Source organism: Rhododendron vialii, chromosome 11a, assembly GCF_030253575.1.
Source record: "Rhododendron vialii isolate Sample 1 chromosome 11a, ASM3025357v1".
Lineage (NCBI taxonomy): Eukaryota > Viridiplantae > Streptophyta > Magnoliopsida > Ericales > Ericaceae > Rhododendron > Rhododendron vialii.
In genome coordinates this window covers 2,298,990-2,371,078 of record NC_080567.1, presented here as the reverse complement: position 1 = coordinate 2,371,078, position 72,089 = coordinate 2,298,990, and the positions used below count along the sequence as shown (strand labels likewise).

The 72,089-nt window shown below is 40.5% G+C and overlaps 2 protein-coding genes and 2 long non-coding RNA genes across 10 annotated transcripts; 3 read left to right on the top strand and 1 right to left on the bottom strand.

The window, feature by feature from the left end:
* Window positions 1-28,778: 28,778 nt before the first annotated feature.
* LOC131308117 (uncharacterized) lies at window positions 28,779-39,911 on the top strand. Of its 7 annotated transcripts, none has more exons than XM_058334932.1 (6): window positions 28,810-29,259; window positions 31,185-31,301; window positions 36,847-36,939; window positions 37,018-37,125; window positions 37,211-37,582; window positions 39,733-39,911. In XM_058334932.1, exons 2-5 carry the CDS (start codon window positions 31,224-31,226, stop codon window positions 37,475-37,477), a joined length of 546 nt encoding a protein of 181 aa, XP_058190915.1. In that variant the 5' UTR covers window positions 28,810-29,259; window positions 31,185-31,223; the 3' UTR covers window positions 37,478-37,582; window positions 39,733-39,911. The 7 variants fall into 7 exon arrangements, with proteins under 7 accessions (XP_058190914.1, XP_058190916.1, XP_058190917.1 ...); XM_058334936.1 differs by lacking the exon at window positions 31,185-31,301 and adding an exon at window positions 36,381-36,500 and having other exon boundaries at window positions 28,816-29,263; XM_058334935.1 differs by lacking the exons at window positions 28,810-29,259; window positions 31,185-31,301 and adding exons at window positions 35,879-36,204; window positions 36,279-36,500.
* On the top strand, window positions 31,448-34,079 carry LOC131308118 (uncharacterized). The gene is made up of 3 exons (XR_009194317.1): window positions 31,448-31,575; window positions 33,098-33,397; window positions 34,065-34,079. It is a non-coding gene; the product is annotated as an uncharacterized LOC131308118 (long non-coding RNA).
* An 8,904-nt stretch (window positions 39,912-48,815) lies between the features above and the next one.
* Window positions 48,816-49,829, bottom strand: LOC131308116 (uncharacterized). Its single transcript, XR_009194316.1, has 2 exons — window positions 49,654-49,829; window positions 48,816-49,618 (listed from the first exon to the last, which is right to left on the bottom strand). It is a non-coding gene; the product is annotated as an uncharacterized LOC131308116 (long non-coding RNA).
* A 16,627-nt stretch (window positions 49,830-66,456) lies between these two features.
* Window positions 66,457-69,067, top strand: LOC131308553 (uncharacterized). The gene is made up of 4 exons (XM_058335493.1): window positions 66,457-66,970; window positions 67,208-67,269; window positions 67,649-68,086; window positions 68,312-69,067. Exons 1-4 carry the CDS (start codon window positions 66,457-66,459, stop codon window positions 69,065-69,067), a joined length of 1,770 nt encoding a protein of 589 aa, XP_058191476.1.
* Window positions 69,068-72,089: the final 3,022 nt, after the last annotated feature.

Here is a 72,089-nt window from a genome sequence, read left to right as displayed (position 1 = left end):
TTATGATAGTTAGCTTGTTGTTTGACAATACGTGTTGCGGTATGAACATGTTAACTTGATGCATGAGTTTATTTGACTTGAATTGTAAATTTCGGGACGAAATTTCTTTAAGGAGGATAGATTGTAGAGACCCGTAAATTATTATAATTTCGAAAATCGTTTAATGCGTGGAAGAATCATATTATTAATAAAGTTGTACATTTATTTTGTGGGGGTGTACGGATATACGTCTACCATTGTGTATCGGACATTCGGAGAATAGTTGAACTTTGAGTTTCAGTGTTGAAATGATGTGTGGAAGTGTTGGTAGCAATCGGGGTTTGATTCGATGAGCGTTGGCAAAAATTTTGAATCTATCTTTAGTGTATAGGTACAGCTTTTCCCAGTACAAGTACACCTCGACCAGAAACTGTGCAAAGTTGAATCTTCTTGGTACCTGTACTAGTACTGTCATTTTCTGGTATCGGTACACTCTACAAAATTTTTGAATTTTCAGCATGAGATTCAGACCACTATAAATATATCCTTTTACCATTTTTCACACCCAAACCCACGAAATAACCCTAGAAACACCCCCCCTCACCCACCCCACTCCAATCTCACTCAAACTTCTTGATTTATACCACAAATCTTCAAGATCCAAGGGGTTTCTTCCTCAAACTCACTTAAATCTCACATTTGGTGAACAAAGGGTAAGTTTTATGTTCTTACTTTCTCTCCTTGACCCTCTACCATGTTTTTCCCTCTCTCCTCTTAATCACTTGTTGATCCATGTGTGTTTATCATGTTTTTGGGTTATATTCTCTCTAGATCTTGTAGCAAAGCTTGGGTGGAGCTTGTTTTTGGTGGATTCTAGCTCAAAGCACTTGATAAACTTAGGATTTTGCTCAAAACCCACCTAGGTAGGGATTTCTCTCTTCCTCTACATGTTTTGTGGGGATTAAATGTGATTTGGGTGTTTGTTTGCTATATATATATATATGGTAGAATGGAATACTTATGGTTTGATGATTGCATATCCTTTGGAAAGAGGTATAGTGGTCTTGACTGTTTTGAACCATGAGTTATTTGTGATATATTTGGTAATGTCGGTGTGTGTGTGGAATGAGTTGATGGCATTGGTATTGATTGTGACGATGGTTTGGTTGTTGTTGTGAAGTGATTGTGGGGTTTATTGTGACGCAAGGGGTGGAAACACAAAATCGCAAGGGGTGGAGTCTACTGTGATGCAAGGGGTGGGAACACAAAATCGCAAGGGGTGGAAATTCGTGGGAAGAAGTGTGTGTGTGTGTGCATGTGTGTGACAATGCTATGATACTTGCAAAAGGGTGTTGGCTTGCTTCATTTGGATTGGCCGTTTAACTTGATTCACTGTATTCACGCTTACCCTCTCATTACATACAGATTTTGTAGAGAATTTCCTACTGGGCTAGTGTAGCTCGACAAAATCCTTCTTTTCAGGTCTTAATGCCGGGCAATAGATTGCATGCTATGGTGTGCTTGGACACGAAAATTTTTGGAAGCTAATTTGATTTAGTTACTCACTCATCTTTGTAATAGACTTACTTTTGGTTAAAGATGGCTTTGTAACTAATTTACTTTTGAAATATCTTTTGACTTAAGTTTGTAATGTTCTAAACACTTTATACTTGTAATGAAGTTAATTTGGGCCGTAATGCCAAGGTTGTAATTAACTAAAAACATGGACTCGTTTGTAAATTGAATTGGTGGGAAACCATTTTGGGTATTATTTATCTTATGCGAGGATCTTTTATCGAAATGGTTTATTTATTTATGTTGAAAATCGAGGGCGTGACACAGGCAAGGCCAATGTCGTGGTAAACGCCCTTAGTCGTAAGACGAGAGGACAGTTAGCCAGACTAGCTATGAAGAAATGGGAGATGGTAGCGACTCTCAATGAATTTCAATTATAGCCAGCCAGTAGTGAAGGAGGAGCTTGCTTGTTTGCCTTAGTTGGCACACCAGCATTGCACCAAGAGATTCTTATAGTGCAGACTTTTGATCAAGAATGCGAATTCATCAGGTATCAGCTAGCAATAGGAAAAGCCACAGCAGGATGGACAATCAGCGCTAATAAGAGCCTCAGATTCTAAGATCAAATTTTTGTACTTGATGTGAATACCCTACGGGATGTCGTTCTGAGAGAGTTTCATCAATCAAATTCACCGTGCACCCTGGAGGGAACAAGATGTATTAGAACCTCCACAGACTATATTGATGGGGAGGAATCAAGAATGATGTAGCCAAGTACGTAACGTGTCTAACGTGCCAGCAAGTGAAGGCTGAATACCAGAAGCCATGAGGGACCCTTCAGCCGTTACCTATCCCTGGATGGAAATGGGAGCACATCACTATGGACTTCGTAACAGGATTGCCTAGGTCAGTCAAGAAGAACACCGCCATTTGGGTAATTGTGGATCGACTGACCAAATCTGCTCATTTCTTACTCGTCTGTATGATTGATACCATGGAATCTTTCAGCAGACTCTACATCAACGATATCATTTGATTGCACGAACTATCGGTATCTATAGTTTCTAATCGAGAGCCCCGTTTCACCTCTAACTTTTTAGGAAGCCTGTAGAAAGCACTGGGAACAGATATTCGCATGAGTACAACTTTTCACCCTTAAACTGATGGACAATCTGAGAGGACAATTCAAACCTTGGAGGACATACTTCGAGCTTGTGTGTTGGATTTCAAAGGAAGTTGGGAGAGACACCTACCGCTGGTGGAGTTTGCCTATAACAACAGTTAACAAGCTAGCATTGGGATGGCTCCTTATGAAGCACTGTATGGATGACCATGCCGATCGCCCATCTGTTGGACTGAGGTTAGGGAGGACGTTCTACTTGGACCTGAGCTAGTCCGGGAAACTACTGGTGATCAGAGAGCGACTTTTGACCGTGTAGAACAAACAAAAGAGTTACGCTAACAAGAGGGTAAGGCCTTCGACATTTAACGTGGGAGATCACGTATTCCTAAAAATCAAGCTGCGAAGGGGGATCATCCGATTTGGCAAAAAGGGGAAGTTATCGCCTCGCTACATTGGTCTTTTTGAAATCTTGGAGCGAATTGGAGAGGTAGCCTATCGCCTAGCTTTACCGCCTATAGAGACCTGTATTTTTATTTCAATAAATTTGATGTTGTATAATTGCTTACGTAAAAAGAAATATGATGTGAATATGTGAATTGGGTTCAATGTGCTCGAATTTGGGAGTTTGGGGGTGTTAATGTGTTATGCCTATGTGTACATATATATAAGGGAATGTGTGAGTGTGGAGGATAAAATTTTCCCCAAAACACACCCACACAACTCACGCCTCTCTCTCTCTCCCGTCCGACTCTTTCTCTCTCGCTCTTTCACTCTCTCAAGCTCAATACTCCTCAAATCTGTAGGAATCTATTCCTCCTTCACCTAATAACCACGATCTTGAGTTTGTATCGGTGGACTGAAATTCGGAGGAGGTGTTCTCGGTGGATTTCGGGTCTAGGATAGCTAGGGCTTGCTCGGAGTTCGTGAGTTCGGCTTTGATCTTTGAGGTAGGGATTTCTCACTTCTATTATGTGTTAATGTGATGATTTGGTGTTTGAATCATGCCCTAAATCGTTGGTTTTGTTGCTAGACTTGTTCTCGCGAAATCTGAAATCGTGCGCTGAAAACCCAAGTCCTACTGGTAGGAGTTTTGGCCCTACCGGTAGAAAAGCTGTATAGAAATGTCATTTTAGTGAAATTTTGGTCTCCTACCGGTAGGAAATGAAAAATCAGCATTTTTGGAAAACTTCAAAAGGGCATAACTTTTTCATCCGAACACCGTTTTGGGCAAAATTTATATCGAAATTCATGTACTGGAAATCTACTTTCCAATGGTGGCGGTCTCATCTCCTAATTCTTGACCGATAAGGTTTGGTAGCCAAAATAAGATAGATATGTTCATATACGTTGGGCAATCCTTCCTCCTTAGAATCGTGGAGTGAAACACGGATGTTCTTAGGTTCACCTAAGTACTTAATTGAGTGATTCGACGAGACTGGTGGTATACTAGGCTTTGTAGTGGTCGTTGGGTTCCGTATGAGTCCTTTGACACTGAAACGAGGGTTTAGAGAACAAAAGGAATACAAGTGGGCTAAGGTTGTATGTGTTAACATGCGATATGAAGAACGAACATGTAGAACACTCCTTTAAGTTAAACAATGCTAGGCGCGGGTATATGATACATTTTTCTTATGTTTGATATGTGCTACATCTCTTGCGTAACTTGTATGGTTGCATGAGTTGTAAGGTAGAAGTCTATGATTTGTTGTGAGAGAATGTCCCTTGAAATGTGAGTGCTTGTATGGTGATGAGAAACTAATAACGTAATGATGGCGAGTTGATTGAGATGAGATTATCCGTACTACTTCTATGTGAATAACTATTCGTTGTGAAATTCATTATATGTGATTGAGATCAATGGTTGAGTTGTGAAGTGTATTGGGGGAATTGTGGTACGGTGACCTATGTGATGTGATGTGATTCAGTTTCTATAGTGAGGGAGGTACTTGTAGGGAGTAGCGGGACTCCACAAACGGCCCGGGAAGAGTACTCGTTTATGACGTGTGACGTGGATGTTATAATGGTGATTGATATAAGTAAATGTAAGGGTTTGTTTGATGAATATACAATAGAAGTGATTGATCGTCGAACACTACCATAGAGACATATATCGATAGGTTGTTTTCTTTAAACGTGTGTTGTTATGACTAAGGTGAAGTCGGGGAGCGGATGGAGTATATGGAATAGGACATTGTGGTTAGCCTAGAACCTTGGTGTCGTATTATCATGAACGACGGTGAGATATCTATAATCTTCCATTCCGTTTTAAACTTGAGACATAGCATACCTATTTTGTTCATTCTGCCTGTCCTCCCATTTGCATATAATAGTTGTGTAGATTTCTCTACTGGGCTAGTGTAGCTCAACCTATCATTTTTCAGGTGTGATCCCGGAGCAGTAGCATGGAGTGAAGTGTATGCATTCTAGTGCGCATTTTCGGAAGAAGTGGTAAATGAGACTCATGGACATTTTGGCAAAACATATTTTGGGAATGTAATAGAACCTTAATTCTATTTCTTTTAATGATGTAATATGTTCAAACTCTTAGAGTTGGATATGTAATTTAATGACTAGGACATGGTGGACTCTTTTGGGGTAATATGTAAAAAAAAAATAAAATGTGAGGAGTTTTATTTATGAAAAGCTATATTTATTTATGTTGAAAATCGAGGGCGTGACACTGCCACAGATCGCCAAAGTTCACAATGTCTTCCACGTTTCTATGCTACGTAAATACATGGCTCATGCCACTCACATGCTCAACTGGGAGGAAGTCACACTGGATGAAGATATGAATTTTGAGGAGCAACCAGTGGAAATTTAGGATCGTTCAGAAAAGGTGACCCGAGGGCAAACAATCAAACTAGTCAGAGTCTTATGGAGACACAGAGGACTAGAGGAATCAACTTGGGAATGCGAGGACACAATGAAAGCCAACTATCCGCAGCTGTTTCAAATCAAAGGTACATCTTAATTTCGAGGATGAAATTGTCTTAAGGGGGATAGGTTGTAAAGACCCAGTATTTTTAATAAAGAATAATAATTATCAAAACAAAAATATAATTTTGCTCACTGGTCTATTTAATGTGAAAAACTATTTATGTAGTCACACCAAATTTTATTTAATAATCATTTGTGTGCGCACGTGTCTGACAAATAATTTATTTAATTATTTTTCTTAGTGTGTGTACATGTTGCACCGGAAGCATTTTCTTTCAACCCAACCTTTCCCCCAATTGCTTTTCTTTTTTTTTGGCAGATAGGGAAATCAACCAAATCCCCATTTTCCTCCCTAATTCCCTCATATGTAGACAACACATACGTGTCCATAGGTTAATAACCTTAGGCTAGTCCAAACCCATCTTTTATACCGCATTCCATTTCATCGTTTTGTTTCCCAGCCAACAGCACACGGCAGAGAGAGAGAGAGAAAGAAGAAGGACCCAGCCACCTTCACTCCATTTCCTTCATCACCTTAGCTCCTCCACCACCGTATCACCATCCTCACCAACCGGACACCACCACCACCACCACCACCTCCTTCCTCCACATCACAGCCGAGCACCACCACTCCACCATCACCACCGTATCATCTCCTTCAACCGGGCTCATCCCACCGTCACCACCGAGTTCCGACAGAGCTCCGACCCGCCACCGAATCACTCCATAACTGTTCGCTAAACAAGAGATAGTTCGGAACTCACCACCCTACGTATATATCGTGTCAGTAATAACTTTTGTGTTTCGGTATGATTTTATTCGGCCCCGACGCCGCGGTTTGGGTTTGGTCGAAAGCCACAGTTTGCTTGAATACCTTGAAACCCACTGATCCGTTTTCTTTTTAATATGACAGCCACTGTTTATTTTTGAAACTTTAGTTAGATAATTATGTTTTGGCCCTCGAGTTTGAATATCTATCAAAACCATCCTAGAGAATACGAAATAATATTATAAGTCCCTAAGTTAAATAGTTTCGGTTTGATGTTAGGTTAATCGCATGATTAATATATTTGCATGAAAAATTCTATGGCATGATAAATTTTATCGCATGATTGGTTATTATCGTAGAATTAATTATTGTTAGCCTATTAGCATGTTTGTGAAAATATTAAATTGTGTGAAATGTTATTGTACTGATAGATTGGCCAAATAGGTTCCTGGGTTGGTTGTGATGTGCGGACTTAACATATTAGACGTGAAATTAGGATTAATGGAAAAGAAAATAATTTGAGAGGCCATGATTCTAATTCTGGGCAATCCAGTTTTGGAACCCATAGAGAAGTTTGGTTGATGGATGATTGGTGGCTGTTTTGGTGGAATTGTTTGGTTTTCGAAACCCTGGGTACGGCATGGTGGTGATCGACTCTCGGATGTTGGGACGAGACATAAGGGTGGTATTGTGCTTGTGTCACAAATCGTAACAGAGTGTGCTCGCGTGCGCACCTAGGAAGTTTTATCCGAACTTATGGTCGCGAATGGGATACCTAAGTACATAACTTAGGTATCTTTCGTCCGGATCTGAAAAAGGAGAGTCGGACCACACCATGGCCTTACGCCGGAGGTTAAGGGTAGGAACGGATCTGTCGATAAGATCCGAGATTTCACATAGGTTGAAGAATAGTAATGAAATGATTAATTGTTCTATTTTTATGTTATTATATCAATGTGTTTCAATTATATATTGTAGACACCTCCCAAACGGGGCATCGCCATACAGATTGATCATCGTTTGTTTGGTTCCACTTCATAAACCAAGATCGTGGATATTCCCATGGCTAGGAACATCGCCACATGACATCGATTATCATCAAAATAGAGTCGCCACCTAGTTTATAAAAAAAACTAGGAAAAACAGATAGAGATTCCAGGTATGGGAGCCAAGAGTACAATAAGGAGAAGGTGTTAGGCACCCCTTTTCGCCCAGTCGAGAGACTGACCCATTGTTGTTCAACACATGACATATACTTGCTTTATTTAATTCTAACACGTAATCTATTTTTAAACCTTTAACAAATAATAGGGTGAGCCAGAACAGTAAGCAAAGCATACATCAAAAATAGAAAACAAACTGTCCCAGGGAAATGGATCTCGTGGCCGGTGAATGGATGTCACGGCCGAGGGATCCTCCTGTATTGATGTATCGACTAAGAGAATAATATCCCAGCCGATGTTCTTCCTCACACCAAAACAGATAATTAACAGAAAATCAGAATGCTATGATTAGAGTATAAAAACATGAAAAGGATCAAACCACAGGCTCCTGGGCCTCACTACCCTCGATTTTAACATAAATAATAATCATTTACAATAAATAAAATCGTTACTGAAGTACCAATAATACCCAAATTACGTTTCTTCCCCTGTCCACAATTTTAAGTTCAAAAGTTACAATTCTGGCTCGATGCCCCAAGATATACAGATGCCAAAATAATACCACAGTTTACAATAATCATTGCTTCAAAGATATCCTCCAAGTCAAATGCAGAATGTCGTCGCTTTTATACCTTTGATTAGCATGCTTGACAAGCACGGTATGCACGCCTTGTTAACTTCATTGCTTTTTACCTGAAAATGATAGGTTGAGCTACACTAGCCCAATAGAGAAATCTATACTCAAGTTATATGAAAATGTGATGAAATATGCACCAAACGCGAATGAGACTCAACAAGCGAACGACAGAAAAAAAAGGGGTCACCAAAAGAACTGACGAACTTAGGTTTGTGAGATTCTGGACGTCTTAGAGATAACCCTAACCATTCACACGTCAACAAGATGTAGCAATTAATCTCATATCAATCTAACAAATTTACAACAACTGTTCAACCAACTAATAACCTTTCTAATGGGTGGCACAATCAACTTTCTCATTCCAGACCATTCACTATAGAGCCTCATTTCATAAAACTTTTCTTTTCAATTTCCAAAACAATTTTGAGAAAAACTCAAGACCGTTACGGGTCAAACTCCGTTGGTTCGAGCTTGAATGCCGGATCTGTTGATCCACTCAAGAATACCGAAGGATTTTTGAATAAAATCCTCTTTTAAAAAAAAAACACATTTCTTTCTTTAATAAAACCTTATCAGAATCAATCGTTCATACCCTTTTTCAATAGTCACAGTCTCAAGCAACAAGTAGTCCAAACAACAACACAAACTCCCAAAGTCAATCATAATTCTCTTCATCATGCGAGACATTCAACTGTGTTACCACCCTTTGCGTCACAGTAAATTCTTTCCACTTGGGTTTCCGCATTATCACACCTTGAGTTGTGGGCCCTCTAGAGTCTCCGCATTATCACACCTTGCGTTGCAGGACCCTCAATTCAGAATTATCAACTCACACATACACACATGCATTATCAACCCATATACAAGAAGATAACATTTTCCAAGGTCACATTCTTTCATTCATCATCGCATAATGTATTGCAAACTCATAAACACATCTCATTGTACATTGGTAAATACTATAAATTCATGCTATTTCTCAAAGTCAATCATGACGTCCTTCGTCACGCACCGAACCCACAATAACTCCACGATACACAACCCGCTAGGTTCTAACCGAGAATCTTATAGTATGAGTGTCAAAGGAACCTAGGAAGCTCAACAAGACGAGGCACGAGAATACGAGTGACAACACTACCCATCAGATCACTAGACAAGCTCATGTCTTCTCGTAACACTCACCACTTTATCCCTTATAGCCCACGGTACTCCTATCGACCTTACGGTACATTTCCCTAACCAACGTTGTTGATATTATGCTCTAATGAGTGCTGAGAGACAAGATCAAAATACCGAGTCATTAGGACATAAGCAATCATGCCCAAGAGTGACTTAAACATGTTCTAATTATATAGGGAATCATAACACGGAACAAGTATAACCTTAGGAATAGCCATAAACATCGATAGACTGACACACCTCTACTCAAATGGTCATAACTTTCTATGTACTAAGCGTTTTAAGGTGATTCTGGTGGCAAATGAAAGCAAACTTCAAGACCTTCGAATCTTTGCATGAAACAGACATCAGACGAAGAAGTTATGGCCATTTGAGGTTGGGCTGAAATCCAAAAAGCGAGCAGAATTTCTAGAGAGGAGAGGGATCGATCCCTCATCTCATGGAGATCGATCCCCTAAGGGAAAAATCCGGATTTTGAATGAGGGATCATCCCTCTTACTTAGGCATCAATCCCTAGGCAATTTTGGGTAATTTCTATAGATTTTTGACAGCTTTTTCAAGGACACCAAGGTTTACAATTCAAACTTGATTGAAGCACAAAATCAACTCATAAACACATAAAGAGAGTAAGAAATCCCTACCTCGAAACGTAAACGCGAAGATCCAACCCAAACAAGTGAGCCCTAGATTTTGAATTTGAAATCCTCCATGAATACTTTTCTCCGAGCCCAAACCAACAAACCACGAGCTTATAGTCACATCTAGAGGGTGGAACGGAGGTTGATAGTCATGGGTTTTGAGTTTTGGGGTGAAGATTCAAGAGAGAAGGTGAGAGAGGGGGGAGTGGGTCGGATGAGAGAGGGAGAGAGAGAGAGAGAGAGAGAGAGAGAGAGACAAGGGGGGACTTTGATCCCTTATAACCCACACACACACCCCTTTTAAACTACATCCAACCAATTACACTCACACTCCCTCAATTTACAATCCTATCATTTGGTCCCTCAATTTACAATCCTATCATTTGGGCCCCAAATTAAATAAACTCACAATTTTCTTCATTTATCCAATACTGTAGCATTTATAAAACCTTTAAATCGTTTTCGTAAAATACGGGTCTCTACAGTTTGGTTTTCGAAACCCTAGGTACGACATGGTGGTGATCGACTCTCGGATGTTGGGATGGGACATAAGGGTGGTATTATGCTTGTGTCATAAATCGAGAGAGAGTGTGCTCGCGTGCGCACCTAGGAAGTTTTATCCGAACATATGGTCGCGAATAGGATACCTAGTACATAACTTAGGTATCTTTCATTCGGATCTGGAAAAGGCGAGTCGGACCACACCATGGCCTTATGCTGGAGGTTAAGGGTAGGAATGGATCTGTGGATAAGTTCCGAGATTTCACATAGGTTGAAGAATAGTAATGAAATGATTAATTGTTCTCTTTTTATGTTATTATATCAATGTGTTTCAATTATATATTTTAGACACCTCCCAAATGGGGCATCGCCATACAGATTGATCATCGTTTGTTTGGTTCCACTTCATAAACCAAGATCGTGGATGTTCCCATGGCTAGGAACATCGCCACACGACATTGGTTATCATCAAAATAGAGTCGCCACCTAATTTATAAAAAACTAGGAAAAACAGATAGAGATTCCAGGTATGGGAGCCAAGAGTACAATAAGGGGAAGGTGTTAGGCACCCCTCTTTGCCCAGTCGAGAGACTGGCCCATAGTTGTTCAACACATGACATATACTTGCTTTATTTAATTCAAACACGTAATCTATTTTTAAACCTTTAACAAATAATAGGGTGAGCCAGAACAGTAAGCAAAGCATACATCAAAAATAGAAAACAAACTGTCCCAGGGAAATGGATCCCGTGGCCATTGAATAGATGTCACAACCGAGGGATCCTCCTAGATTGATGTATTGGCCGAGAGAATGATATCCTAGCCGATGTTCTTCCTTACACCAGAATAGATAATTAACAGAAAATCAGAACTCTATGATTCGAGTATAAAAACATGAAAAGGATCAAACCACAGGCCCTTTGGCCTCACTACCTTGATCCCTCAGTTGCTTGATTGCTTCCGATTGAGGGTGATTAAAGAATTTGCTTCTCGAAAACCCTAGGGTTAGGGTTTGTACTTCGGGAGGTTTGATCGTCGGATTGTGGGTGCCTTCGGGAGGTTATGGCTTTTGTAGGGGAGATATGAGAGAGTGTTTCTGCAGAATTTCGTGGCTAGAAAGGGTTGATTGTGATGTGTAATTTTGGAACCAAAGGCCCCTTTATATAGGCATAGGGTGACTCACTCCAACCAATCATAATGCACGATTTGAATGGGAAGTATATAACCAAAAGATCTCTTTTCATAATCTCCCTACATAGCCCGAATGCATCGGAATTTGGCTTCTAGGGTTTTGAGAACGGATCAAATGATTGACAGAACATTCCAGAATCTAGAAAAAGGACAATTTGGTGGCCGAGGAATAGATATGGCGGCCGAAGAATAGATCTGGCTACTGAGGAATCAATCTCTTAGGGAGATTTTCAGACAACATGTTTCACGGGTGAAAGAATGAAGTTGAGCCCGTGAGATAGATCTTACGACCAACAGATGGATTCTCCTAGGATTCTGTATTTTTGTCTGAAAGGCTATTTGGCTCTGAATTGGGTCCGCTAAGTGGCTAAAAGTACTCACCAAAAGTCCACGGGTTTATGAGAAGTCAACCGGCAATCACTGTATCCATTCATCATCGGGATGGTCCCCAAGGTGGGACTTGAAATAATCATTAGGCCAAATTAGGGTGTCTACAGATGCCCCTCTTTGTCTGAACTTAGATGGATCGCGAGACATGTTTAAGTAAGAGTCAAAGCCGTAAAACAACTTCATTTTGGTCAAACCACTATTCCAAGGTTTTTTTGAAAAAGGTCTTTTTGAAGGAGCGCAGAGCTGCCGAGGAAAGTTTTGCGGAGAGCATCTTCAGAATTTTTGGGTAGATCAATACATAGCAGGTGAGTCGTTTGCTTTTCATGATCATCCTTACTTTGACTGAGGGGAGCTTGGTAGGGTAGCCTATCCTTGAGAATGAGTTTGATGGAATTGATATAATTGGGGTGGAATCCAAACCATCTTCTGGAGACGATTGGACGCCAATTTTGAGATATGGGGGCACAAGGCCAGTAACTGTAGTATGGAGCTTGAGATGAAGGAACCGAGGTGCGAAGCCAGTTGCAGGCATGAGGCAAGAGCCTGAGGGGTCAAAGCTTTAAGCTTGAGGTGATAGAACTGAGGGGCGGAGCCGGTTACAATCATAAGGCGAGAGCATGAGGAGTCGGAGCACGAAGCTTGATAGAACTGAAGCGCGGAGCTGGTATGAAGCTGAAGGTCTGAGCACAGAGATTTTCCATCTTCCATAAATTGGCGTAGAGCCAGAGGATTGAGGCACTGGACCTATCAATAAAACCGAGGTGCAGAGCTGGTTGATTGCAGGTTTGACCTGTTACATGAGTGAGAAGAGAGATGCAAAACATAGTATGTGATAATAATGGTTAGATATGATGATGGTATGATAATGGTGAGCTAATTGATGTTGACTCGATGTGAATGCTTATGTGCACAGGCCCGTGCGTGTGTGTTTATTTTAAGCGTAGAGCTTCTTTCAAGTTCTGGACTTGAGCATTCAGAGCGTAGAGCTCGAGCATTCGGAGGGTAGAGTCTGAGCATTCAAAGTACAGGCTTTGAGCATCCAGTACGCAGTGGTTGGGCATTCAAATGCAGGGTTTGAGCATTCAAGTATAGAACTTGAGCATCCAGTACACAGTAGTTGGGCATTCGAAGAGCTTCGAGCATTCAAAGTTTTGTAACTTTGAGCATTCAAGCATAGAGCTTGAGAGATGATATATTGGTGGATATTATGACATGGAGCCGACTGAGATAATGAGTATAGAGCTGTTGAATAGTGGGTGTAGAGCCGCTGAGTAGCTTGATGATAGTGAGTTTAGGGGCGTAGAGCCGCTGAGATGGTTAGCTACGAAGCTTAGAATAGTAAGTTGACGGGCACAGGGCTGCTGAGTAGCTTGATGGTAGTGGGCATGAGCATGGAGTTACTAAGTGATTTGGAGTATGAGTACGGAGCTATTGAGGTAACGAGCATGTGGTGTTGCTGAGCTGGTGAGCATAGAGCTGTTGAGTAATTTGATGGTAGTGAGCATAGAGCTACTGATGGTGGAGTGTAGGGATGCAGAGATAATGAGTTGTTGTGAGCAAGGCGGAGAGCATGAAGCTGCGGGGTCACTGAGTGATAATGAGCTGTTGAATATGAGCATAGAGTTGTTGCTGTACTTCTAGAGTACAGCAATCGAGGCATAGAGCCGGTGTATGAGGTATCGAGGATCCTTGGATTTTGGGAGCAAGAGCTCGGTTTAATAATTCTTAGTGGTCAGGCGACCATCAATTTGTGAATTTACGGCTTCATAGAAAATTCCAGATGTGGATTCAATGTCGGTGCTTGACATTCTTCGTGCTCGGGAATGCCCCTAAAGCTTCCTTTTAACCATCCTTTGTTATTGGTTTTGTTGGTCATGGACCCAAAACTTCATATTTGCTAGAGTTGGTGAACTGAGCAAAACCCATGGTTGCTATTGGAAATAGATTAGGGGGCCAGGAGACAAATGTGGTTGCCGAAGAATCAATGTCTCGGCTGAATAATCGATGTCTCGGCCGTGAGAAAGCCAAAAGTCAGAAAAATCGATTTAAGTTAGACTTAATTGATTTCACGGGCCATTTCATTTACTCCTCCTTTTCCTTCCCCCTCGGCACTCCTCTGACCGAAATCGCTCCGTCCCCCGTTCTCCATGGTTCTCTCCGGTTGTCATTGCTCTTCCTCGCTTCTTTCTCATGGATCCGTCGCATCCTCTTCCTCCGGTCGACACCACCACCGATGTCCCATCTTCTTCTACTGCTGCATCGAGGGATGCGGGCAAGGCTTCGGCCGTTGAGGCCGCGGTTCTTGGTGGGGTTTCAAATACCAGTGTTTTTCACTCGGCTCGTCGTACACCCACTATTGGGGGGAGCTCTTCGCAGCCCAACCTTCCTGAATCAGAGCTTGAGACTCTTTCTAATACGGGCAATGATGTTTTTCTGTCGTTCGACGCTACCACGTATGTCTCTCAGGTTCACATAATCGGACGTGGTGGTTTAATACGGTATCGCCCTCCTCTTAGCGATGTTTCACCTGAGGTTTTGCACAGGGAGCCGGAGCAGCACTTCAGTTTTACCAACGTGAAGGTAAATTTTGTCTTGTCAATGATATCACTTGTATAAGAATTTGTGAAGTGAAAAATGGATATTTTGAAAATGAAATTGGGTGTTTGGAGTTGCCCCCTGCGTAGGTGATTTTGCTATTGTATTGATCTTCTTTTGTATTTTGTCAGGCAAACGAGAAGCTGCGCATGTGGGGAAGCTGTCCCCAGGTTTATGAGTGGTATGAGAGGCTTCCTCAAGGTGCTAAGGATGCGGTTGCTTTGGCTGACTTTGAGCTCTTGATACTTGGCTTTCACCTTCCGATCGAAGGTGGAGTTGGGATTGACTATAGTGCTGGTGGAGCGATGGTGGGATACCACGAATACTTTTTACTTTCCGGAGGCTGGAGAGATGACAATTACTCCAGGTGATTTTGCTTTGTTTACAGGTCTGAGAGTTGGTGGTGATCCTCTTCTGCTTGACCCACAAATTCATGAGCATGAGGGTGCCTTTGATTACCTTTTGGGGAAGACCCCTGATGTTTCTGAGAGCAGTCATGTCACCTATTCGTGGCTCCGGGCATAGTATGTGTAACGCCCCGATTTTCAAACACGTTAATTAAATCCTTTTCAACTGATTTAATAATTCATAAAACTGATATATAAGAAATGAAATTTTATTAAACAGAGTTTAGCTGAAGAAACCTCAAATACCAAATTCAAATCTACTTAATTGTCTTAAAAACCAACAAAATGAAATAGAGTTTGACAAATGTGATATCACTTATGAAAATTTGAATAAAAGTATGTCAAATTAACAGAGCTTCTAAGGGTATGGCCTTCAAGGCTCAACAAACTCCCCTTCCTCAGCTGAGAGGTCCTCACTCTGGTACGGATCGCCTTGCAGCGGATTCTGTTCTTCAGTCTCTTGATTACCTGACATGAAACGCTAGCCCAACGGCACTATAATGAGTTTTGAAACTCAGTAGATAATCTCAACGCAACTAACCCCTTACCTTACAATTAGCAGATCAACAATATAATAATTCATAATACACAAAAGGTACAAATTAACAGCACATTGTCCTTTTCTTTACTATCCATCGACTTACATGAAATCTAAGGATCATCTCCACAAGATCCTTTCCTCCCACATCCACTAACTACAACCGTCTCATGGGTCCACCTTCCTCTTGCTTATCCTGTACCAGGATCTTGGTGAGCTCACCTAAATTATGTATCTAGCATGTTCTCAATTAAGAGCATAACAGGAGGATCGAGTCATCCTATGACGTATCATACATTAGGGTTGGACAACCACTACCCTACGCTAACTATAACCATATCATGGGACCCATTCCTTTCCTAGAAGAGAAACTTCCCATGACGTATCATACGTTAGTGTCATAACATATCTCATCGCTGAGCCCCGTAGGTAACCCATTTTAACACAGAGCCCCATTGGTTACCCTTGCCATCACTATGGCTCAAATCACAATCCACACACTCACACTTCCAACACTTTACAAATTTTCATTTACTTAACATCGTATACATAAATCACTACTCCTAACCATCCTGTGAACCTAAGTCCATTCTAGCACGTACAACATGATACAATCAATAATAGCTCAATTCATAACATGATACATTTCATTGAGATAAAAAGTACATATCAAATAATATTGTGCGAGTAAGTAAACACGTAGTATTTTATGATGGGCCAATGCCTTTAAGTTATTTAAAGTTTTTGTCGAACCAGTGCGTCCATTAGTAATTTTATATTTTTAGGGTCACATCTAAAAAGTTACGACATGAAAGGACCAAATTTGTAAACTAAAATAAGCACAGGGGTAAACTGTAATTTTTGCATAATCTTTTAAAAGCCAAACGTATAGTTTACTGTAGTGTTTCATTTTTTCCAGTTCCAAAATAGGGGATATTCGGATTCCATGTTTTCGATGCGTAGGCAGGATTTCCTCCAATGTAACTTGTTAAAAATGACATATAGAGATTAAATCTAACACTGAAAAATAAATAAAATAAAATAAGGGTGGTGACTGAAATTTCAGTTGTGTTTCTTAAAAAGAACCAGTGGCGATATTTTTCTTTCTTTCCAATTGGCGAGCTTGCCGGAACTCCGTAACTTCCGATTTCATTATCAAATATTGCGCTTTACGGACATATTTTACTTAGGGAGAGTACATGAGAGATTTGTCTACCTTAAATCCGACCAAAAAGCAGAAAGAAATGGGTTTTGAATGATTTCGATAAAATGAAAAAGATGATGGGATCGGGGAACTCCGAGGCTGTCTTGAACAGAATGGAAGGTGGTTTGTGGATGCTTGGTGATGTAGTGGTTGATTGGGAACCCAAATTTGATATACGGAGTGGTGTTATGTAGAAACCCGTTTTCTCTCTTCTCTCTAAAACTCCATTGAAAGAAGTTGAAGCTTTTTCTCTCGCTCTCTCTTTTCTGGACTCAACCGTAGGATTGGAAGTGAAATAATATACCAGTGTTCAATTTTCGGATTTATGTGGGTATATATAATGAGAGAGAATGAGGGTGCAAGTTTGGAGGTGGTAGGAGTGTGGGAGGATAAGTGTGAAGGTGGTGGATTGAGCAAGGAAAGTGAGAGAGAGAGAATCAGAGAGAGAGTCAGCAGAAGAGAGATGAGAGGAGATGAGTCAGTTGAGAGGGATGAGAACATGTCCCATGTTTTGTGTGACTTGGAAGTATCCCTATGTTACATGTACATACATATATATGTTATATATTACATTTTATAATTTGTTAAGATTTGTCGTAATAATTGCTAGTATATGTAATTAAAATAAAAAATAAAACTAACATATAAGCTATTTACTAACTATTATAATTAAACTAATTAACATTATTTAAATGACAATAAAAATAAATTAGGGAGAAAATTGGGGTCGTTACAACCTATCCCCTTAAAATAATTTCATCCTTGAAATTAAAGTATACCTTCTGGTGGAAACAGATACGGGTAGTTGGTGCGCATAGTATTGACTCTCGCCCAAGTTGACTCCTATATACCCCAATGTCGCCATAAGATCATGACGAGTTTGATCGTCTTACCCCTGATATTCTTCTCACTATAATCTTGTATCTCGACAGGTTGTTCGTCGAATGTCGTGTCTTCGTTAAGTGTGACCTCCTCGCAGTTGAGTATGTGAGAGGGGTGTGACATTTACTTGCGAAGCATAGACACATGAAAATGTTGTGAACTCAGTCAATTTGAGGTGGCAGGGCTAGGCGGTAGGTGACCTCTCCAATGTTCTCCAAAATTTCAAATGGTCTGGTATACCGGGGTGATAGCTTCCCCTTCTTTCCAAATCGGATAACTCCTTGTCGTGGTTTGATTTTAACAAATACATGCTCTCCAACTTGAAAGGACAGTGGTCTAGTCCTCTTGTCGGCGTAGCTTTTCTGTCGGCTCTGAGCGGTCAAAAGTCGTTGGCGGATGATTTTGACTTTTTCTGTTGTCTCTCTAACAAATTCTAGTCACAATAGGCTTGCCTCTCCCAGCTCGGTCCAACAGATCAAGGATCAGCATGGTCGTCCGTATAGGGCTTCGTACGAAGCCATCTCAATGCTGGCATGATAACTGTTATTGTAGCCAAATTCAACTAACGGTAAGTGACGTTCCCAATTTCCCTTAAAGTCTAAGGTACAGGCATGAAGCATATCCTCTAGGGTTTGAATCGTCCTTTCGGTTTGTCCTTCTATTTGTGGGTGAAATGCTGTACTCAAATGAAGATCTGTTCCCAATGCTTTCTGCAGACTTTGCCAAAAATTTGACGTGAAGCGCGAGTCGTGATCGGATACGATTGATATCGGTACCCCATGCAGTCGTACAATCTCTTGAATATAGAGTCTGCTGAATGACTCCATGGTAACCGTCATGCGTATAGGGAGGAAATGTGCTGACTTAGACAATCAGCTCACAATTACCCAGATGGCAGTGTTGGATTTAGGTGATCGAGGTAGTCCTATGACGAAGTCCATAGTGATGGGCTCTCACTTCCATCCAGGTATCGGTAATGGTTGAAGTGTTCCTCCAAGTTTCTGGTGTTCAGCTTTAACTTGCTGACAAGTGAGACATGTGGACACATAAGCTGCTACATCCTTCTTGATTCTGCTCCACTAGTACTGACGACGAAGATCTTGGTACATCTTTGTACTTCCTGGATGTATGGCAAAGTTGGAATGGTGAAACTCCTTCAGTACAGCTTCTCAAAGTGTACCAATGTTAGGAACAAAAATTCATTCTTGGAAATGGAGACTCTTGTCGGAGGGAATTGCCCATCCGGCTGATGCTTTTCCAGTTGATAGTTGGTATCTGATGAAATCGCACTCCTGGTCAAAGGTTTAGGCCAACAAAATTTCTCGACGTAAAGCGGGTGTGGCAAACAAAGCAAAAAGGCAGGCTCCTTCCGCTCTTACTGTAGGTTGAAATCTAAACTCATTAATGGCTTCCATCATTTTCCATTCCTTGATAGCCATACTTGCCACTTGTCCTCGAGTTATGTGACTGAGAGCGTCAGCAACTACATTGGCCTTCGCAGGGTGATAAGACAATGTGAAACTGTAGTCCTCCATGTATTCCATCCACCTCTTTTGCCTCATGTTCAGCTCCTTCTAAGTGAATAGATACTTCAGACTTTTTTGATCAGTGAACACCTCAAACTGTTCTCCATACAAATAGTAACGCAAGGACTTAAGAGCAAATACTATTGCCGCAAGTTCCAAATCATGAGTCGGATAATTCTTTTCATGCGGCTTCAGTTGTCGGGATCCATAAGCGATAACATTTCCATTTTGCATGAGCACAGCTCCCAATCCATTTTTGGATGCGTCACAGTACACTGCATATCCCACGTTCCACTCGGGAATGATTAGTATGGGGGCACTGGTTAATCACTTCATGAGTTCTTGGAACGATTTCTCACATGCTTCGTTCCATTCAAACTTAACCCCTTTCTGGGTCAATCGCGTCATTGGTTATCCCAAAATTGAGAAATCTTGAATGAACCTTCTGTAATAGCCAGCTAGTCCCAAGAAACTTCTAATCTCAAACACTGTTAAGGGTCATTTCTAGTCCATGACAGCTTCTACTTTGCTATTATCCACAGAGATTCCTTTCTTAGACACTATGTGTCCTACGAATTTGACTTCTGTCATCCAAAATTCGCATTTGCTGGCCTTTGCCTACAATTGATTATCCCGAAGTACTTGCAGTACAATTCTAAAATGCTCTTCGTGTTCCTTCTCTATTGGCGAATACACAAGAATTTCGTCAATGAACACTACCACAAATTTGTCCAAATATGGCGTGAAAATGTTGTTCATCAAACGCATGAAAACGACAAGAGTGTTGGTTAATCCAAATGGCATGACTACAAATTCATAGTGGCCATAATGGGTTTGAAAAGTTGTCTTGGGTATGTCATTGTCACTAACTTGCAGCTGATGGTATCTAGACCATAAATTGATCTTCGAGAAGCAGGTTGACCCTCTCAGTTGATCAAACAAGTCATCAATTCTAGGTAATGCATAATGGTTCTTGATTGTGACCCTATTGAGTTGGCGGTAGTCGATACAAAGTCTGAGTGTTCCCTCTTTCTTTTTGACGAATAAAGCGGGGGCTCCCCACGGTGATGTACTGGGTCGGATAAAACCCTTATCCATCAGTTCTTGTAATTAGGTCTTCAACACTCGTAGTTTCGCTGGTGCCATTCTGTATGGTGCCATGGATATTGGTGTCGTGCCTGGTTGCAACTCAATCGTGAAATCTAAGTCCCGACGTGGCAGTAGTTCAGGTAACTCATCAGGAAACACATCTTCATACTTGTACACAATGTGAGGAAGACCGAGTTCCATACGATTTGTCTCCTCTAGCTTGAGGCTTGCAAGCCACCTTGAAAGCTTATCATGCCACCTTGATCGGTGTGGGGTTGTTGCGGAGGGATCTTGTCTATCCCCCTTAAATTTGAAATACGTACCGTCTAGTGAATACGCTGTCACCATCTTCCGATGGCAATCTACGACAGCGCGATGCGCAGATAGCCAGTCCATTCTAAGTATGACATCAAAGTCTGCCATGTTGATTACTCATAGTCGATAGTTAATCTCAGGTTGGATACTTCTAATTCGCACCCCTTACAGATTAATCCCACAGAAATTTCACCCCCTAATGGTGAGGTTACATGCATTGTCGTCCTTAGAGGTTCTGTTTCTAGTCCAAGAGCAGAGACACATGCAACAGATATGCAATAGTGCGAAGCTCCTGAATCGAATAATGCTTGAACATAAGTGCTATATAGTATAAGAGTACCTTGTATCACCGATGGGTTATACTCCTCCTCAATATCTTGCTCAGTGCCTTGGAGAGTAAAAACTTTGCCTCATGTTGGCTTGTTCTGTCCACCTACATTGTTTCGAAAAGGAAGGGATTGTTGCTAATTCCATCTAATCTTTTGTTGGTTCGGATTAACCGGATTCTGGTTCCCAAACCCTAACGGCTGAGCTTGAAATTGTTGTTGTCCCCCTTGCCCAAAATTTCCAGATCCAGCAAGCTTTGGGCAGTTGTTCTTGAAATGGCCTTTCTGGTTGCAATTGAAACACCTACGGTTTTGGTACTGATTTCGTGCCTGAAGTGAAGTTTGGTTCTGATTTGAGTCAGGGTTGGAGTTTTTCCAGGTCTGAGTGGTTTGCTGCAGAGGGCGAGGGTTACTCTGGTAAGAGGGTGTTTGAGAGATGAAAGTCTTGTTGTTGTTTGTTCGGATTGATCCTCCAGAGAAGGGGCCATTCTTCATTTGCGCCTCCCACGTTGACTTTGAGTCAAAGTTCTCGCGCTCCATCATGAGTGCACATCTCATTACCTGTGCGTAGGTGGGGTACTCATGAGAGACCACACTAGTATGAATAAAGCAGGACAGACCCCATTCAAACTTCCTAGCTTTTGCAACATTAGTGGGTACTACGATAGTGGCATGACATACCAATTCTTCAAAACAGGCAGCAGTATTGGGTTACTGTCAGGGAATGTTGCTTCAAGTCCTTAAATTTTTGAGCCATGGCTTGTTTCACAGGTGTTGGAAAGTATTTTTCGAAGAAAAGGTTTTTGAACATCTGCCAGGTCATAGTTGTCAAATTATGAGTGGTCTTAATCAAATCCCACCAATGATTTGCTTCCCCTTGCATCTGAAATGTTGCTAAGGCAATGCGATCGCCCGCATTGGTCACATTAAGTACTTCCAGGTACTTGGAGATTTGTTTGATCCATGCTTCTGCAGCGCTAGTGTTTACTTCCCCATAGAAGATCGGAGGGCAACGTTTGCAGAATGTATCCAAAAGTTGATCTCTACTCCTGGTTAGTGGTCCACGTTGTTGTTGTTGTGGCTGTTGAGGGTTGGCGGCAGCAGCAACAACAAATGCTTGCATCAGTTGAATTAAGTCTAGTTGTGATCCTTGCCCTGTTGGTTGTGGTCCGTCATTCTGTTCATTGTTCGTTTGGGCTCCGTTTCATGTTCCCACCATCTATATACAAAATTTATTTATTTATTTATTAATTTATTTTGTCAGGGGGGTTTTCCATTTTCATACCTAAAGATATAATGACGAATGCAATAACATCAATGTGACAAAAGTCAATTATTATTATTATTATTATTCCTTTGATAATTCATGTAGGATAAGGTTTACATCCGTTTACATGCTACGAACCACAAAAGTACATGTAACGTAAACCTAGTACTAGTGTTGCCAAGTCGATAAGCATAAACATACAAGTGCCCCAAATGTTATCGACCCTTCCCATCTTATTACTATTTTCTATGATGTTCTAGTATGACCCTATTCTAATCATCGAATGGTGGTTCCTCTGGGTCTTCGTCCTCTGAATATGAAGATATGTCAATGTAGACCAGGGGTGGTGCCAATGGTCCAGAGTAGTGAGATCTCATGCTCTCGGGTGAAGCTTGGCGGTAGGAAACATATGGCTGAGCCAAAACCTCTATTCTCAATTTGTTGTATTTCTCATCATCCTTCAGAATACGATATGCTTCCTCGTACTTCCAGATATGATTCCTTATGCGGTGGAACACTAGTTGCTTCTGTTTCCTTTCCTCAACAACCGCGGAGTCCTCGATCACCTTCTTCATGTTGTGCTTGATGATTTTTTCAACTTGCCATTTGAGTCTCCCTTGGTGTTCACATTCATCACGGGGTTTGATCTAACGTCCTCGCTGAGTATAGCAACCATACATATCAAAACTCGTACCATATGATCCTGACGAAGAAGAGCTCGACATCCTACATTTTAAAATTTAATGTTTAAATGGTATAATCTTCATACTAAAAAAAAAGGACAATAATAATTTGACTCATGAAAGGGCAGTATATTTACAATATGATTAAATACCTATATTCATGAAATCTAATGCTACCCAATCTACCCAAGGTCGAGGGTTTGAACCTAAAGCTCTGATAACAATTTGTAATGCCCCGATTTTCAGACACGTTAATTAAATCCTTTTCAATTGATTTAATAATTCATAAAACTGATATATAAGAAATGAAATTTTATTAAACAAAGTTTAGCAGCGGAAACCTCAAATACCAAATTCAAACCTACTTAATTATCTTACAAACTAACAAAATGAAATAGAGTTTGAAAAATGTGTTATCACTTATGAAAATTTAAATAAAAGTACGTCAAATTAACAAAGCTTCTAAGGGTATGGCCTCCAAGGCTCAACAAACTCCCCTTCCTCAGCTGGGAGGTCCTCACATTGGTACGGACTGTCTTGCAGCGGATTTTGTTCTTCAGTCTCTTGATTACCTGGCATGAAACGCCAGCCCAATGGCACTATAATTAGTTTTGAAACTCAGTAGATAATCTCAACCCTACTAACCCCTTACCTTACAATTAGCAGATCAACAATATAATAATTCATAATACACAGAAGGTACAGATTAACTGCACATTGTCCTTTTCTTTACTATCCATTGACTTACATGAAATCTAAGGATTATCTCCACAAGATCCTATCCTCCCACATGAACTAACTACAACCATCTCATGGGTCCACCTTTCCTCTTGCTTATCCTGTACTAGGGTCTTGGTGAGCGCACCTAAATTATGTATCTAGCATGTTCTTAATTAAGAGCATAAAAGGAGGATTGAGTCATCCCATGACATATCGTACATTAGGGTTGGACAACCACTACCCCATGCTAACTATAACCGTCTCATGGGACCCATTCCCTTCCTCGAAGAGAAACTTCCCATGACGTATCATATATTAACGTCTCACTAACTATAACCATCTCATGGGACCCATTCCCTTCCTTGAAAAGAAACTTTGACATATCATACGTTAGCGTCACAACATATCTCATCATCGGACCTGGTAACCCATTTCAACACGGGCCCCATTGGTTACCCTTGACATCACCATGGCTCAAATCACAATCCACACACTCACACTTTCAAAACTTTTCCATTTACTTAATATTGTCTACATAAATCACTACTCCTAACCATCCTGTGAACCTAAGTCCATTCTAGCACGTACAACATGATACAATCAATAACAGCTCAATTCATAACATGATATATTTCATTGAGATAAAAAGTACATATCAAATAATATTGTGCGAGTAAGTAAACACATAGTATTTTATGATGGGCCAATGCCTTTAAGTTATTTAAAGTTTTTGTCGAACCAGTGCGTCCATTAGTAATTTTATATTTTTAGGGTCACATCTAAAAAGTTACGACATGCAGGGACCAAATTTGTAAATCAAAATAAACACAGGGGTAAACTGTGATTTCTGCATAATCTTTTAAAAGCCAAACGTATAGTTTACTATAGTGTTTCGGTTTTTCCAGTTCCAAAATAGGGGATATTCGGATTCCATGTTTTCGATGCGTAGGCAGGATTTCCTCCAATCTAACTTGTTAAAAACGACATATAGAGATTAAATCTAACACTGAAAGATAAATAAAATAAAATAAGGGTGGTGACTGAAATTTCAGTTGTGTTTCTTAAAAAGAACCAGTGGCGATATTTTTCATTATCAAATATTGCGCTTTATGGACATTTTTTACTTAGGGAGAGTAGAGGAGAGATTTGTCTACCTTAAATCCGGCCGAAAAGCGGAAAGAAATGGGTTCCGAATGTTTTCAATAAAATGAAGAAGATGACAGGATCGGGGAACTCCGGGGCTGTCTCAAACTGAATGGAAGGTGGTTTGTGGATGCTTGGCGATGTAGTGGTTGATTGGGAACCAGAATTTGATATACGGAGTGCTGTTATGTAGAAACCCGTTTTCTCTCTGCTCTCTAAAACTCCATTGAAAGAAGTTCAAGCTTTTTCTCTTGCTCTCTCTTTTCTGGACTCAACAGTAGGATTAGAAGTGAAGTAATATACCGGTGTTCAATTTTCGGATTTATGTGGGTATATATAATGAGAGAGAATGAAGGTTCAAGTTTGGAGGTGGTAAGAGTGTGAGAGGATAAGTGTGAAGGTGGTGGAATGAGGACGGGAAGTGAGAGGGAGATAATTGGAGAGAGAGTCGATAGAAGAGAGATGAGAGGTGATGAGTCTGTTGAGAGGGATGAGAACATGTCCCATGTTTTGTATGACTTAGAAGTATCCCTATGTTACACGTACATACATATATATGTTATATAATACATTTTATAACTTGTTAAGATTTGTAATAATTACTAGTATATGTAATTAAAATCAAAAATAAAACTAACATAGAAGCTATTTACTTACTATTATAATTAAACTAATTAATTATCTAAATGAAAATAAAAATAAATTAGGGAGAAAATTATGGTCGCTATAGTATGATCGAAAGGGTATTCTAGCAGAGGTATTTGTTCCTAAGTTGGTACGAGCTTTCCTTTTTTACCTCCTTAGGCAGACTCTGTTTTGCAACAAGGAGAATTCGGTACATGTTCAGTTCCTAGCGGCTTTAGTGAACCTGGAGACCATAGCGGATTTTGACTAGGGACTCCTATTTTAGCTATGCTATATGGTCATTTGAGTGCTTGTTCTCAGGGCGTTAGTCTTTCACTGGGTGTGCATCACTGTGTTCTTGAGGTATGCGCTTTAGCCTTCTTTGTCACTCCTCTACTTTTTAATGTTTATGATCCATAACTGTCTTCATCTTAGCTTGCAGCTCTGGGCCTTTGAGCACCTATTACACTTTCCTCCTCCAACTAGGCATGGGGAGCCAAGGTTTGTCCCCCGGGTAGAGCGTTGAGTAAAAGGAAACCGGCGGACACAGTCGCCTGCTATGGACTTGTTGGCTTGGAGACGGGTGCTAGATCGCTTGACGGTGGATCAGGTATGACATATTTTACCCTTTCATGCCATCTTTCCACTTTGTTATATTGATGTTATTTCCCCTATCACTGGTGTGATTCAATCCATGGGATACCGTGCTAGATGACGCCCCTTTGGAGTTGACCTCAGCTCGGGCTTTGGACAGCTAGCACTTCCTTTTGGAGGGGCCTTTCTTGAGAGCTTAGTACCCTGGGGAAAGGGTGGCGAGTTAGTACTTCCCACATACGGAGGCCTTGCAGCTTGTTCCTCTTCCTCCTCCAGCTGGCATGAGATCGACTCATCTTTTGACAAGAGAGGGCTTGCTTCTTGCTCTTGAGAGACAGCCATCCACGGATTTTCTCCAGGGGGGAGATTACTCAGTCTTGCGTTTGGCCTCGCTGACCTTGCCTACCACTACTGCCACTGCTGCCCCTCCTACTTGGCCACGGGCCCCCTAGCTTTATTTCTTTCCACAATGTGAATGGAGAAGAGGAGTGTTTGATGCTTACTCCGTGTGCCACCCAGCTCTATGTGCTACCTACCGGGATCCAACAGGTAACATTGTGGATTTTAGTTGTTTGGGTTTCTTTTGGTATGCTATAAATGTTGAAACTTCCTTTGTAGGTGCTTGCTGATATAGTTCTGGAGTCGTTGCGTGTATTTCAGAGTGCGGAGGCCCTGGTTTGGAGGCAACAACTGGATAATTGAGGTACGTATCCTTTAAATTCTCATTTCCATTCCATATCTTCGTGTGAACCTAAATATCCACATTTCATGCCTCACAGCTTGAAGAGGAGCGGGTGCCGATGGTGTCTTCTACTCAGAGTGCTGGTGCCACCGAGAGCGAGAGTGCAAGGGCTGGTGATGGAGATGGAGATGCTGGGGCCAATGATGGAGGTGAAGGGCGGAGGATTCACATCTCAGTTCTTGAGCGTTTCTATCCTTCTTCAGGGCATGCATCCAAGAGAGGCCGTGGGCAGTATCTTTGCCCTTCTTTCTATACCTATATTGTTAGTCCTAAAACAGACAATAATTATGTATTTTTCGAAGCAACCTCAGCATGTTTGGCGAGTTTGTGATTTAAACTCTTTGTCTTGTGGAGACATGTTTTATGCTCGAGATACTCCAAGTTTGTGTGCAATAATTCTAGAGTATAGCTTAAAACCCTTTTGAACATATATCAACTGTTTTTGGATAAGCAATGAGATTTTGAAAAAAGTTTTACAGCAAAAACTGTCCTTCGGTAGATAAATCAAAACACTGGCCGAGGAATGGATTGCTCGGCCGAGGATTCCATTCTTCGGCCACTACCTCTATTTCCTAAAGAAGCTAGACTTTTTATTTTAGCCAAGTGGCATTCTTTCCTTCTTATGCTTGAATCTAATTTATGCCATTTGTTTGCTTTTGCATATTCCATAGTCTCTTTGCCATGCTTTAGGATCTCTAAGATATCTTGCCTCTTATATTGGTGACTTTTGAGTTAGGGAGGACGAGCAATGATTCTCGTGACTTTTTATTTTTGTCAATTCTTTGAAAAATGACTAACTCATCTTTTACAAGCTCAATACGCAGGGTTAGCTATGCCTATCACTGAGTATTAGCCTCTTGATATTTTTCCTTCTCTCCACATGCTTGGGCCGCATCTCAAAGTGAGATTGCCTACGTATCCCAATTAGGGAATCAGGCCTTTTACGTAGTTCCAAAATCACAACCTTTGAGGTTGGGTTTCCACTCTTGGTTTTTCTCCTCACATGCTCTAAATTTTGCCTAGGTTACCTAATGGAGGTTGAGTTCCTAGCGAGGTTTTCTTTAAAATGCCTAAACTTTTGCCTAGGCTGCGTTTTTGCAATTTCTTGTCCTTGTAGGCTTTGCTCTTACTTTTGCTTGGGTTCTTAGATTACCCAACGAGCATTTCTCACAAGAGGATTTCTGTGTTTTGGAGAGGAATTTGGTGGAGATATTTTTCTGAGTCTCCTTTGTGTTTGTACTTTCATGATGGCCAAGCTAACTCTAAGTGTTCTTGCTAAGATAGCGTCTTCTTTCTAAGTTTTGACAAAAACCTAGTTCTAAGCAATCAAGGCTCGCCCTTTCTTTCCTTCTTGTTAACAACATAAAGAATTTGATTCTTAAAATCCCCTTTCTTTGGCAAAGAGACTGTAGTGTTCGGTAATTGCAATTTCAGAACCAAATCATTTAATAAGCATAACATAGAAGATAAAATGGGAATTCATTTAGCTATAAAAAAAGAAGAAGCACAAACAGAGGCTCAAAACATGTCCTAGCTTGATTTAGAAAACAGAAGTATTGTTTGATGTTTGTGCCATGTCACGACTTTGCAACTACTGCAGCATCTCGCGGTTGGCTCCTTTTCCCTTGTCTTTCACAGTCTTATACTCTTCTTCACCCTCTTCTTTGCCAAACAAAATCTTCAAGTCAAACCCATCTAGCACCTTGATCTAGTCTTCGGGGATGGGAGGTGAGTTTGTTGGTTCTTCTTCCATGTCACTATTAGTCCATTCTTGATTGAAGAAGATTTGCATCCCAGGATGCCTTTGCTTAGTTAGCTTCATCCTCCCATGTTTCTGTAAAACCACAAAATGGGAAGTCCTCACCTTCTCTTACAAACCAACCATTGAGCATCTTTGGGACTATAAACGCCTTTTCCTTGACTACGTTTCCCTTTGCCTTAGCCTTTTCTATGCTTTCTTTTCTCTTCTCCTCTATTTCAGCCTTCGTCGAGGTCACTACAACAAAAGTGGTCTAAGATGACGAAAATTGGTGACAAAATACTATTTTGTTGTTAATAGTATGTGATTTGCGAGGAAAAAAAATTTTCGTCCCTAATTGAAGCGAGCATGTCTAATTAGGCGAGGAAATTTTTGTTTGTCGTGGTTCGAACAACTTTAACGACAAAATTCTATTTTTTCTCGCCATTTATCCATTCCAATTTTAATGTTAGCGACAAAAAAAAAAATTCCTCGCCGTTTCCGTCAAATAATTTGGCGGCATCCCAAATACATTAAATATTTTGGCGGCATCCCAACAAATAAGCATTGGCGGGACGGGGAAAAGAAAAGAGAAAAAAAAGGCTCATAAAACGGCACCGTTTAGGTATAAATAAAGGGAATACTCCTACTTTTCTGTCCCTCTCCTCATTCCCTCATAACCCACCGCTTCTCTCTCTTTTCTTCTCTGATGAAGTACTTGCAGAGAACACTTCGGTGAATCCGCCATAGCTCGCCACACTGAATGATTTTTCGATTGGAGCATCAAAAAGCACAAAAGGGTTCTACTTGTCTTTCTAATCGCTCGAGTTTAAGATTTCAGGTATGTGAGATATGGTTGTAAGTTTCTCTCTGTCTTTTCCATATCTTCCTCCAATGATCCTAAACCCAGTTGATTTTTTGTGATTATTTGGGGCAAAGGTCTCATAATCTTGTATATATATGTTTGTACATGGATCGGTGTATATATATAGACTTATATGTTAGTATTTCTCCAATTTATAGTCACCGAAACCCTGACCGACCGAACAACTTATTTTGTTTTTCTTTTTGCGGTCGTCCTCTTTTTTCGATCTTTTCGTTAGAACATGAGGAGTCAGATGTTAAGTGAACTCAGTCAATTGAAAATAGTTGTTAAGTGAACTTCAGATTTACAAATAGAGATGTAAACTGAAGCAGAAGTAGAAATTACAAAAATTATCGGGTACCCCTGAATTTACTCTCCCAAATCTTAAGTCTGATGACTGTTAGAAATATTTACCTAAATGTGTAGTAGGATCTGACTTGTTTGGACTACGGTTTTAATGGTCCAAGCCCTGTACCATGACAAAGTATTCAATGCATTATAGGAGCACTACTGTGGAGTCCATACAAATTAGGGTGGAAATCAAACTAATCAGTGCTGAAAGTGCTTCTGGACATTAATCCGGGCACTAAACAATCTTTCTTCGGTAATTTTTTTCACACCCCTTTTTTCTACCATGCAATCTATTTTTGTCCTACTACAACGTGAATTCACAAAGTTGGAGCAGGGTGTTCTTTCCAAGAATCGACGAATCACACGGTTGAGAGTTTATTATGTGGGTTGCTTATTGGAGTATTTGATTCGATGAATTTTTGTTAGTGGTTTTCTCGGTTCCAGTGGCTTACAAGTTGAAAGCTTGTATAAGTTAAGGCAGTTAGACCCCAAGCCCTTTACACCTCCAACACAATCTATTCAACTCTATGGACCTTCGATTGATAGATCCCATTTTAGAAAGACTTTGCATGTGGCCCATTAGTATATGCCTTGCCTACCCTAAGAGGTTTTTACATTCGCAATCTAAATTCTCACTCCACAGCTGCACAATTAATTCTTGCTCTTTGCTCGCACACTTAATTCTCGCTCTCGTATTTTTTAATAGTTTGAAAAGTTTTTCAAAGATGCTTTTACAATCGCAATCGCATTCCTGCAAGGTCTCATGCATTATGTGACTTAGGTTGTGGGTGAGGGGGAGATGGCCATCTGACACTCAATAATATCCTGTAGGGTTGTGGGTTGATGCTTATATTTCTTATTTGACATGGGGATTTGGTTATGACTTGTGCTCATAGGATTTAGTCCCTATGTTGTCATGTGCATTTTGTGTTTTCGATTCTTGAATAGAAGTTGACTTCAAAAGATCAAGAAGTGAGGTATGAGAGTAAAAATAAAAATGTTTTACTTATTTAAATAAAGGAAATTACTTCTGGTGTTTGTTCTATTAGGCAAAAAATTGATACCTCCTTGTGTTGTTACTTGATAGCTTATTCATTTACAAAGTATTGATTTCATGTGGAGTTTTGGTGTCGATCTTATTCTACCTATATGTGTATATATAAGTCTCTTATTGTCATATTTGACTTTCTTTACATTCTACTCGAATGCAGGTTACTGGTTTCAAATACATATTTTCTAACCTTATATTGCCATTGCACTAGTCCAGATTCAATGGCTTGTACCGAATTTCATTTTGTTATAGTTGGCTCTGTTTACTGTAGTCACTTTTGGCTCATACTTGGGGCAAATTAAAGGAGATTGAAAACGCAAAAGTATGCTCAATTGGCAATTATTGACACCATAGAGTTGTTAGGCATTGTTCAAATTTGTATCACTAGAGAAGCCTTAATTATTGATAAAAATCAAAATGATAGAAATGATAATAATTGATGCATGACACAGTTAGTATGACTTTGACATCTCAACTCTGACCATGCTTTTGCATTTAGTAATGGACAAGAGTTGGATGAAATTGGGCAGCACCGCTCATGGTAGAACAAGTCAGCCTTATTTTGATGGCGTCAATTCATTTCTTGAATATGCAGCAGCTGTTGGTGATCGGCAAGGTAATATTTTGTGCCTGTGTCGGAAATGTGTGAACTGTCGCCGACAAAATCTTCAAGAAGTGCACCTTCATTTGTTTCAGTATGGAATTGTGCAAAGTTACACTACTTGGCATGAACACGGGGAACCACGTGTATCAGATACGGTGCATCCTTGTGAAACGGGAACCTACGAGGTAGGGAATCTCGGCAGCATCGATGCCTTGGTGGAAGACTGAACAAGAGCGGACTCAATGGATACGACCCTAAGAGAGGAAGTGCGAAACTTTGATAAATTGTTGAATGATGCCCAACGTGAGTTGTTCCCACCGGGTGGTAAAGATTATACTTTGTTGAAGTTTGTCATTGAGTTGCTTAATGAGAAGGTAATGAACCGTTGGACCAATTCTTCTGTTAATAGGCTCTTAAAATTCCTTTCTAGACTTTTACCACAAGGTAACTTGGTTCCTAAGTCAACTTATGAAGCCAAGAAGATACTAAGTGAGTTGGGTTTGTCATATGAGTTCATTGATGTATGCGAGAGAGATTGTGTACTCTTTTGGAAGGAGAATGCAAAGCTAGATAAATGTCCAAAATGTAATACGTCTAGGTACAAAATCAATCGTGGCAGGGGTAAGAAGATTCCCCATAAGGTGTTGCGTTATCTTCCTGTAACTCCTAGGTTGAAAAGATTGTACATGAAGGAGAAGACAGCCAATGACATGAAATGGCACAAGGAGAAACGTGTGGATGGGGAGAAATGGAGGCATCCTACGGATGCTGATGAGTGGAAGGAATTTGATTTGCAACATCCCGAGTTTGCCCAAGACCCTCGTAATGTGAGGCTAGGGTTGGCAACTGATGGGTTCAATCCTTTTGGGAATATGAGCAACTCCTACAGCATGTGGCCTGTCATTCTTATTCCTTATAATCTGCCACCTTGGTTAGCCATGAAGGAGCCATTTTTCATGTTGTCATTGCTTATTCCCCCGGGATAAGCAACCAGGAATTGATATTGATGGTTATCTGCGGCCTTTGGTGGACGAGTTGAAGGAGTTGGAAAAAAATGGTGCATTAACTTATGACGCATCAAGTAGGGAGACTTTTAAGTTACGTGCAACATTATTTTTCACAATTCATGATTGGCCAGCATTTGGTGACGTGTCAGGATGGAGAACGAAGGGTCATTTTTCGTGCTACTCTTGCAACGATAAACCATATTTTGAATCTTTGAGGAGTAAGACAGCATACATTAACCAGTGAGGCTACTTACCTGAGAACCACCCCGAACACCGAAAGAGGGGGGCTTACAATGGTAAACAGGAGAAGCGAAAAAGATCCTTGGAGATACCGGTGGAAAAAATACAACAACAGTTGGATTCTTTACCAGTGGTCGAGTTCAGAAAAGATCCAAGAAAGAAGAAAATGCCTCGTTTTACACCAAATTGGACAAAACTAAGCATCTTGTATGAGCTATTAGGCTTTAAAAACAGAAAGCTCCGACACAACATTGATGTCATGCATGTGATTAAAAATGTTTGTGAGAATATCTTTGGAACAATGTTGGGCATTGAGGGAAAGAACAAAGACACAGACAAGGCACGAAGGGACTTGCAAGATAGGGGCATACGAAAAGAGCTATGGCTAACCAAATGTCCCAATGGGTCATATGCCAAGCCTTGGGCGAGCTTTTCTTTGACCTCGGAAAAGAAGGAGGCTTTCTTTGAATTCTTAAAATCTATCAAGTATCCGGATGGTTACACAGCAAACATATCCAAATGTGTGAATACTTCAAATGGAAAGTTAACTGGGTTGAAAAGCCATGATTGTCATGTACTCATACAACGAATTCTTCCAATTGGAATGCGTGGATTTGTGGATAAGGAAATTAGCATAGCACTATTTGAATTAGGTACCTTTTTCCAAGACTTGTGCTCTAGGACAGTGACACGAAGTAAACTTGAACAATTAGAGGAGCGTGCGATCCATATCTTGTGCAAGCTTGAAAAAATATTTCCACCAGCCTTCTTTGATGTGATGGTCCACTTAATAATTCACTTACCGCATGAGGCTATTCTCGGAGGACCGGTGCATTATCGGTGGATGTACCCGATTGAACGGTAATCTTGTTGAATCTATACTTGCGTTGAAAATTCAATTGGCATATATAATCTTATTCTGAATTTGTTTTCTCCAAAGGTTTCTTGGAACTTTAAAAAAGTTTGTTGCAAACCGAGCCCGACCGGAAGGTTCCATTGTAGAAGCATATATTGTCAAGGAGTGTTTAACTTTTTGCACAATGTATCTTGATGGGATCGAAACTGTGCATAATCGACATGAAAGGAATAAAGATTTGGGTGATAGGCGCCAAGGCTTGACAGTGTTCACGGAAATAGCTCGTCCTATTGGGCAAGTCATAAGCAATGGTGAGATGTCACAGGAGCTTTGTCATAAGGCTCACTGGTTCTTGTTGTACAATAGTCCTGAGGTGGAGAAGTATTTAGAGTATGTTTTTCACGTGTTCTTACTTATGCTTGCCCTTCTCAATAATATTGATGTTGCATATTAATAGCATTTTACCTAGTAATCACATTCTTTTGAATAGGGAGCACAAGAATCAATTACAAGTTCCAAGTGGGCATGACATAACACGTACACAACAGGAAGAATTTCCTAAGTGGTTCAAAGAGAGAGTAAGATGTTTTCTAATTTCATTGTGCACTAAATTCTATCAAGTTGTATTATAGCTGACCTAACTTATTATTTTCAACTTGCATGTGGTGGTAGTTAAATGCACTGAGGGTTGAGGAGTCACCAGAGGCAACCGATGAATTATGGTCGCTAGCTAATGGTCTGAATTTGCTAGTGAAAGAGTACTCAAGTTGCATAATTAATGGTGTAAGGTTTCATACTAGAGAACTAGATGATCGGCGAACGAGTCAGAATAGCGGGTTGCTTGCAGAAGGGAACTATGATGGCAAAATCCATAACGTTTATGATCACTTGAGCAAAGTTTGGGAACTCGATTATATGTGTCAGAACAGTGTAATATTGTTTCAATGTGAATGGTATAATATAAATAATACCAGCAGAAATAGGACAATACGAACTGACACATATTGCACTAGCATTGATGTTACAAGTCGGTGGTATCAATCTGATCCATTTATTCTGCGAAGTCAAGCAAAGCAAGTGTTTTACCTAAAAGATACAAAATGGGGTGAACCTTGGCAAGTCGTGGAACGGGTCCAACAAAGGGGCGCGTTTGATGTACAAGAGGTGGGTAATGCTGAAACATTTCATGCCCCAGAATCTGGTGATGCGTTCCAACAAGAGAACATGGGATCAGCTGTGCCAATTGACATTCAAGGCGATATCTGATGTCATAGGGATGATGTTGATGCTGAGATAATTTCAGGGGTAGTGCCATCAAATGGAATATTGGAAGACAATGTAGAGGCAGAAGCTGATGAAGAGCAAGAAATATTTGAGGATGATATGGATCTTGATATGGATGTTGATATGGATTATGATATTTAACTTATCTGCTATGCTTTATATGTGGATGAACGTTCGTGTCTTTTTGTTGGTGATTAGTAATCGTTTTGAACTCATGAAGTTATTGATGTCAATATGTGAATGAATGTCCCTGTCTTCCTATTGGTAATTAGTAATTGTGTGGAACTCATGAAGCTATTTATGCAAATGTTTGTGTTAAGTACATTTTTTTAATCTAAAGAAGATATTAATCTGTGTCTTGTTGGGATCATTGTCTTTCTCTACATTATGATTTGTCATTTTATTGCTTATAGTGCATAACATGTCCAAAAGTGATAAACAATGGGTGAAACCAGGTGACCTCGCAAAACAAAAGCAAAATGGTTACAAGAGGAAGAGAAACAGCAAAGTCAAAGAGAATGAAAACGAATACGAGAGGATGAGAAACAACAAAGTCAAAGAGAATGGAAAGAGGGTGCAAGCTATGGGGTTCAAGCATATACCAGCTTCTTTAAGCGGTTTTGTTCATTACGTACCTGTGAAGAGGAATGGCAAACTAATCAGGGCTGAGGCGGTTGATGACAGCTCACCTGGTAATGAGGATGATAGAGATTACAACTCTGATCAGTCTGATGGCTCTTTTCAACAAGAGGTACTCTGTGGTTGCACATAATATATCAATAATAAAATCAACTTCATTTATTACTTGACAGGATGTGTTATCATGCTTATGTTTTCATACCTTATCAAGTCAATGGACGTATGTTATCATGCTTTATCAGTTTGTACTTATACTTATTTTATCATCAAAGTTTCTTCTTCTACTCATTCTCCATACTTTTGCATTGTCTCTTGGTATCTTTGGTTGTAAGGATGCAAGTGGTACCTGAAATGCAACCTAGAACATCGCATCTTCAAAGAGCCCCAACCAGAAACCAACATGATGCAAGCCCCATCTGCGAGAGGGTGACCCGATCGACCCCACATCCAGATGTGGGTGCCCAACCTCAACAACCTCTTGATGTCGAGCAGGAGATTCAAGCAGCCCCCTTTGTAGCACCTGTTGGTAAGCTTTAAATGTTATTTACATTTTTCTTTTGATAGTATATTTAAGCACTACTTTTGGCACTTTATTTCTTTTGCTCAAGCTTGGCACTTACTATATTAACATACCTTCATTATAACAATAGTTGCTGATAGACCTATCCATGGCCCGACACGAGGCTTGATGGTTCAGCAAATATTCGACAAAGAAGGAAAGCTTCTTGTTCCCATCCCACAGTGTTTTCGTGCACCTGTCGGGAAGCATGCTTGTAAACTTGCCACACAGATTGGTGTAGAGGTTCGGACAAATTTGGAAGATCTTACTATCCGTAGATGGAAAGTTGCACATGAAAGTGTGAAGGCACCTATGCTTCAACGAATAAAGGTAATTACAATATTTTCTTATTTACTTAAATCGCAATTCATATTAATCAATACCTTTGCTATTGGCTTTGGTAGGATCGATTTAACTTGGAGGGAGGTCCCATAGATATTGAGAAGGCAGCGGCAAGACAATTTGGGCGTAGACTGAGTGATTACACCCATGCACTTTACAAAAAGTACAAGAAGCTTAAGAGTACTAAGGGGGTAGAGTATGCTAGAAGCCACCCACCATCTGGAGTCACTCACGAATAGTGGATCAGTCTAATTGATAAGAAATGGAGTGATACCAAATTTCAGGTCAGTGAAGTGCTTGCACGAACTAATTTATTTCCAGGTCAGTGAAGTGCACATATTTAGTTTCCTTTTTACCTGAACATATTTAATGGAAATGCACAGGTTGCAGTTTCACTTATGTGGAAATGCATGCACAAACTTTCAGTCACCGATTCATGATATTGCTTTTTACCTAAGCTTATTTTGGTTTCATTTTGTATAGGACATGTGGAAAAATTGTTTCGAAAAGTTTAATTGGGTTGTTTATGTTTTTTGCATATGGTACTTTTCTTTTCGGCTTGTAATGCCATGGGCAATTAATCAATTGCAGATCTTGTTTCTCCTCTTTTTTTTTGGCTGTTTTTTTTAGAACAAATCAACTAAAAACATAAAGAACCGGAGCGAAATGAAGTCCAAACATAGATGTGGTTCGAAGTCCATCCCAGTGAGGGTAGATGCAATGGTGAGTTTTTTTTATATTGTAGTTGTTAGAATGCAAATATGCTTAATCTACTTATTGGTTCAAAAACTAATCGATCAGATGCAAACCAATGGGAATCGTGTGCCGGACTTGAAAGAAGTTTACAAATCTACCCACTTCAATGAAGATACAAAAATGTGGATCTCTGAAGAATCCGAGAAGAACTATGTACGTATATTTGGTTATTTGCTTTAGTTGCTAAAATATCTAAAGCTTAAATCTTATTACTCTATGTTGTTTTACATTTTAAAAGGGCAAGATCATAGAGGTAGAGGCTGAACAATCTGAGGCTGGTGTGACATCGATCACACAAGAGGAGCTTTCAATCAAGTCGCTTAAGGCAAAATCAGGATACGTTAAAGGACTGGGTATGAGGCCTTCTTCATCTCTTAGGACCACTGTTGCATCTGCAGCCAACAGTCAATATGTATCGCATCTCGAGTCGTTGGTACAAGAATATCAAGCGGAAAGGCAAGCACAACAGCAAAAGATAGATGTGCTTTCAGAGTCAAACAAGTAGATGGAGTTGACGACTGCTACGATCATGGAGTATTTGAGACACCAAGGGAATGGATTCAGCGAATATATTGAGAATTCAAGGAGCACATGAATAGCATGCTGGATGGTTAGTAATTTACCCCACAATTTTGCTTTCCATTATTGATAGGATTGAACTCCACAAACTCCACATTCCTCCTTGTCACTGCATCAGCAAGTATCCTTAACTCCCCTCCCTCTCTTTATTATTACTTTGCTAGTACATGTGGATTCCGGACATGCAATTCAGTTGTTGGCGGCTAATGTTGGACATGGCAGTCTAGTGGTAAACACAATATATCTAGAGTCCACACCATGCACTACAATATGATTGGAAATTCTTTTGCATCTTATAAAGTGCAGAACAAAACTAGCACCTCTAATTATGTTGGTCAAATAACGCCGACTTCCATCCCAGGGTTGTTAAAAAGTCGGGTCAAAATCTCATAGTAAGAGTTAAGTTTTGAATGTTAGAATGTGCAAATGAAAGTGATAGTAACCATGAAAAACAAAAATGTGTTTGAACGTGAAATCCTGACTTTCATAGTTTGATCGATTAGATACATTGTTGGATTTAATGTAATTTCATAGGGGTGATTGAAGTTCTGGCTTTTCCTCTAAAATTTGACATTGTTCTCATGTTTCGTAGTGTTCAGAGTTTTCATTTATTGTTTGGCTATATTTGTCTAAAGTATAATAGAAATGCTTAAAATTTAAGACATTCATGTTGGGTGCTCTCACAAATGAGAAAGTCTATCTAATGGATGTTTTTTTTTTCTTGGTTGTTGTATGTGCACCTTATATTTTGGATATGATGAAATTATTTTTGACTAGTATAATGTCAGAGGGGCTTCTGGTTGAATCATTAATGAGCATGCATTGAATCTACTATGTATTAGGTTTTGATCATAAGTTTCATCTTTAATTGGCTTTAGGCTCAAGTAATTATATGGTTATGAACTCTTGATTGCTTTAATTTGAGGGGAAAGCTATTGGCTAGTGCTATCAACCTAATATTCTACTGAGGTCTGGGATCGACCCAAAAATGGGGAATTGCAACTATAGAATAGATCTGCCCCTTAGCCTTTAGTGAGGACACCTCCCCGGTTCTTCGCCTACGAAATGGGGACGATGAACATTGTTCTTAAGAAGGATCATCTTCCAAACCACCTGAGAATATGAGTGCTCAAAAAACAAATGTTCATAGGACTCCTCTCCTCCTTGACATAACAGGCACACATTATCTATTGTCAAACCCTAGCTCTGAAGCCTATCTTTTGTTAAGAGACGACCCAAAATTGCTAGTCATTCTATGAAAGCCCAACGGGAAACCAAACACATTTAGCCCATGGAACCACTGGACCAGTAATACGCAACACTTGCCACGCTGATTTGGCAGTCTAAATCCTAGAAGCATGAGGAATCCATCCCACAGAATCAGGAGAAGAGGGATTAGGAACCAGCGAAGGGGCAATACCAGCAATTATCTCTCTTGTAATAGCACACTGTGAATTAGGTCATACCCACTCCTCATTGTGGATAATAGAAGCAACTTTGGTAGTTATAGACCTACCAACATCAAACCCAACGTATCCCATCGTATGGCTGTGGTACTAGCAAAGAGTCGCTGCTTTATCATCATGGTCTTATTGAAATTGGAGCACATCACACAATCTTTTGGCCTTATGTAAATTTCTGCAATCCTTTAGAATCACAAAAATTACAAGCTTCCCTTGGGTATACGTTACCAATGAAGACACATATCCCAACTTTTTGGCCATAAAATGGGGCATATGTTTCCCTTTTCAAAATATCTGGTGTGCATACTATTTGTTGTGTAGCAAATCTGGCTTCTCTCAAATCTGACTGGGCTTCCAATCTGGTTACTGAGAGAGTGCCTGTGGACCCTAAAGAAGCCTATCCCTTTTCTAGTTATGCAACCAAAAGTTGAAGAGTGATTGAAGTAACTTTAGTTCGCTTGTGATTGGATTCTTCAAAATGTCTGAAATGGATTGTTGAATTTAACTTATTACCAAATTTCTCAGAAAGCTTTTGTGATAGCAATTAGTATGATATTTCTTGTTCTTGTCATATACCGTAGTAAGAAAAAACATCCTTGTAGACAATCCATACTAAAGGAGATATGCTTTGGTCTTGTTTTTTTGATTAGAAATTTTGAAGACATGTGGTCTTGGCTTTAGGCTCAAGTAATGATTTTCTTTTATTTCGTATTTGCAGATTGGATATGCAAAAGGTTGGTGGTATATATGAGAAGGCCAAGATCTTTTTGTGTTGATACTTCTTTTTGTTGGTGGTATATATGAGAAGGCCAAGATCTTTTTGTGTTGATACTTCTTTTTGTTATGATGGGCCGTCCGACAACTTTTCCTTTTTGTTTCGTGTCTTCGACCACTACTCACTTATGTTATTATCTATGTTCAGTTAACTTGGTTCTTTTTGGATAGTGAATGGACACTTTGAAACCTTTATTACTTTGTTTAGCTGTTTACGGTAATATGAAGGTTATTAGTGACTTCTGTACGTAAGATGCATTCTTATGTTCAACCATTTTTTTCCCTGTGTAAAATTTTGTTGATGTGAACGGAAAAACACCAATTGTAAATTAGCGACGAAATAAATTCTCTCCAATTACCAGATAATTATTTTTAAAAAATCTTTTGGACGAGGAATACTTTTCTCGTTGTTGTTTTTTCGAAAAAAAGCATTAAATTACTTCGCGACGAAAAGAGAAGTGATGGCGAGGAATTAATTTGTTGGCCATGGGAATAAATTAACGAGGAAATAATTCGTCGGCCATGGGAAACATTAGCGAGGAATTATTTTGTCGGCCATGGGGAGTCATTGACGAGGAAAATGCATTTTTCATCGTGAGGGGTCTTCTGCGTGAAACAAAGATCGACGAATGGGACGACAAGTTTTTTTCGTCGGCAACAACTTTGGCGACGAAAAGCATGCAATTGGCGAAGAATTTGTTTCGTCATCATAGACCTTTTTTGTTGTAGTGGGTGTAGCCAAGACCAAAGGCATATTGATTGTGCGGGGGATCAATCATTTGTGGGATGCCTTATGATCTTTTGCCTAAACCCAATCTAGGGAAGTAGTTCTGCTTCTTCATCATTCGTATGGCGAGGCTGCTTATATAGAAATTTCTTTCAGCCATCAAAGTTTGCGCGGCAGTTGCTTCTTCAAGACTAAACCCAGTAAGAAAGGTTTCCTCTGCTTCGGTCCCTACTTCTTGCACAGGTGTATCGGAATGAGTTTGGATAGATGAATCTCCCAAGATGGTCACGATTCTTCCATCTGCTGCAAACTTAACCTTTTGATGTAAAGTGGAAGGCACTGCTCCAGTGTCATGTAGCCATGGCCTTCCCAGCAAAAGATTGAAGGTGGATGATATGTCCATTACATGGAATTCCACATTTCTCTTGATCTTTTCTACTTCCAATGGTAGGGTAACACACTCAACCACTCTTCTCTTTGAATTGTCATATCCCCTTACACTTTGACTTGAAGGACGTATGTCAGTAGTGCCTACCCCTAACTTGTCGAGGGTTCTTTGAGGGCACACATTCAAAGCGGATTCGTTATCCACCAAAACCAACGGGATCCATTTAGTGAGACACTTGAGGAGGATGTACAGGGGTTTGTTATGTGCAAGATTTTTAGGAGGCAGATCCTTGTCAGTGAAAGCTATTGTTGGTTTTGGGGCTTTGGATGCCTTTATGAATCGTACCAAATCATTAGGGGTGATATCGATGGGAACTTTGGCTTTTCCCAAGGTCTTGACGAAGAAGTTGTGATGCTCATAAGAAGACATGAGTAGTCCCCAAATAGAGATATCAACTTGGATTTTCTTCAGTTGTCTTAATACCCTGTCTTCTTCGGGTTCTATCCCTTGGCTTTCCTCTTCTTCTTCTTGCATTACTCGACTTGTGGCCGAGCTTTCCCCACTAAACTTAGGAGGTTTATACACCCTTCCACTTCGGGTGAGATCGATGACCAATCTCCTCTTCTTGAATACCCAAAGGGTCAGCGGGTTCAATTCTTTTAGCACCCTAATTACTTGGCAAGGCCTAGTGCATTTCCAACCACCAATCCCCATCATCTATTGCGTAGATGTAAGGGAGGTTGGATTTTGCAAGGAAGGTCAAAGATGGTTTGGCTTGGGCCACTAGGGCAATGTATTGGCTAGAGTTGTATGTGGAGTTGTGAAATAGGCTTATAAGATTGATGTTTAGAGGTGGTGGTTCAATAGTGTGAATGGGGAGCGGGTTGAATTGCACATTGGGTTTGGGTGGCTTTATAGCTTGGCTATCATAGAGATCCTAGATATCATGGCGGAGATGTATGCAACGGCCTGTCTCATGCCCAGGGTGTTGGTGGTAAGCGCACTGTTTGTTGACATCATAGTTTGGGCCATGAGGTGGCTGAGGTGGTAGGTTGTTCAAGGTCTTCAGATGCCCTTGACAGCTCAGAATGGTTAAGGCTTGGGATGAGGTCATATAGAGTGGGTCAAAGTTGCGGCAAGGGCGATTTGGGTTTCGGGATGAGCTAGCTTGGAAAGGGTCATGAGGTAAGGCTGGGTCAAGCGTGTTTACCGAAGCATGAGATGCACGGGTTGGGAAGGTTTTTTCTTGGGTGGAGAAGAAATTTCTTCTTTCCCAATGAGCCTTAGCTTGATTCCATCTTTAATCTGTAGCCCAGTAGCAGGCATTTGAAATTAGTAATAGCTTGAGTGTAGACATGCCTGAGATACTTGGGCTGCAGACTTTTGACAACTATCCTTACTTGATCTTCCTCTTAAGGACGGTTCTTCGTCTTGGCGGCCTTCTCTCTCCATCTAGCCACAAAGGTAGCAAAGTGTTTGTTCGACTCTTGCTTGGTCATCTCTAAATCTTGAGTGGTTAGCTCAATTTGGACATTGTATGCATATTGCTTGACAAAAGCATTGGCAATTTGTGGCCAAGTTTGATAGTGCACAAATTCCAAAGTGAGAAACCAATCGAGAGCACTTCCAGTGAGAGTCCTTTGAAATAGTTGAGCGATGAGCTCATCAATCAAGCCCATTGGCTTCAGGGTGTTGATAACGGCAGACATGGCTAGTAGGGTTGCCAGTTCCATTGAACTTCTCAATGTTTGGCATCTTGAAGTTCTCAGGCAGTTGAGAATCTGGAAAAAGGCAAAGTCCTTCAAACTCCAGAATTTGGTCCCCTTGTGAACGGGCTAGAGCATGTTTGATCTCCTTGACTTGCTTGGCCAATTTGGGATTTTCTGCCAATACCACTTTATGAGGATTCTCATATTCTTCTTCATCTTCCTTGTCTTCAGCATCTTTTGCTGCTTTCTCGGCTAGCAAAGCAGTGATTTGAGCTTGGAGCTCAGCAACGATGGTATCGTTGTCTGACATCTTTGAGATGGGAATGGGAGAAAAGCTTGGTGAAGTTCAGGGGTTGGCAGATGATTGGGTTTGCTGAGAAGATGACCGCGAAGACCCCGGAAGTGATCAGGACCATTGCGATGAGGGTGTTTTGACAGGCGAAGATGAAAGACGGGATGGTTGCAAAGACTTCTGCTTGGCGTAGCTTAGAGTGTTGTAAGAGTATAAAATTGGCTGTGGTTGCTTCTTTAATCTACCTATCGTGCTTGCTTTAAAAAGTAGAATACCTATAAGTCAGTATTGGGTTAGGATTTGGGCTGAAAATCCAAACCCTTCTGCAGAGAAAGAAATGTTACAACAACAATCTATACAGGGTGTGAGGAAGAATTTCAAAGCAAAATGCAGGAAAATTCCTTAACCTGCGGGTTCCTGTCTTATTTTGATAAGTTCTATGGCTCTCTAACACATGTAAGGTTTGAGTAGTCTCAAGGGTGCTCTGTTGTCAAAAGGGCACCACTCCTTTCACTAGTCCATCATAGGTGGTAATCAGGTGATTCCTTCTTTGATATACCACTAGGTACAAGTGACTATAGAGTTTGCTGGAACCCTTAACAAAGCCCGTGACATGTCAGGATATTAGGTGAATTCAACGAGGTTGCCCGCTCGGTGCATATGATAAAAAAATTAGATAAATCAAGTATTAATCCTATGTCGAACTTTCTGATTATGGCTCTCAAGTCCCCAGCAGAGTCATCAAAAACTGTAGACACCTCCCAAACGGGACATCACCATACAGATTGATCATCGTTTGTTTGGTTCCACTTCATAAACCAAGATCGTGGATATTCCCATGGCTAGGAACATCTCCACACAAAAGCGGTTATTATCAAAATAGAGTCGCCACCTAGTTTATAAAAAAACTAGGAAAAACAGATAGAGATTCCGAGTACGGGAGCCAAGAGTACAATAAGGGGAAGGTGTTAGGCATCCCTCTTTGCCCAGTCGTGAGACTAGTCCATAGTTGTTCAACATAGGACATTTACTTGCTTTATTTAATTCTAACACGTAATCTATTTTTATACCTTTAACAAATAATAGGGTGAGCCAGAACAGTAAGCCAAGCATACATCAAAAATAGAAAATAAATTGTCCCAGGGAAATGGATCCCACGGCCGGTGACTGGATGTCATGGCCGAGGGATCCTCGTGGATTGATGTATCGACCGAGAGAATGATATCCCGTCGATGTTCTTCGAACAAATAATTAACAGAAAATCAGAACTCTATGATTAAAGTATAAAAACATGAAAAGGATCAAAGCACAGGCCCCTGGGCCTCACCACCTTGATCCCTCAATTGCTTGATTGGTTCAGATTGAGGGTGATTGATGGATTTGCTTCTCGAAAACCCTAGGGTTAGGGTTTGTACTTCGGGAGGTTTGATCGTCGGATTGCGGCTGCCTCGGGAGGTTAGGGCTTTTGTAGGGGAGATATGAGAGAGTGTTTCTGCAGACTTTCGTGGCTAGAGAGGGTTGATTGTGATGTGTAATTTCGGAACCAAAGGCCCCTTTATATAGGCATAGGTTGACTCACTCCAACCAATCATAATGCATGATTTGAATGGGAAGTATATAACCAAAAGATTTCTTTACATAATCTCCTTACGTAGCTCGAACGCATCAAAATTTGGCTACTAAGGTTTTGAGAACGGATCAAACGATTGACAGAACATTTCAAAATCTGGAAAAAGGACGATCTGGCGGCTGAAGGATCGATCTGGCGGCCGAAGAATAGATTTGGCTACCGAGGAGTCAATCTCTCAGGGAGATTTTCAAACAAAATGTTTCACGGGTGAAAGAATGAAGTTGAGGCCGTGAGACAGATCTTATGACCGACAGATGGATTCTCCTAGGATTCTATATTTCTGTCTGGAAGGCTATTTGGCTCTGAATTGGGTGCTCTAAGTGGCTAAAAGTACTCACCAAAAGTCCACGGGTTTACGAGAAGTCAACCAACAATCACTGTATCTATTATTTATTAGGATGGTCCCCAAGGTGGGACTTGACATAATCGTTAGACCAAATTAGGGTGTCTACATATATCATGTTGCTTGTAAGTTATGGGTTCAGGTGGGTTTTGGCTACTGAGCGTCATCGCTCACGATACTATGTTGCCCTGGTAACTCAAACACCAGGTACTGAAGACGGAACAGAAGTGCCGTTTGAGCGGGCCGACTTCAACCCTACTATGGATGGAGGCGAGGAACCTTGGTTGCCGTACGTTTAATGCTCTAATAAAGATTTGGTCAACTTATTTTCAAAGCTTAAACGTTTAAATTTGGGAAATGTGATAATTTGACTCTTTTGAAACTTTAAACTTAATTCGATATGGTTGTTATAGTATGACGTAGGCTTTTGGAATGACTGACGCAGTAATTCGAATTAATCTTTGGGGAAATTGTCTTTTAATATTTACTTAACGTTTCCAAAATTCGGGGCGTTACATGTTTTCAAGGATAAAACTACCCTAGGGTAGCCCTATGATTATTTACTTTCATAGGGTACCCTAGGGTTTTAGGCATTTTCACTAATTTTCAGTTATTAGTGAACTTTTACTAGTTTTGCAAAAGGTGCATGTCCTTTTGTTTGATTGCATAAGGTGTCCTTATGTTCGATTGCAAAATGTGCATGTCCTTGAACTCAAAAAATGTAAATATGAGAAATTTTAGTCTAAGTCTCCCTTTTTGTTTTTTTTCTCTCCAAACATTGTATACAAAAGAGCATCTCCAACCCGTCTTCAAAACTCCAAAATGAAAAATGGATGTAACATATTGATGGAAGATTTTGTAATTTATTCTTTATTTTCCTCACTTTTTGGAAAAAATTTGGAGGGACTCATTGTCCTTTTTAAAGATTTGATCTTCAAATTTACTTTTGGATCTCCAAATATAGAGATCACACTTTCATTTTGGAGACCAAATTTCTAAAAAGAACGATGGGACTGTGGGTGGTGGTTTCCAAAAACAGTTCTCGGATCCAAACCACTCTCCTCGCTCCTCCTCCACATGACTTGCACACAAGACATAGAGCTGTGGGTAGGCTTACCTCCCTCCGACGATCAAGTTAGAAGAGGAAAGAGTAGGGGAAAGTATTGTAGCTAAGAGAAATGGCGTACCTCTTTAAGGTTTATCCTTTAGTATTTATAGGTCACGCATACTTGCTCCCCAAGTCACTCATTTCCAAGCGCGAGCCCGTTACATCACCCATAACCGCTTTGATTTTGGCATCACGCTGATGTCACTGGGGTGCCACGTAGTTAGCGTCCACGTGCCCAAATGGTCTGAGATCCTTCTGGAACCTTTCACTAAGATGGTAGGGCTCAACTCCACGAGTCGAGCTTATGCCTAACCCATCATCATTTACCCATGCCTAGTCTTCGATGGAGCGGGTCATGGTTATCCACGCCATGTAACGACCCTAATTTTGGCCCTGAATTTTTTTTAAATAAAGATTTGTATCGTTATTTCAAACTATCATTTAGTTAAATTAACTAGTTTAATTATAATAATTATAGATTGATTATTGATATGTCAAGAATTAGATTTATAAAAATATGTATATATACACACACACACACACACACACACACTTTCCTTCTTATAAGGTTGCCCTCAAGTTAACAAAATGCGGATTTTGTTTGTCAGCTATTGGATCTCATCCAACAACTCTTGTTTTAAAAGGGATCTCGCGGGTAAAAATGACCCAGAATAGGTCGGGTCCAGGTACGAATCACACGCGGGTTGTGCATCCCCTTTTCCCTTTGCCTCATTTCCCCTATCCAGACAGACGATAGAGAGAGAAAGAGGAGAGATGATTTTGGATTGAGGGAGAAAAACATGAACGATCTCATCCACGATCGACGACCCACGAAAAACAACGGGAATCAACCACATTCTGAAGTATTCTAGTTTTATTACCCTATTAGTTCCTGGATTTCTTCGTAGATTACTTCGAAGATGGCTGGATTACTCTGCAACCACATTCTGCAATGTTGCTTGGCACCAGAATAACTATTACAACACAGACTACATTTTCTATGGTTAACATGTGTTCTGCGACCAACATTGGTGGGTATGCATTCACCAAATTCACAAGCACAAGGTCTCCTCGCCCATCCAAATGTGGCATTTGAAGAAGCAGAAGTCATGCCAACTGTACACGTCTAACTAAAAGTAGACATATAGTGCCAATTTAAAACTTGTTTCTGTACAAATCAGCACTGAAAGATCCATTAAACTTCAGAACAGAAAAGGTTGGATTGAAGACTATAATACCACTGATTTCCATGACTATCTACACATATCTGCCAAACTACAATATATCTAATTGACCTGGATAGGAGAAGCTTAATCAATAAACCAAGTAAAACCCAAGTTTCATAGTATATCAACATATAACTCATCTCCTCTACATACTCCTTGTGATCTTCATCTCCATGCAAAGCCTAGAATAATTTTGTTTCCTAGTAATCAGAGTAGTTCTTTCTTGTTCATTTAGTTGAACAAGTATAGGGGACAACGAAACCGAAGAAAAGAGGTGATATTTCTTTACAAAAATCCAATCAATACCGATTTTCTAGATCTTTAAAATATCAATTTTTGGAAAATCTAACTCGAAAAAAAACCCCTTTTTAACAGATACAGAACAAATCCTAACTCAAATAAACCCTAACTATTCATTTTGTCTAACTTGAACTAATTTCTGTGCCATATGTATAGATGTACCTATGTGCGTAACTTTGTATGCCCTAATCCATTATCCCTAAATTCAAAGTTGTAAACCCTAATTTTTTTTATAACCTATGCAGCATTTGCAATCTACTGGGTTGTTTTTGGAATGGGATCTGCACTCACCCGAGGTATATTATAAGTGTAGTTTCAAAGGGGGCTGAGTAATGCATTCAACATTTTGTACGAGTCCAATTCTGACCTTGAATTGTCAGGAAAAAAAATCTCTCCCTCCAAGTGTTTGTTTATATTACTCAATCAATTGCCATTCAGTAACTCTCTGCTTGTTACCGAGAAAACATGGTAAATGTCACAAATGGAGTGGTATGGAACTCTAACTTGTGTTGGTAGTTTTACCCTTATGCTCTTCTGTATGGAACACAAACTTTGGTTTGTTAAGTTTTCTTTCGCATTGTCATTTTAGTTGCTAGTAAATGGGAGAAAAGTGAACAAATTGTTTGCAAGGTGCCTTTAGTAAATTGGGGATCATAAACATCGTCAATTGCGTTTCTTTTCAACTTTCGGGTTCCTTTAATGGATTGAGAACTATGTGTTTGTATTTTTTGTATGGGGGTTGATGTTAATGTGTTCAGATATGCTAAATTAGTAGGACTTCAGAGTATTTAGACAGCTGTGTAGGAGGAACCACAACAGTCAGGCCCAACCTCCTGTTGGGTTACTCTTTTTATCCAATTTGGTGCATTTGCACTTTATTTGAAGAAGAATATGTTTGTGCTTAAACATAATATACATGTCCTCTATTTAAGTATTTTTAACTTACATGTTTTGAAGGTGACTATAACACGGTTTGGGTTGGAACTGGTAGAGGCAAAAGCTTAAAGAATGGGTCAGGACTTATTTATACTTTTCATTTTGAGTTTCTTTACTTTTCTCTTAAGTACTTGTTCCTGAACGTATTTGTACCATTTGAATGGCTTTTTAGCATTAATCAACTAATTTGATGCTTTTATCCAGGTAATGCAATTACGAGAAGCATGTAGCCATCTGCCATCCTCAACTCTATCCTGGTAGTGAACCTGAAGTAGGAGTGGATGTTGGATATAGCTCAAAATCCATTTATCCTCTTTATTGTTCATATGAAAATATTCAAGAAGCTACATAGTCTTTGACTATTCCTCTGTGCAAGCTCTAAAGTGTGTGTGCAATCTATGCTTATTGTATTAACATTTATGAGTGACATTAAATTGTAGGTTAAGGAGATTTTTTTGATTGAATCGTCTATGGAGCTTGCAAACCTTGATGAACCTGTTGGTAAGGTAATTCTTTTTTTCCCATCAACATTTTACTTGTGGCTGCTCTTAGAAGTTCGACGGTAAATTATACTAAGTAATGCTGATTATGTTTTTGCATGATAGTTGTATCAGGTTTGATCAATGTAGAGAATGATATCCTATTGCAGCATTTGAATGTTGTGTATGTTTGGTTGCAGGAGGGATCTTTACCAAGTATATGTGTGTTTATGCAATATGTATCGTATAATATTTTTTTGGTTAATCTGATTTGGGTTTTGGAAGTTTTAATCGTACTTTCTGTTTATTACTCAATGGTCTTTCCATTTCTTTTCATGCCTAACTATCTTCTTTGTATATAGAACACGTATTACGGACATAAACAACGACGAGAGTTTCTGACTTATGGAATTTGCATATTATGGGTTACTTTTAGGCCCATAATTAAAGGTTGTGTTTGACTCATGAGCGGGTAGGATTCTGAAGATGTTGATATAGCTTTTGGTCATAATTTTCATGTCTTACATCCTAATGACTATTGATTTTTTTTATTGTAGCAAAGATGATAATATTGTAGCACAACAAGCTTGGTCAGAGGAAAGGATCAGTGAATTAGGAGATCAGTTTTTTTTGGTAGTTTAGTAGTTCTCTGTCCAAGGCTCGAGTGAATTATGTATTAATTTGACTGAATACTAAGTGGTTGTACAATAGAATTGTTGTTTAACACATGTATCATACCGTGGAAAAGTAATATATAGATTGATTTTGTGAGAAAGTAAATGTTCTTGGTATTCTTTTGTGATTTTGTTTGGATTATGTTACGAGAACGATAGGATTTTGTATGAAATATGATCATCCAGGGCAGAAAAACATATTTTTTGGTTGAAATAGTAATTCATTACGTTTTTGTTGGAAAATGAGTTCAGAAAAGACCACATCATGCCAAATATTGAAACTTTTCAGCGATTTTTCAGATTTCGAAAGGCAAAACCCCAACAACAATAACGAATCAAGGCACGATTCAAGCACGCAATCAACTCATTTACGCATAGAGAAAGCAAGAAATCCCTACCTCAATGAACAAAAACAAAGATCCAAGCTCAATCGATCAAGTCCTAGAACTTGAAACATGAATTCCTCCAAGGATACTGCTTTCCGAGCTTCAACCAACGAACCCTGAGCTTAAAATCACATCTAGAGTGTGGAATGAAGGTTGAACTTTGTGGGTTTCGAGCCTTGAGTGAAGTTTTTCAAGCGAGAGAGTGAGAGAAAGGAGAGAACCGAGAGAGAGAGGGAGAGGAAGAGGAAGAGAGAGAGACGTGAGTTTGAGAAGGGAGGGGGGAAATGTTATTCTCCCACACATACATACACATCTATAGATACTTGTTTTTTATAAACCACACACACTCCCCCTCATCTTTTAATCCTAACACAAATGCCTCAAATTCAAATAAACCCAACATTTCCCTCTTGTCCATTCATTTATTGATTCCTTTTAATAATTTCTGAAATTCATGGGTCTCTACACTCTCTCCCTCTCTTTGGCTCTCTCTCTCTCTCTCTCTCTCTCTCTCTCTCTTGCTCCTTTGAGCTCAAGACCTCACTTAATCACTCAAAATCCTCATACTTTGACCATCAATCCATCTCCTACGCGTGATTTGAGCCTTGGATCGCACGGGTTGAGCTTGGCTTCGTTCTTGGTGGATTTCAGAACTTGGAAGGCTAGGGCTTGCTCATTGATCTTGTGTTTGAAGCTCCTAACCTTGAGGTAGGGATTTCTTGCTCACTCTATATGTTTATGAGTTGATTTTGTGCCTTGATCGTGCTTTAGACCATTGGGTTTTGTTGTTGAGTTTACCTTGAAATTCTGTGAAAATCTTTGCTCGTAATGCTTGGGTATCGATATAGCAAAAACTTGTATCAATACCATTTGCTTATTAGAATTTCAGAGGCATCAAAATATTTAGATGTCTTCGTATCGATACAGTTTTGCTCGTGCTAATCCCACTTCGATTGTTTTGACCCCTGATCACTTCTAACACCTCTTGAACATTGTTAAATCATCCCTAAACTTTATTGCTCATCCTTCAATGACTTATCGATCGTTGCCATTCCCTAGACACTTGTTAAATGTAACCTTAGTATCGTTGTAGATGGAAGATGTACCGTAAGGTTGTTTAGGAGTACTATAGGCTATACGAGGCATTTTGGTGAGTATAATGGGTAGATGTGAGTCTGGCTAGTGATCCGAAGGTAACATAGTAATTCGTGTCCTCATTATTCGTCTCGTTGATCTTTCTAAATTCTTTTGGCGCTTGTTCCATGAGATCTTAGTATCGATACTAGCAGGTAGTATGTCGTAGAGATACTATGGGTTGGTACACTATGTAGGGTATCGTGATATACATAGGAGAAAGGCGTGTATTTACTTATTAGTCGACGTGATGATATGATTGAATGTTTGGAATGCTTTGAATTTTGATTGATCAATCGACGCATGGGTGTAACAAGATTTGACACTACGGGTATCACCACTCGGTGGTTGTCACGTCCTCGATTTTAAACATAATTATAAATGATTTACATAATTAAAAAATACTCACAAATATCCGTACGGTACCCAAAAGATCACTGTGTTCTCATTCCCTTAGTTACACTTCCAAGTCCGAAAGATTTCCAAATATTACAATGTCAGCTCGACGGCCCAAAATTATCATAAGTATCGAATTTCAAAGAGATTAAAGGTTACAATATTCTAAGTCAAAAGTATTACAATTTAAGTTACAAATACATCTTTCAAAATAAATTTACAAAGATGAATAAGTAACTCCTTCGGTTAGCTTTCAAAAATAATGTCCACACTCCAAGCACGCCAAGCAATGCAAGCTATGGTTCCGGGTTAGCACCTGAAAATAATATAAGGCTTGAGCTACACTAGCCCAGTAGAAAAGTCTACGCAAACTCTATATGCAAATGAGCGAGACGAATGAACGAATGATAAAAGATCACAAGACAACGGAGGAAGCACAATTTTCATGAACAAGTGTCCCAAAATCTCCAATTTTTTTCTTTTATTCAACCCATAAATCATACCTGCTCAATTCATGTCTCAACAAGTCGTGTCGTTTGTGTGTCTGAGCCGAAGCTCCTGCCGGGCTAATTTTGGGACCCCGATATCCCCTGCCAAGCACCCACTTTGAAGGTTGGGCCTTGAGTGATTATTTTGAGCATTAGCTCCTGCCAGGCTAATTATGGTACCCTGATATCCCCTGCCAGGCACCCACCCGTCGATGGGCCCCGAATGTTCGCGCGTCGTTCACAAGTTCAAGTGTATCGTTCGTACAATTATCTTGCATGATGCTCATATTTATCATTTCGTGGTCCCACCAATCTGAACAACCCAATGCGTATCACGTTAATTAGGAAACAAAGCATGACTGACAAATTCTTATTATATCTATATGATAATATAAACCATGGGAATGACTTGGCTTTCGAAAAGAAAAGTGACTTCAATGTGCCAGGAGTCTGACAATTCAACAGGTGACCTACCGGTACAAACCGGAAACAGTGGAGTCACAGTTTTGGTTCGCAAGAATTCTACCGGTAGAGAATGGTATAGTACCGGTAGGGTCCAAGAAAATTTTATAATCCTACCGGTAGGGAACAAATCCTACCGGTACAAACTCAAAACAGTGGGTGCAAATTATCAAGACGACATTATTCTACCGGTAGAAAAAATGTCCTAGCGGTAGGAATCCGGAAATTTTGGCAATTTTGACAAAAAAATGCGAATTTCGATCCAAGCTCAAATTTAACATTACAAGCACGATTCCAAGCACTAAATCACTCATAAAACATATAAAGATAGGTAGAATTTCCTACCTTGAGTATCCGAATCAAAATCGAAGAGATGGAGCAAGTCCTAGCTTCTGGAATCCCAAACCAAGCAAAATACACCAAACCGGGCTCGATTCAACACAATACGAGCTCGAATATGCAAGTAGGCGATGGAGTTGAGGTAAATTGTTGTGGGTTTTGAGTGATTGAGTGAGTTTTTGGGTGAACTAGAGAGAGATCGAGAGAGAGAAACGAGAGCGAGCCAAGAGATGAGATGAGAATGGAAATAAAAAAGGAAAAACACTTCCCAGGAGATATACACGACACACATACATGCACACATGCACTAATTACACTAAGACCCAAGAGTCTTATATTCTTGCACATTGGACCACCTCAATCACATTCTTGACATTTTCATTTTCATTTTCTTTTATTAACATTAAAAATAAATAAGAAAATTTACGGGTCTCTACAGTGGTGAGATGACCGGGCTGGACACTACGGGTATCACCATTCGGTAAAACAACCGAAATGGTGAGATGACCGGACCATGTGCGAAACATGTGAAATAGTGAATGATGGTATATAGATGAATATTCGATGTGAAATTCCGCGAACCAGAGAATTATGATATATGGATCAATGTTTTATTATCGACAAAGGGCCAAATGATTGATTCTATCAAGCTTTTTGAAAAGAAAGGATTTTGGCTTTGGCAAAAGGATTTTTATTAAAAATTGTCCGGTATTCTTGAGCGAATCAACAGATTCCGGTATTCAAGCTCGAATCAACAGAGCTTGACCCGTTTGGATTTTGTGTTTCTCTAAATCATTTGCAAATAAAGAAAATGAAGTTTTATGGAAACAGAGTTTGATTACCGCCAATGGGAAGTTGAGAAAGATTGAGGTATTAGTACGAGGAGTAATGAAATGATTGAGTATCTATTGTAGATTTATTTAGATAGAAACGAGATTATTAATGTTTCTGGTTTGACATGTGAATAGTTAGGAATATCTATAAGATGTCTAGAATGCTATAGTCATAGTCCGTTTGTTCATTGCAGTGAACCTTTGTTTCTCATGATCGCTTATTGAAACTCATTCAATTTTGGTGCATACATCATCGCATTCTCATATAGCTTGTGTAAAGATTTCTCTACTGGGCTAGTGTAGCTCAACCTATTATCATTTTCAAGTACATCTCAAGGTCATTGACATGGAGTGCTTGGAGTGCATGTTTGACTTTATCATTTTGAAAGCTAACAAGGGGGAATTACTTGGCATCTTAGTAAAACTCTTTCGAAGATGTAATTGTAATTTCGATTATTATTAATATCGTTTTGACTATGGAATATTGTGAACTCTTAACCCTCTCTTTTAGTACTAGTACCATGACAATTTGGGGCCTTCGGGCCGGAGATAAAATCTTTGAACTTAACTTGTGATTATGAGAAAGAAATGTCTTTTGGGGTAATACTTGTATTATTGTGAGGATTTCATTTATCGAAAGCTATTATTATTTACGTTAAAAATTGAGGACGTGACAACTTGGTATCAGAGCATAGGTTTAGAATACCTTAAGACCGTGGGGAGACTTTTAGTCTCATGGGTTTAAAAATCGCTGCATAAATTTTTTTTTTAAAACGCGTGTGTGCTTGCATGAATGATGCTAGTCCATTGATGTGATATTGCATTTATATTACGATAGAGTGGCATAGAGTTGTTAACCCATGTTGGAAAGGTTGGAGACTTGCATCATATAAAGACGTGATTAATGTTGAAGACTTTCTTTCTTATACATTTATAGTAGGATATTTTCGAGACGTGGAGTTAGATGGGGTGATATTGGGGATCATGATCACCAGGGCCGTAGTGCATGCGGGGAGAATGAGGTGAGCAGCATACTAGGGATGAGGTAATGTTTCCTGAGATCATTGAATGCGCGAAGGGTGTTGAGAACCTGGAGGGTGCGCAGAGAGGTGTGAATGTGGGGGAAATTAGACATCGAGTCGTTAGCGCGAGATCCTCCTCCGAGGCCTCAAACTACCATATCGTTTCGAGACTCCGAGAGTTCTCCTTAAGCGTCGGATTTTGTGTCACCGATGTGGTTAGACTGGTCATATTCATTCTCGATGTCTAGGGCGTCAGAAGTCTTGTTTTATTTGTGGGGAGCTTAGCCATGTCACAAGAAACTATTCTTAGAGGATGAGAATGCAATATGAGTTGGGCTTAGTACAACAAATAGGAACTAGGCAAATCGTTAGTCAGCCGCAACCCCAGAGTGCACCAAGGCAACCAATCATTAGAGTACTTACATCGCCAGGGAGTTTTGAAAGCCAAGGGAGGAAAAGGTAAATGGAACCAAATCAGCCTTTACAAAACCAAACCAAACTAATCTTAAGCCACCCATTTCATTCGAGAAACAGGAAGTTCCACAGCTTAGTAGGATTTGTTATTCATGCCACGAACCTGGCCACTTGGCGAGAAATTGTCCTTGGGGATCGGGAGTACATGGTGAGTCGAGCTCAATGCCGCAACATAACATATATTGAAACCGCAACAGATGCAGTTCCGCAGCTAAACCACCTCCTCATACTCTCTAGCTCTCAGAAATGTCAATTGTTTGAGGTATCTTCTTTTCCTTGTTGTTCCACTCATTCACTGCAATACTTTTGATTTGGAAGCATTTCACTCATTGAGAATCCCATTCTTGTTCTTGTTTGGAATTGAAAAATCAAGAAATCTTAGTCCACACATGTTGAGAAACATCAATAGATCATATTTGCCGAGACTAGGGGTTAATATTCCATATGGAAGTGTTGTCTTTGACTTCTTTAATTTAAGTATAGCGAGGTTTGATCTGATTTGGGAAGGAATTGGTTGTAACCATGATAGTTGGTGATATTCTGGACATGAGTTCGTAAGAGTTGTTTCTTTTATTACCCTCTTTTGTTGCCCTAGTTGAATCTTGTTAGAATTGTATCATAATCAGCTTTTCGTGAAGTCTGTCATACTGTTGACCTGTTATGTATAGTGACATTCAAGTTATTTATCACAATCATTCCTAGCATTTCTTGGGAATATTCGAGTTCTTGTGGCAGAGTATCCTATGACACATTTGCAATTGATGTTGACGAATTCTTATCGTTCCCCATTCAAAGTCTTATTGTTCCTACAATTGTGCTTGAGACAAGATTTCGTTGGTTGGTTTGGGTCCCTCTGTTGCAATTATCAGTTTTGTCGTCTATAATTGTTATTCCACACAAGTTCATATGTTGCAACTTCAATCTATTGAACCCAATTTGTGGTCACATACCTTATGATATACAAATTCGTTGGTGCCATTAAATTCACACTTTGTTGCTATTGTCGCCTACTTTGGTGCCACTATTTATTTTGATTTCTTAATGATGATGTCACGTGATTTGAACTTGTTTTCGCTTTGTGCCCTTTTGCTTGACTAGATCTATTCAGTTGGTTTGGATTTCATTGTTACAACTACTGGCCTAATTGTTGGAAATTATTACCCTACTTAAGTTCTCATGCCGTAATTGGAGCTAAATCTTGTGGCAACCTATTTATCGATACCTATTTGTTGGTGCCGTTCAATTTGAATTCACTTGTTGTAGTTGCTCTTAGTGGTATTCAATTTTGTTGTGGTTCATCAACTCTGGAGGCACATGATTCGTTTTGTAGCGCTTAGCCTCAATTTGTTAGAAGTCTTAGTCAATTCTAGTATTAGACAAAATTTCGATCCTGTAATCAGTTAGTTTACTAGGGATGTATCTCATTACGTCATGCATGTCCTTAATATTGAAATCCTTCATTTCCCAAAACATTTTTCGCTGTCTCTTTTGACTTGTGGAGCAATAGGAAGGTTATGATCGATCATTTCAAGATTTCTCAGATTATGTAACGCCCCTGAATTTTGGTCAGTAAAAATTTCGCTAAAAATTTGAATTTTATTTGAATTACTTATTTTCTCTTGAGTGGCTATATGATTTCTTGTTAATTATCGTCATAGTTAGATTTTGGTCATTGGTTAAACTCTCGACTAGAAATCCAACGTGACCAATTTAGTTAGTTTCCAACCGACTACTTGGAAGAACCGAGCAACCAACTCACCTAGTTGCTAGATGAACCTTTTGGACCTTTTGAAACTCTTGAACCTTTGTCTTTACCCATTGGTCCATAATGGTTAGGATAATCCTTGTCCATTGGACAATAGGCCCCCCATTTAAATATTTTGGTAAAGTACAAGATATAGTATTTTAATGGTGTATGTTCACATGTGCAAAGTACATTTATTCTTTGTTTATTGGGGATTCTCCCACCCCTCCATTATCCATTGGTTAATAACCACAAGGGTAATTTTTGTCCATTGGATAATAAACTTTTTATTATAAAATACATGTAGTCTTTTCAAAATTTTATTTTAATAAAAGGTACTTGTACTCCTTTTATCCATTGGTTATTAACTGCAAGGGGAATTATTATCCATTGAGTAATAACCGCTAGGGAAGTTAGTAACCCTTGGGTAATAAAGTCTTTTGACCAAATAAAGTACCGATGTAACTAGGGAACCTTCCATAAAGTTGATTTGACTAGTCAACCTTTTCAAATCCTAGAAATTACTTATTTATTTTCTTTTATTATTTTGGTTTTGTACTTTGTCCTTTGAACAATAAATGTTAGGGGAACTATTATCCATTGGATAATAGAAACCCAATTCTTTATATTAAAAGGATTTTGAAAGATTGGAACAAAGTACTATAATCTTTTGGAAGTAGACTTTTATAATTACTTTAAAAGTACTTTTTGAATATTTTACTATAAAAAGTACCCTAGTAACTATTGTCCATTGGACAATGATTGTTAGGGTAATCTTTACCCATTGGACAAAAGCTTTTCCTTTATTATATTTGGCTAAGTACATATATATAAACACATGGGTAAATTTCAAAAGGACATGTAGTCTTTTTCAAAGACTTAGTTTAATATTTAAAGTACTCGTACCTTATTATCCTTTGGTTATCAACCGTTAGGGATTTTACTATCCATTGGGTAATAGCCTTATTCTTTCAACCAAGTACATGGGTTTATTAAATTAGTCTTTTTTCTTAAACCCCATGTGATGAAGTACCCATATTTTATTATGTAGCCTTTAAAGCCTAATATTCTCCTAAGTACCTTTTTATTATTTTGTATTGGGGTTTTGTACCCAATTGGATTTATTTATTGGGGAGTTGATCTTCCTAGATTACAAAGTACCCTAGTTTATTTATTTAATCATTTTGTATTGGGGTTTTGTACCCAATTGGATTTATTTATTGGGGAGTTGATCTTCCTAGATTACAAAGTACCCTAGTTTATTTATTTAATCAACATGTGCCTAATTGTATTTCTTTAATAGGATTTTTAATTTTGGAAATCTTGTACTTTCTTATTCTTTCTTGTTTATATATATATATATATATATATATATATATAAGTGTACTAGGGAGAGAGAGAGAGAGGGAGAGGGAGAGAGAGATTGCCGAGGGAGAGATTTGTTTGTACTTCCTTGATCTTTCTCATCTTTTCAATACATGGGTGATATCTTCCTTCCTAGCTAAGAACCTTCCTCCATTGTACTTCTATGCTTGTTTAAAACCAAATCTTGTACCTATGTCTCCTCCTTTCCAACATATCTTCCAAAAATCCCATCCAAAGTACTAAGAATAGCCATGCAAGCCTACCATTTAGCCTAACCTAGCCATGCAAGCCTAGGGTTAGACTTTGATCTTTCAAAGATTGCATGCCATGTGTCAAAATTTGAGGTAGAGAGAGAGAGAGGGGGGCCGGCCTTGAGAGAGAGGAGAGGGCCAAGGTTTTGCCTATAAATAGAACCATTCCCATGCCATTTCAACTCACACCTTCACCTAGCAACTTCTCTCTCTAGAAATTCTTGTTCTTTCTTTGTTCTTTCTTTTGTTCTTCATGTTCTTGTGTAGTTCTTGAGTTCTTCAAGAAACTCAACCTAGGCCGCCACTAAACCGCCACCCGACCACCCCTCGATCCAAAAGTAGTAGTAGTAATAGTCAAGTAGAAGTTTCGAGAGAAACCTTTCTCTTTCGAAGCTACCGGAGACCACCGTAGGAAGTTACTCCGTCCGACCACCGACGTACTTTCCGTAGCCGACTAACCTTCCGTAGCCGACTACCGCCAAGAAGTAAGGTAGAATACCTCTACTCACTTCCCTAAGTATAAGTAGAATCCCTTGTCCACTATCTCTAAGTATATGTAAGGAAATCCTTACTTACTTCCTATTTACTTACTCAAGTATAAAGTAGCTTATCTTTATTTACGTACTTATCGTTTGTTTATAAGTATTCGTATTTTAATCTTTAAGATGATTATGAGTATGTATATATATAAGTTGCTTGTATTACTTGTGGTGTGATTAAGCATAAGTGATTTCACTCCAAAGACGTCCGTACATGTGGCGTTGTGCTTTGAATAAGCATAAGTGATACACTCCAAAGGCGTCCGTACATGTGGCATTATGCTATAAGTAGTAATTGAGCGTGATGAGCAATATAGAATTGGATGATCTTGTTAGGATGATTCTTGCTTACGTTTGTCCTACCGCGGAGTCTTTGTATGTAAACGAGACACGAGAATCGAGAAAGTAGAAACATGACGCCTAGGGTGTGATTAGTGAAAGGAAATGTTTTTCGAGGAAGGAAATATTTTTGAAACTACATAATGACCGGTTTTGGGTGGCATTATGTGAGTTGTGTGCGTGTGTAAAAGAAACATTTGAAAAGGTTTTTGAAATGTTTTGAAAACCGCAACGTGGCCGGACTTGGTAGCCCATCATGTGGATTTTGAAAACCATAATGTGGCCGGACGTGGTAGCCCATTGTGTGGTGTGTGTTCCAATGGGATCCGGGAAAAACGGAACCATTGTGAGGTTGTGTGTGTGCCAATGGGAACCCGGCGCGGCGGAACCATTTTGAGGATACTTGGGAACCCGGCGCGGCGGAACCAAGGTTGGGTGTGTAGCTTGGTTATCCGCGGTACGGAGCCAATGCAAATATTTTTGTGTGCCAATGGGAACCCGGCGCGGCGGAACCATTGTGAGGATACTTGGGAACCCGGCGCGGCGGAACCAAGGTTGGGTGTGTATGCTTGGTTATCCGCGGTACGGAGCCAATGCAAATATTTTTGTGTGCCAATGGGAACCCGGCGCGGCAGAACCATTGTGAGGATACTTGGGAACCCGGCGCGGCGGAACCAAGGTTGGGTGTGTAGCTTGGTTATCCACGGTACGGAGCCAATGCAAATGATTTTAAAAAGATTGGGTGTGTAGCTTGGTTATCTGCGGTACGGAGCCAATGCAAATGATTTTTGAAAGGTTGTGTTGTAAATGAAATTGTTGACACAGTCTACGATGAGTCGCGTAGGAGAAACCCGGAAATCTTGGACACCAACGATAGATGATTAAGGAATGTGGATGTGTCATTGATTAACTGTGTATATACTTATCATGTGGAAATTGATGTTGTATTATAGCTTTGTTTATAAGTTATGGGTTAGCGGGTATGGGATTACTCTGCTGAGCTTTGTAGCTCACGGTGTTGCCTTTTTGGTGACCCTGACATATTATATCGGTGGCGACGCTGGTATAATGTGTTAGATTTTGTAGATAATCAGGGTAAGCAGATCACCGTGGAGGCTTTTGGAGCAGAGGAGCTGGCTAGGATGGAGAAGAAGGAGGAGCTGTAGTTAGGAACCTTAGAACCCCCTTCATTTGTGTAAATATTGAACTCTTGTGAGAGTATTTGTTGTAATAAGAGCCAGACTCCATTTGATGTTATCAATAAAATGTCCTTTTAACGTACCCAAAATTCGGGGCGTTACAGATTATCATAAAATGGTACTTTGAGTTCGTTGCCTAACCACCTTAAAATTTTCATATATTCTTGAATCCCAGATACCTCGTTACCGTTCTTCGAATTCTTGATTGGCATTTTTTGAGTTTTGGAGCTTGCTCGTTTCATTTAAGATAACAATTGAATCCTTCTCATGAACTTGAATGACCCAACTTGAGGCAAGAATTTGGTGCGACTTTTAGAAGAATTGGCTTGTATTTTGGATCCGCTAGATTTAGTATTGAGGAGTACGATAAAATCTATTCGCCAACGACATTTGGAAGCTCAAGAGAGAATGACCGAACATAGCAAGGTAAATTCATCAAAGATTGATAACCGTTCGAGGCCGACCAAGGAATTATGCCAACTGCCATTGTCATCCATAGTCATTGGAAGGGGAAATCGTGTGTTTCATAAAGTGTCACTGCATTGGGGTTTGTCTCGTCTTGGGCAGAAAAGGAAGCTTTCACTGCTAGAAAGATAGGTTAAGTGTCAGGTATTGTGTGCATTTTTTGGATACCTAGGCGACAACCGATGAAATCCAATTGGAAGAGGCGCTTGATCACCGCACCTTCTAGATGGAAGTCTCAGAGTGTCAATTGGACTATTGGGTTACATTTAAAGGCAAGATCTTTATGCTGGGATAGATGATCGTATATAGGAATTTCGCAATAAAGGGTGGCTTAGAAATTACGTACTGTTTGGCACTGCCGCCAAAACTTTCAAATATTCGTGATGCGCTCTATGTATAGATATTGAGGAAGTACGAACGGAATCCATTACATGTGTTAGAAAGGTTTGAACTTGAGTGAGAGGCCGATGCGTCCTATGGTGAGGAACTGATACATATCCTAGATTTGCATGATCAAGTTTTGAGGGGTAAGACGATATCATTTGTCTAAGTCTACATGGGAAAAGGAGGATAAAGTTAGAAGGAAATATCCACATTTTTTCGGTTTGGTCAATGTGAGTTTTGACGTAGATTTTCATGATTATCAAATTGTGGCATGATGAATAGTGTTACAGTTGATGTATATCAACGTGTGCATGCTTGGTTGGACTTGGTTTAGCAAATTTCGAGGACAAAATTTTGTTAAGGAGGGTAGAATCTAGAGACCCATATTTTCAAAAATTATTTAAAGGTTTTATTAATGTTAGTGCTTCGTCCATCGATATATCAAAATATATGATCACCACAAGTGTAGGGCAAAAACGTTACTTGAAGCATAATAATCCGGAAGTCCAGGATCGTACCCAAGAGAATATCATCATGGCTCGATTAGATTTGTAGAAGTAAGATTTGTGACCTTGAGATGGCTAACTTTAGGAGTAGTTTGAAACGAAGAAAATGTGCGATAAAAGTGTGATTTGAAAACAATTTAAACTAAGCGACTAGGTCTAGGGGATTTCAACATCCACGACTCGAATCAATTAGCTTGTCTCTCAAATTACTTGGGTTGAGATACGCGTCAACGATCTCCAAAGCCGGAAGATTTGACACTAAGCCCGTTTACTAGAAAAAGAGCTGAAACACCAAGAGAGTTCTAGTATTCATCTAGCAAACGCAAGGGATGACATAGCTCTAAGCATCGATGCGTGGCAAGTAGGCTCGCCCTTGCCTACGCATGATCAAAGAGGTTAACACCACCGAGATTTGATAGAAAAACATGAACTACCTTGATTTTTCAACTAAACATGAAGATTTATTGTGAGAAGAGCATGATCAACCCAAGTCTTGGGGTGCTAATTACCCAATGACCAAGCCTAATTAACTACTCACTCATGCTAGGAATTAAATCAACAAAGCTAATTATTGAAAACATAATGGAATTCAAATTAAACTAGAAATTAAGATAGATCAAGAGCGTAGCTACAACTTTATTGAAGAGTAAAATAATGAACTACAACTAATTAAGGGATGAAAGTGCAAAATTAACTAGGTGTAGGGAGGTATTCCCGAACATGCATAATTAATATCCGAACACGTGGTACGTGGGATCACGGGATAGGAACGTTGGACCACGTCGCTGGGGAAGGCGGTGGTCCGCAGTAAGAACTGATGACATGAAAAGTCACCGGAAGAAGCAATCTATTCGGCAATGAGATGGTCGAATAAAGCAAGAACTCTTGGAAAAGCATCCTTAAGTGTTAAAGTGGATGGAACATTCGAGAAGGTTCCAGTATAGTAATATTCTGTAAAGAATAGGATCCCCAGAATATAGGATCTAGGTGAGATATCAACGAGAATGGAATGTTCAGCTTACCATGGAGAGGAATCCTATAAGGACTAAGCAAATAAATCGATAAGGGAATGAGAATCCATGATTCCTAGGTTCCATATACGAGATAGGACATCTAGGGCAACACGGATGCTTGGGCAGCAAGCATACATGAATATATAAATACAAGGTAAACCTAGAGGTGAAAGGTATGCAATACGTTGCATTCTTCCTACTTTCCTAATGATAATTAGGGTTTTCACTAGTACGTGATACTAACTTAAGCATCGGAGGGCTTTGCCACGAGTGGCAAAGGTGCACTCACCCCTGTCTGTTTTGCAGATTTAGGGTTTCGATGATGAGCTAGGGTTCCAGTCAAGAGGCACGAGTAGCCGTTATATCCCACATGCTACTGCAAGCACCATTCGATTTTGTCCACCTACAATTGGCGCCATCTGTGGGAATCGATAGAGTTTTCTTCGAAAAACGACCACGATGGAAAAAGATCCAAAGATCGAAGAACCTACTGGGTGGGGGAGGAGATAAATCCCCACCAGGCGCTTCGAGAAAGCCCGGAGTAGGACATGGGAAAAAGACAACATGCAAGGGAAACCCCCTGACTGTCCCAAATAATTCTAAGAATAGAGAAGGCAGGACGGCCATAGGGTCCACACGGAGGAGTAAATTCCGTCGTGGAGGAGTGTCAGTAGCACATGCAAAAAGCGTGCACAACAGTGAAGACATCCTTGATAAAAAGAGGCAGGAAATAGAGGAATTCACCCGTTTGATCAAGAGATGAGAATACGAGATTCGAGAGTTAGAGCAAATCCGAGAGCATCCTAAAGACTCTGGACTTTTACGAAGAAATTCCAGGGGAGATGGACGAGCCCTGGTAGAGTACAGGAAGGCTCCATCTCGAAGAAGAAAGAGTAGGAGTAGGAGTCGAACTCCAGAGTGAAAAAGAGCTTCTTCTTGAAAACGAAGGAGCAGAAGTCCAAGCCGAACTCCAGAGCAGTGAAGGGCTTCTTAATGAAAAAGAAGGAGCAGGAGCAGGAGCAGGAGCCAGAGCCGGAGCCAGAGCCGGAGCCAGAGCCCCACCCCCAAAGAAGAGGGGACCAGGTAGCACCATAGGGACAGGTACAAGAGACTTGATTCTGATTGGGAAAAGAATGGGGCTCACAAGACGAAGGGACATGAGGACGGAACCATGATTGCACGAGAAGCAACACGGAAGGCCCTCAACAATATAGTAGCCTCCCCTTTTGCAAGAAAGCTGCAAGAAGCTAGGTTGCTGAGCAGGGTGAAGCACGGCACGTTCGTCCTTTACGAGGCAAATACGGACCCCGTGGCTCATGTGCAACACTATCAGCAAGCAATGTTCATGCAAGATGGGGACGATGCCATTATGTGCAAGATGTTCCCATCTAGTCTGGGGAAGGTGGCATTGTCTTGGCTCCATAAGATTGCTTCGCACTCCATACGAGGATGGAGGCAGTTGGCCAAGGAATTCACTGCTCGATTTCTGACGAGCAGAAGAGCACCAAAAACCTTTGAGAGCCTCTCCGTAATGAAGCATGGAGAGAATGAGCCAATCAGGGATTATGCAAAGAAGTACTGTGACACTTTCAACGAGATTGAAAGTTACAGCGAGGAATATGCAATAGCTACGTTCAAGATTGGGTTGCCAGTTTGGGGAGAATTGCACCAATCATTGAACATGAGTCACACTGGCAAAACTGATGGAGCGAATCGAGCAACATGCCAGAATGGAGGATGACATACTCCGAGAGGACGACAAAATTATAGCCGAACAAGCAAAGGCACCCGCAAAGAAGTCGGACAAGCCAGAGCCCAAGACCTACAAAGAAAGATAGGAATATGGACAGGCTAAGAAGGAGCCATACAAGGAGAGGCAAGCCCTGGACCCCAAATCTTTCTTTTCAGTAACCATGGTCTAGAAAGAACCAATCTACTGAATTCTTTATCGAATAAAGAATCACCCCTACTTCAAGTGGCCCCCGAGATTGGAAGGAGACAAAGATGCAAAGCGAGCTACGAGTTAGCACTGCGGCTATTATAAAGATTGGGGTCACATGACAGAAGATTGTGAGATGTTCAAAAGGCACCTTGACGATCTGGTGGCTTGAGGATATCTTAAAGAGTTTATCCAGGAAGGACCCAAAGAGAATGGGAAAGCAATGGAGTTGGATTACAAACAAAATCCAAGGGGCGTAATACATATGATACATGGATTGGCCACACCTTATACGAGAAATGAGGTGAGGCTGCTCCAAAGGCAAGTCAAGCATGACCAACATGTCATGCACTTAGGAAAGAAAAAGGGGACGTGAAGGCGAAGTATGCGATGAGGGCATAATCTTCACAGATGAGGACCTAGGAGGAGTCCAAGTGCCACACAATGATGTTTTGGTCATAACCCTACGAATTGGGGAGTATGATATTGAGAGGATCCTGGTGGATTCAGGAAGTTGCAGAGAGGTGCTATACTATGATGCGTTTAAAAAGCTAGGATTGACTCAAGTAGATATGGTGCAGTCAATAACCCCTTTGGTCGGATTCAGCGTAGGGGCAGTATGGCCCTTAGGAAAGGTAACGCTGCCTATTCGGGCAGGTTCAGTGGTGTTACGAACCAACTTTCTGGTAGAAGATGTATCGGCCTCCTACAACACGATTATAGGAAGGACATGGTTGCACAAGATGAGGGCCGTGTCGTCAACCTACCACCAGATGGTTAAGTTCCCGGGATCAAATGAAATTGAAAAGATCAAAGGCAACCAAAAGGTGGCACAATAGTGCTTGGTTTCCATAATCAAGAAAGCACCAAAGGCTAAATGGGTCCAAACTATGGGGATTCCAGATCAGCCGACCATCGAGGACGTTGGAGGGAACCCACCGAGAAGGTGGTCAAAGGATTGAAGAAGACACAGATCAATGAGACTGATCCGTAGAGGTATTTCCTTATTGGAGAAACTTTGAGCAAAAGCGAGGAAGAAGAGTTGGTAGGATTCCTAAAGGAGCATATCAACGTGTTTGCCTGGATCCCCGAAGAGATGCTCGGTGTAGATGTAAACGTTATTTGTCACCACTTGAACGTGGATCCACAGCACAAGCCTGTAATGCAGAAAAAGAGAAGATCAGCCATACAGCATGTAGACGCTGTCATCGAGGAGGTTAACCGCTTGCTAGAAGCCAAAGCCATACGAGAAGTTTACTACCCAGAGTGGTTGTCTAACACTGTGGTGGTAAAAAAGAAGAATGGGAAGTGGCGTGTCTGCGTGGACTTCACGAATTTGAACAAGGCGTGCCCAAAAGACAGTTTTCCTCTCCCAAGAATAGACCAGTTGGTCAATGCAACTGCTGGGTGTGGATGGATGAGTTTCCTCGATGCATATCGAGGGTATCACCAAATTATGGGTGTGGATGGATGAGTTTCCTCAATGCATTTCGAGGGTATCACCAAATTGCCATGTTTGGGCCCGATCTAGAGAAGACCTCCTTCATTACACCACAGGGTTTGTACTGTTACAATGTCATGCCCTTTGGGTTAAGGAATGCAAGAGGAACATACAAGAGGTTGGTAACGATTATGCTCAAGAAGTTGCTCAGCAAGACTATGGAGGTATACATAGGCGACATGGTGGTCAAAAGCAAAGAGAAGCAGAATCACATTGCCGATTTAAAGGAAACATTCGAAATCTTAAGAAAGTACAGACTGAAACTCAACGCCTTGAAGTGTGCGTTCGGAGTTAGTTCAGGGAAATTCTTGGGCCATCTTGTGACTATAAGGGGGATAAAGGCAAATCCCGATCAAATAATGGCCTTGCAAAGGCTACAAAGTCCCAGGATGACGAAGGAGGTCCAAAGACTAACTGGGATGGTCGCGGCCCTCAACAGATTCATTAGCTGGTCAAGTAACAAGTGTAGACTCTTCTTTCAGTTATTGAATAAGAGGGAGGGATACGAATGGGGAACAGAATGTGAACAAGCCTTCCAAGACTTGAAGAAGTACTTGGTAGCGGCCCCACTTCTATTGAATCCGGACCCAGGTGAGTCTTTGATTTTGTATTTTAGCAGTTTTTGAACATGCTGTGAGTGTAATGTTAATAAGATATAAGGGATCCGAACAAATCCCTGTATATTATATGAGCAAGACGTTGCTGGACGCAAAAACGCGATATCTACCCCTCGAGAAATTGGTCCTGGCATTAAGGACAGCGGCAAGGAAGTTGCTGCATTATTTCCAAAGCCATAAGATTATGGTTTACATTGAATTTCCATTAAAGTTATTGCTGCGAAAAGAAGATTTCTCGGGATGAATCTCGACTTGGTCGATGGAGCTAAGTTAGTATGATATTGACTACCAGCCGCGCACCGTGATCAAATGAAAAGTATTGGCAAACTTTGTAGCAGAATTCTCACCTATAGTAGCTCCCCAGTCTCCTACGAGAAAGGAGCAGGCATCTAGGCCACCGATCAGAAAGGCTAAGGCACCGCCCGAGCAAGATCCCCTAGAATGGAAATTATTCATAGATGGTTCAGCATGTAATACTGGTTCGGGAATTGGAGTTGTGCTCTTTCCTCCTGAAGGAGAAATGTTGGAGCTATCTATTTGACTGGGTTTCAGCACATCGAATAATGTGGCAGAGTATGAGACACTCTTAGCAGGCCTAAGGAGTTCAAAAACCTTAAAGGTGAAAAGGATACAGGTATACTATGATTCATAGCTCGTGGTGAACCAATTGTCCGGGGAGTATAAAGCCCAGAATGAAAAGATGGCAGCATACGTGGAAGCCGCCAAGGACTTACTCGATACTTTCAAGAAAGTTTATCTTGAGCAGATAAGCTCAAGGCAGAATGCCCATGCAGACTCATTGGCTTGGCTAGCTGCAGCTGTACCAACCAAACTCAAAAGAAGAGTGGCAGTGGATTACCTTACTGAGCCTAGTATCGGAAGAAGTATAGAGTTGGTCTTGGACATGAACCAAGGACCAAGTTGGATGGATCCAATTGTGGACTTCTTACGAGATTGGACACTTCCCTCTGACAAAAAAGAGGCTCACAAGATAAAAACAAAATCCACACGGTTTTGGCTATCCCCTGAAGGGAAGTTGTACAGAAAGTCCTTCACAAGTCCCTACTTACTTTGTGTGCACCTCGAGATGGTGCAAAAGTTCCTCCACGAGATTCATGAAGGAACATGTGGAAGTCATGCTGGGGGCAGGTCCATTGCCCATCGAGCAATAACCCAAGGTTATTGGTGGCCGCATATGCAAGAGCATGCAAAAGTGTATGTGAAAATCTGTGCGAAGTGTCAAAAGTTTTCACCTATGATCAGAACACCAGCCGAAGATCTGGAGCCATTGACAAGCCCTTGGCCATTTGCACAGTGGGGGATGGACATTGTGGGTCCACTACACAAGGCAACTAGAAATCAAAAATTCCTGTTGGTAGCAATAGATTATTTCACGAAGTGGATTGCAGCAGAGCCTTTGGCCAAAATTACAGAACCTATGATAGAAAAGTTCGTCTGGAAGAGTATGATCACGAGGTTTGGGGTCCCTTATTCGTTGATTATGGATAATGGGGCACAATTCCAAAAGAAATTCAAAGCTTTTTGTTCTCAGTACGGGATAAGAAACTATTATTCCACCCTAGCTTACCCTCAGAGTAATGGGCAGGCAGAGGCATCTAACAAAACCATCCTTGATGGGATCAAGAAGATGTTAGATAAGGCAGAGGGGAAGTGGCCCGATGAACTATCACTGGTCCTATGGGCACACCGAACAACGCCTAGAAGGTCTACGGCAGAGACCCCCTATTCGTTCGCATGTGGGACGAAGGCCGTTATACCATTAGAGGTTGGTTTGCCTACTAACATGACCGCTTTGGTTGAAAGTGCGGGCAATGACAGGGCCCTAGAGATTGAGTTGGATCTTGCTGAGGAACGAAGAGAGCAGGCTCTGGTGCATTTGGCCTCTTATCAGGAGCAGCTCATGAAGAGTTATAAAAAGCATGTGCACCCGCGAAAGTTTCGTATTGGGGATCTGGAACTACGAAAGGTGCTCGGTAACACCAAGGTGCAGAATGAGGGCAAGTTGGGGGCCAATTGGAAAGGCCCATATCGAGTAACTGTGCCCCAATAATCGAAGATCTCAACTACTAGAATGCTAGTGAGTGGCATTTCGTCCTTCTGAGTCATATTTCCAAGTTTTTTACGACGTTCACAAGCGGTACAAAAGTGGTAATCATCTTTGTGCAAGGTTGGCCAATAGAAACCGCATTGAAGCACCTTGGCGGAAGTCTTCTCAGAGGAGTAATGGCTTCCACAAGCTTCCGAATGGCAAAACTCAAGAATTTTCTGTTGATCTGAATTCGGGACGCACCGGCACACGATTTGATCTTGGCAATACTTGAAAAGATGGGGGTTGTCATATGAGAACATCCTTACTTCATAAAGGAACCAAAGACGTTCTTGAGGAGACCAATGCGGGGGTAGGAGACCCGTTGCCAAGTAGTTCACTATGTCGGCAAACCATGGGGTACTCGAAATGGCAAGCAATTGTTCATCAGAAAACGTGTCCACGACAGGAAGACTCGGAGTAGGATCCTCAAATTGTAACCACAATAACTGGTCGGCTACCACATTCTCAACACCCTTCTTATCCTTAACGGTTAAGTTGAACTCTTGGAGAAGGAGAATCCACCTTATCAAATGGGCTTTGCCATCTTGCTTGGTAAGTAAGTACTTAAGGGCGCAGTGATCCGTATACACAGTAATAGGGGCGCCAACGATTAGGTATGACCTAAATTTGTCAAGAGCAAACACCACTGCAAATAACTCTTTCTTTGTGGTAGTGTAATTCATTTGAGTGTCATTCAAGGTCTTGCTTGCATAATGGATATGGATGCTTATCCTTTTGTTGTCCCAACACGACCCTGGCGGCATGGTTGCTTGCATCGCACATGAGCTCAAATGGTAGATTCCAATCTGGTGGTTGCACAATCGGACGAGTGGTGAGACTAGCCCTTAACTTGGTGAATGCTTCCTCACACGCGGAAGTCCACTCAAACGGAACGTCTTTGGAAAGAAGTTGGCATAGGGGCCAAGAGATAGCACTAAAGTCTTTGATGAAATGATGATAGAAACCGGCATGCCTAAGAATTGATGGATATTCTTTACGCACTTTGGAGTCGGGAGATTGGAAATGAGATCGATCTTTGCCTTGTCTGCCGCAATACCATCGAAGGAAATAATGTGGCCCAGAAAAATCCCTTGAGTGACCACGAAGTGACACTTTTCCCAATTAAGCACCAAGTTCTTCTCATCACACCTTGTCAAAACTTTCTCTAAGTTGGCCAAGCATGACTCAAACGAGTCGCCAAACATGGAGAAATCATCCATGAACACCTCCACTATTTTCTCGACCATATCACTAAAGATCCCCATCATGCATCGTGAAAAAGTTCTTGAAGCATTGCACAAACTGAAGGGCATGTGTCGATAAGCGAAAGTTTCGAAGGGGCAAGTGAAAGTCGTCTTCTCTTGATCCTCTAAAGGAACCTCAATTTGATTGTATCCGGAGTAACCATCAAGAAAACAATAGAATGCGTGGCCGGCTATCCTTTCCAAGAATTGATCAATAAATGGTAAGGGGAAATGATCCTTCCTCGTGCTCGCGTTGAGCTTCCAATAATCAATACAAACTCGCCAACCAGTTTGGACACGCGTTGGTACGAGTTCATTCTCCTCATTGCGCACAACTGTAACTCCTGACTTCTTCAGCACAACTTGAATCGGGTTCACCCATTTGCTATCGGCAATGGGGTAAATGATTCCTACATCCAAAAGCTTCAAGACCTCTGCACACTGCAAATTACTACTTCTAATACATAAGCTGAGCATAAAAGCCATAAAACATTTGAAGCATGAAAAACATAACAAAATGCTTGAGAAGCCTAATGGCTCATAGCTTATTCTAAGTACAGCAAAGTGGTCCAGTGTCAGTCAATATTCTCTCTTGCGCTTACTTCTGCTCGTAGCCACTGCTTATAGCGATTCTTTAGCCTTTGGGTGAATTCTGTGTTTGATACCTCTCAAACCCCAACACCTTTGATATCTGCCGAGAGTCTGAGCATTGAAGTTGGGAAGACAGAAGTTCCTAGTGCTAACATGGTTGTTCTCTTGGCAAATGCCTAGCTAGTGAAGAATGCGGCCGGGAATGTAGAAAGTGAACCTTTTCAATCCTGCAATCACCATCCTGTCAAACCCATTGGAGTGAGTAGCCATGTCAGGGAGGTCCAGCCAGGGGCACCTCCAGACAATCTCGTCAGACTAAATTTGCCGCATGAACTCATACCAGCCTTCCAGATCCATGTCAGGATACCTCATCTCCCTTTGGTGAATCCTTTTTCGAAAAAGGTTCCAACCCGCCAACGATGGGTGCAACAGCCCAAGTTTATCTGACAGCCATAGCTGTAGGAGTGAAAAGACAAGTAAGAAGCTAGATAAAGACTTAGTGGAAAAACAAGTAAAAGAGCTAGGAAGCAGCCTAAGCCGAGTGTCGAGGTAAAATGAAAAGGTGCGAAAAACCAGAAAAAGGTGAGCTGAGTGAGTTTACCTGAAGCAGAAGCGGACTTCCACTGAAGGTGTTCATTTGGCTGATATACACCAAATCCAAACCTAGGAGAGTCTCCGCTAGAACAAGGGGCACCACGTTTCTCTGCACCCCCATTTGAGCAGCAACGCTCACCAGCAAGGGACTGACTTTTCCATCGGCAGGAATAAGCAGATAGGCAGCAAGCAAGCAAATCACCAAGGCAAAGCGGCGCCGAGCCTGCATGGCATTGTCGTCCAAATCACCATCAGGACTGTACATCTCAATCAAGCGGATGATGTTGACTTGACCACCTTCAAGCAGAATGTTGGCCAAACCCCAGGAAATGTTGAGTGAGGATATGCCAACAGGCCAGGCATGCTCACTTGGTATGGCAGAACAACAAGTGTAGGGGAAGCAAAGCTCCGAAGGTATGCCTGGAACTCTTCAACAAACGAACATATCTCATCATCGACGAAGCGAAAGACGTGGACATCGGGATCCCAGAACCTGAGAGCAGCTCTTAGGAGAGCAGGACGGAGTGGTACATGTCAAAGGTATCAGAAAGAGG

What these genes read in the sequence shown, in the direction of transcription:
- LOC131308117 (XM_058334931.1), top strand. Translation starts at nt 35,490, where the DNA reads ATGTGTTATCATGCTTATGTTTTCATACCTTATCAAGTCAATGGACGT. An exon ending in CCCCTTTGTAGCACCTGTTG is followed by an intron (nt 35,842 to 35,965) that starts GTAAGCTTTAAA and finishes TTATAACAATAG; the next exon opens with TTGCTGATAGACCTATCCAT. An exon ending in CTATGCTTCAACGAATAAAG is followed by an intron (nt 36,205 to 39,732) that starts GTAATTACAATA and finishes TCGTATTTGCAG; the next exon opens with ATTGGATATGCAAAAGGTTG.
- LOC131308553 (XM_058335493.1), top strand. Translation starts at nt 66,457, where the DNA reads ATGCCCTTTGGGTTAAGGAATGCAAGAGGAACATACAAGAGGTTGGTA. An exon ending in TCTATTGAATCCGGACCCAG is followed by an intron (nt 66,971 to 67,207) that starts GTGAGTCTTTGA and finishes TTTCCATTAAAG; the next exon opens with TTATTGCTGCGAAAAGAAGA. An exon ending in TTTGTGTGCACCTCGAGATG is followed by an intron (nt 68,087 to 68,311) that starts GTGCAAAAGTTC and finishes CCATTTGCACAG; the next exon opens with TGGGGGATGGACATTGTGGG.